This window comes from Urocitellus parryii, chromosome 12 (assembly GCF_045843805.1).
Source record: "Urocitellus parryii isolate mUroPar1 chromosome 12, mUroPar1.hap1, whole genome shotgun sequence".
In the NCBI taxonomy this organism is placed as follows: domain Eukaryota; kingdom Metazoa; phylum Chordata; class Mammalia; order Rodentia; family Sciuridae; genus Urocitellus; species Urocitellus parryii.
In genome coordinates, this window is record NC_135542.1 from 20973495 (window position 1) to 21043380 (window position 69886).

A 69886-nucleotide genomic window follows, 5' to 3' on the forward strand; every position below is an offset into this window, starting at 1 on the left:
GTGTCATCCTGACTCTTCCGTCCCTTCGTCTGGTTCTGTGATGGCTCGACCTTTACTTTGAAAGACAACTCACCAGGACCCACAGGGAGATCAGACCCAGATGGGCTTTTGCCTCCCCTTTGCTATCGGGATAGAGACTGTGGCTTCTGCTTTCTTTGTCTCTGTGACAGAGTTGGTAAGGGGCACATGGACAGGGAAGGGAGGACTCCCTCCTTGAGGGTCTGCAGAACAGTCTTGCCATGTCTCCCACCTCCCATATGCAGGGACTGGCCTCACCCTGAGCCAGACCAGATTTGTCACCTTGACCTCAGCTACTAGTATTTCCTCTGAGATTCTAGTCATGGCCAGGTGCCAAATCTGTGGTCCAAAACCCACTGGAAAGCCAGGCGCAGTGGTGCACATCTGTAATCCCAGCAACACAGGAGGCTGAAACGTAGGATTGTGAGTTCAAGGCCAGCCTCAGCAACTTTGTGAGATCTTGTCTCAAACAAGCCAACCCACTGGACCAAGGAGTCCCCGTGTGGAAGGCAGGGTTGGAGGATACAAAGTCCTTCTTTGCTCAGGACACTCTGGATTTTAATGCTCTCGCTTGGACAAACCTGGAGAGTGACCACAGGGCTCTCCCTGCTGAACACTGCACAGGATGGTCCTGGGGAGTAGTCAGTTTGGGGATTTGAGGGATCAGGTGCACCTAGTCCCCTACACCAGGGTCAAGGTGGATTTTTTCACTTAGAACTGAACACTAACAAAAGTTCTGCTCCTGAAGCCTGGGACACGTCTTCTGCACCAGAGCCTGTCTGTGGCCATGGTGGCCTTTCCCTTCCACTGCTGAGAGATCAAGGCCACTCTTCAGCTTGACTTAGCTGGCCCTGTTTCCTGTGGCCCTAAAACCTTCTTTTAAAATCGCATCTTAAGGATTTATTGGATGCATTTCCCCTGAGCTGTGTGAACTCCCTGGAGCAAGGTGGGGAGTACATAACTATTTAAAATAAAATCAACAAAATGTCCGTGTGTCTGTGTCTTGGGTTGGACATTCCTTAAGGGCAGGGACCATGGCTGTTTATATAGCACCTGGCACAGTGTCAAACTGAGGCCTAAAGAATGAATTCTGATGCAGAGGGGAAGAGGGGAAGAGGCCAGGGGACCCTCCTGACCATAGTCCTCCACACCCTCTCTTTCCAGGGTTTCTTTTTCAGACTGACCATCTCCCGGATCAGAACCCAGGGCTCTGCTGCTGTCCCTGCTGGCCCGCTCTCACCGTAGAACCCCTGTCCTCACCGGCAGTCCAACGCACTCACAGGGCTGCCCTTCCTGTCCCAGGCACAGCCACACCCTCACCTGGTCAGAGCTTCACCCCCGCCTGGTGCCACTCACCCACCCAGGCCTGGGAACTGACCAGAGCTGGGCAGCTGTGCGTGGAGCCAGGAAGAGCCACTGGCGGACATCGAGGGGCTGTCCCCACTAGTGCCTTGGCCCTGCGGGGGCCTCCAGCCAGGCAGGGACCTGGCAGAGGGAGGGAGAGGATAAGCCACTTCAAAACTCCAGATGCAGCAGTTAAAAAGAGGACAGAGGCAATGATCCTTCAAATTGCCACATCTGTATAATCTGCCTTTTATTTTCTGCTTCATGAAGTTTTATTTCCTATTATTTATTCACCTCCCCGCCCTCCCCTCCCCCGCCCCCGCTCCTCCTTAGCAGGCGACATGCTCAGATGGGCCCTGAGCCTTGGCCGGGGTCTGGGCACCCCCCACACCCCTCCCCAGGCTGGCTGCTCGAGATGGCACCTGCTCCCCTTCTCTGGCTCCCTCTCTCCCTCCCTGGGGGCATTCAGAGCAGCAAACCCCTGCCATCTTTGTATCCCAGCCCCTAAATCCCCCTCCCTCCACTTTCCAAGTAGAGCCCTGAGGAAATGCACCTGGGGAGGGGACCATGAGGTGAGGGCTGTCCCCAGGGCCTGTGTCACTGCCACCATCCCCAGGGTCCTAGAACTCAGGGCCCGGTGCTGTCCAGGGCATGCCCACCTCTCCTTCCGGTGCTGCTCATGCCCACCTCCGCCCTTGCCCTTCTCTCTCCCTCTTCCCTTTGGTCTATGAACTTCTGGTCAGGGACTGGGCGAGCCTCACCCTGGGTGGAGCAGGGTCTTTCAGAAGGGAAGCAGGGGCACCAGCCCCGCATGCAGCCAGGGGCACCTTTGGTGTGTGTTTGGGCTCTGAGCACCCCTGCCCCTTCCCTGCCCAGGAGTAGGAGAAGGAAGCAGCTCCCCAAGGTGCAGGCCGCGGTGCCCGGCTTCCTGCCCAGCGAGCCACCAGCCAAGGCTGGAAGGTGTACGTGATGGGGCAGGAGGTGTCTGGGAGGACACTGACATTTTGGGGTCTTCCTTGGGACACAGACACACAGGACAGGGTGGCAGCCCTTTCTAGGAAGAGGTGGGACCGTCAGGCCTGAGGCCGTGCTCCTCACGGCTGCTGTGGCAGAGGCGGGGATGCCAGGGCAAGGCCTGGCCGGGCGTGTGGAGTGTGCATGTGCTCAGAGGCCTAGAGGTCTGGCCCTCACTTTCCCACACTGCCCATGGCTCTGGACAGGTCTGGGTCCTACTTGCTGAGGTGTTCTTTTGGGGGTGGGGCAGTGGGGGGTCCTGAGGCTGTCATCTTGTTTTCCCCCAGGGGCCCACCGGAAGTAGGTGGCCTGGCCAGGGTCGGTGGCCCCAGGAAGCCATGTGAAGGCATGCGTCTGCCAGCCCTCAGCCCCCGGCTCTGCCCCAGTCTGGAATCTCTGAGAAGCCTGGCCACGGTTTTCCAACCTGAGTCAGAGCCCCAGTGTCCATCTGAGTGGGTGAGGTGGCTCCTGGCCACACTCCAAACAGAAACTGGATTCCAAATATGGAACTGTGGAGTTTGCCTGATGGAAAATTACCTGGGGAATTGGGGAGAAAGAGGGTTTCATACCTGGAGCGGCCAGAGGAGGCCCTCAAGGCTTTTCACTGACCCCAGGAAAGGGATGTCATTTTGGGGCAAGCCATGCATTTTATAGCTGAGGAAACTGAGAAGGACCCTCCTGGGTCACCAGCAGGAGGGACAGAAGGTGGTCACACCCTGCACTCCAGGCCCGGGCTCCTTCAGTCACAGCACTTGCTGTGACTAAAGGGCCTGGGGAGACGAAGGGATGACGGGGCCTTATCATGGTGACATAACCCACAGGCTCCAGGGGCACCCACGGTCCAGTCCCTGGGAGGACAGGCAGACACTGTCCCCTTCCTCTCTCTCCGCCTTTCTCCTTCTGTGGGAAATGAGCTTCCATTTTGACCAAGCTCATCCACTTCATGCAGATTTTCTTTCCTGCTGTGTGAGCCTTTGGGATGTTCTCAGCCCCCAGGGGACATAGGTCCCCACGGAGCCCGTGCAGGTGGAGATGAAGATGCCCTGGTGTGGGAAGACAGCCCAGTGGCCTATGCTTCTGGCAGGACCTGGCACTGACAGTTGGGTAGTTGGGTTTGTCACCAGCGCCTCGCCTCCCCCAGGAGCAAGTGACACCACAGACAGAGAGAAGGCTGGGTCTGTAAATTCAAGGACCATTCCTGGAGTTTGGGCAGCAGGTGGGTGTGAGTGTGCATATGCACAGGTGGGTGGGCACACCTGTGTGAGCTCTGACTCCTGGAAGTGGGGGGAGGGTGCCCTGGCTGGAGGGGTGGGTGCCCTGGTTAGAGGTGGGTGCCCTGGCTGTGGGGGGGGGTTCTCTGGGTGGGGGCGGGAAGGGTGCCTTGGCTGGAGGGGTGGGTGCCCTGGTTGGGGGAGGGTTCTCTGGGTGGGGGCAGGGAGGATGCCTTGGTTGAGGGGAGGGTGCCTTGGCTGTGGGAGGGTGCCCTGGTTGGAGGGGAGGATTCTCTGGGTGGGGGTGGGGGTGGGGAGGGCGTCCTGGCTGGGGAGAAGGCAAGAGGAGGGACTCGGGTGGGAGACGACCACCGGGGGGAGGAGGGGAAGTGGGGGTCTGGGGGGGTGAAGGAGGCGTGAGGAGGGGGCGGTGCTGGCTTCATGCTGTTACTAGTTTGATTTATCCCTAATGAGTTCTCAGCACATGGCTGCTCCCGGCTCACTCCAGGGGCCAGCGAGGCCTCCCGCGGGCCTCAGCCGCCCGACACTGCAGCAACAGCCGCCACTCGCTCAGAAAAGAGCCAATTTCCACACTGCACAGTCCGCTTCACTCAGGGGAAATCACATTTCCCTGGGAGAGCTGCAGGCTGCGCTTCGCCCCCAGCCTGGCCCGCTGCCACCCTCCCGCGCTGCACCCTCACCCAGACCTCAGGGCAGCCTCCCGCAGCCTGGGCTGCTCTCTAGTGGGGCAGGGGGCTGTCCAGGGGAAAGGCTGCCCTGAAGGGAGGGGAGACCTGCCCAGCTGCCTCCTCGGCCTCCCCAGGGAGGCCCTGCACCCGGCAGAGCTGGAGTGAACAGGGAGGCACGGAGGCGAGGCTGATGATGCGGTGTGTGCGCGCATGCGCGAGGCGGGAACCCTGGAGACAGGGGTCTGCTGTCCAGAAAGTTCTGACCCCGAAGGGCCAAAGGAAGAGAAGACAGCACGGAAAAGACAGGACGCCAAAGAAAGGGAAAGGGGAGAGGAAGGTTTCCCGCCATTCCCCGACCCCCACGCTCCTCCCAAACATTTGATTCCTCCTTCAGGCATGGGAGGCCTGGAGTCATAAAGTTCTGTCACAAGGGAGGGAAGCAGTAATGGCTTCCACCTCAGCATCAGAGGGATGGGAGAGGAGCTCCGACTGAAGTGGAGAGCCAGAGCAGGCGGTCTGTGGGACAAGGGGTCCTCTCTCTGGAACCCCTTCTCTGATGTCAGAATGCGTTTTCAGGGGGCCATCAGCCCCCCACAGGTGGGAGTGCTTTCAGGCCCTAGAGATGGGGGCCTGTTCACATCCAGGTCCCTGAGACCCCAAACAGGATGCAGATCAGGCCCTTGGCAGGGGTTGGGCTATGGTCTTAGCTCCTCTGCTGACTGGCTGACCGTGACAAAGTCACCTCTGTCTCCCCAAGAGCAAAAAAAATGGGGCCAGTGATCAGAATCAAAGACACTAGCACATGTGACTGAGCTTCATGTGCAGGAAGAACAGAGCCTCCGGGGAGGGCTACTGTCACTTCCGAGGCTGGGAGAGGGTGGGCCTGCTCAGCAGTAAGGAAGGAGGGACCCAGGAGCGAGCCACAGTGACCACTGCTGCCCCTGCCCCTGACTCACAACGATGCTAAGACACGGACCCACCAATGGTGGACAGGAGGTCCCCATGGCCCTTCCTGCATCCAGCCTCCAAGGACCTGCCTTGAACACCTTAGCAAGGGCCTGGACCTCTGGTCTGGTGTCCTCCCTCAGGGCGTGTGGTCTGTGGCTGTCACTGCTCTTGCCTGGCACAGGGTGGGAACAGCCCGTGGCAAGGATTTTGGAAGACTGAGGGAAAGTGGGATGGGAAGGCCTTAGGTCTAGACTGGAGGCTGGCCTTGGAAGTGGGGACTCTCAGAGTGCCCCTTCTGCCCACCCCAAGGGCTTCAGGCAGGGGCCAAAGGGCTACAGCAGCTCTGTCCTCCAGCAAGAAACCCACGGCCTGCCCTTCATATGGACTTTGTGCCAGCTCCTGGGCTGACCTGTCCAGGCGAGGAGGCAGGGAGGCCCAGAGGGGAGGAGGGAGGAATGCCAGACCAGGGGGGGGGCAGCCTGGGAAAGTGGGCACTGGAAGGGACTGTTCAGGCGCCTGGGGTGGGGGACAAGATGCCTTGGGAAGGTCTCAGGCCCAAGCTCTTCCCAGCTCTCCTGCCAACGCCCTCTCACATGCCCCATGGAAACCAGGGCCCCCGACTACAGTGAACCAGGCTCCTGAATGTGCAGGGTGAGTGTGGCCTTCCAGCCCAGCAGCCTCCTACATCCCCCTGGCCCCCTTCCCAAGTCCTTTCTCGTGTGCCACCAGACTTCTCCCCATGCCACTCCCAGTGCCAAGGTACCTCAGATCGCCTCTCACATGACTATATTTTCTGAAGGGGCCCGTGGTTTGACTGGGGTGGAAGATCTGGGTAGACCCTGGCCAGGACCTGTGCCCTTGGGTCACACAGCACAGCCACAAACACCTGCTCTGAGCCAGGCCTCCTGGTGTAACCAGCTCCAATCAGAGAAAGGTCACTGCTGCAGAAGAACTGTTCCAGGCCCTCCGCTCTGGGACCTGAAGAGGGTCTGCAGGGACACACGGTAGGTTTCCAGGGCTGGCTCCCAAGGATCGATGGGTAGGCTCCTGGGGACATGACATATCTCAGAGTGACTTGGGTTGGGGGCTGTCTTAGGGCCCTCGGGCACCCAGTGGTTCAGGGTCCTGAAGAGCTCAGATATCTGGGCTTCCAGGGCCTCTGGCCACTCTCCGCCTGCTGCTGAGAACCCAGCCTCCTTTCAGATCCCCTCTAAAGACCTGGGGACAGGTGTTCTTCAAGGGAGGGGTCCCCTTCTCATGGCCTATTCTCATGGCATCCCTGGCCTCTACTTGAGGGTCCCCGGGGAGGTGACAGCGCTGCCCCCACCTCTGTCCTCCCTGCTGCAGAGCCCCTGGGTGGGGCGAGGAGTCCCCCTCCCATCCTCTCCAGCCCAGCTGCCGTCTGCCCAGGCATCGACATTAACCCAAGCACCCTGGCTGCAGCCTGGCCCCACGTTCCAGCTGGGTCCCACACCTACAAGAGACCATGCAGATCCCAGACAGCCCCCAGAGGGCTTTTAGGACAGCCCTTCCTTGGGTCTCCCTCCTTTCTCCCAAGTTTCCCAGAGGGGGCTGTCCTCGGGCCCTGCAGCCTCCCTTACCCACTCCTGACCCCGCTACCCTGTCCCTTACCTCTGCCCAGCCAAATCTTTAGACCGGAACCCAAAGAAACCAGACCCTCCATGAGAGTGCTATAACCTCCCTTGGGTGCAAAAGGCTCTGGCTCCCGACAGGGGGCCTGTGGTATTGGGTGAAATGTTGGACACAGGGGAAGAGGGCTTGACTGAATTCACACCTTCCACCTGGGGAACTTCACTCCGCCCCAGGCCTGGGGCCCTCACATGCAGTCCCAGCTGCGTGTGCATGACGCCCTGGCCTGGCACAGGGAGCCCAGTCTTCCCCTCCTCCCTCAGCACCGCAGAGCCCATGAGAGCTGGTCATGGCTCCCACTCTGTAGCTGTGCCCAGGTCCTTCCTCAGACCCTCACAGACCCTCAGGCTTCCTCTGGACACCAACAGCAAAGGTCTGTGGGAAGCGCAGGATGGCCCTGCCCCACGCAGGAGCTTGTTTTGGCCTCGTATTTACTCGGAGTGGAAGAACTCAAAGCTTGGGAAAACCGATTTCCCCAGCCTTGGACATCTAGCAGAACAGTGAATCGTCATATTTTAGCTTGAGGGTAAAAGTGTTTTTATAAGGTCAAATATAATATTGATCTTCACCGTAAGTAATTTTCTGTGAATTTTCCTATCTTCCTAAATAAATTATGTCTTCTAGGAGGAAAAAAAAAAAAAGAACACAGGGAGATGCTAAGTCAGGGCCATGGGGCATCTGATGGCCCCTTCCAACCCCAGCCCCAGAGCGCGCGCTGAGGTTCTCGGAGGAAGCATAACCCCACCCGGGAGCCAACCCCAAAGCCTGAGACGAAGAGTAATGGTTTATTGAGTCATGTGGCAATGGTGGGTTTCTTTAAAAAAGAAAGAAGCATCAAGGAGAGAAGCCCAAGGTGCTGGGAGACAATTCAGAGGCCAAGTCTGGGGTGGAAAGAGGGAAGCAGGACCCACCAGAGCTTCATATACAGTATTTACAGATGGGCCTCGGGGGCTGCCTCGGTGTCTTCTGGCTGCTGTAGGAGGGCTGTGGTAGCTCAGGTGACTTGGCAAGAGCAGTTGGAAGGGGAAGTGTCCTCCGGTTGGCTTTTCCCACCATTCGGCCTTGTTCTGCCCTGGGCAGGGCCGCACCTCCCCTCCCGGGGCCTAGGCCCTGGGGAATGCCTGTCTTCAGCTGCTTCTGGATGGCTGATGGTGGCTGCCAAAGAGGGGAGCCACCGGAGGAGAGGCTGGAACTTGCATAGCAGCAGGTGGAGTGGGGGTCAGCTGGCCACGCAGTGGGGTGACAGACTAGCAGCCCTCAGCCCGTGCCCGGGAGACAGAGCAGGGAGAGCCAGCAGTGGTGGAGGCTGAGGGGGGGGTCGGGGTGCCTGTCGGGGAGAGCCTTGGCACTGGGCTGTGACCTGTGGGTGGAAGGACTTGCCTACACTCCACCTCTGCTGAGCTGTGTTGACGAGCCATGCGAGTGCCCTGTGCCCGTGCGGGCAGGCAGGCCCACCTGTGCCCCCTCCAGGTCCTGGGGCACTTCCTTCTCTCCTTTGGTGGCTCGCAGCCAGGGAACATTTCTTCTCCAATTCCGCATCTTTTGGAATGGGATGGTCCTCTTTCCCTTGAACTCCTGCCCCCATTAAGGAGTCCTGGAGGACAGTTTGGCCTTCTCCAAGGTCATCCCGTCTTTCATGGTTGATTACATTAACCACACGGGGAGTGAGCCACGAAGCTGGACTTGTGGTTATTTTTCATGTAATAAATAAAGATTCCTTTGTATGACTCTCTGAGGCCTGTCCCAGGCCGAGTCCTCCTGCTGCCTGGTCGCTCCCACTGTCCCCATGGCAATTACAGATGGTCAAAGGCCGTGGCAGAGGTGGGCGGCACGCTCGGCCTCGAGGTGGAACTGTAATAATAGGGGGAACCTGGACCATCGAAAAAAACAACAACACTGCTGGTCAGAGGGGAGGTGGCGGCTCGGCCTCCCGGCCTCTGCTGACCTTTAAGACAGCAGCAGTTAATCATTCACCCAGGCCTATCTGATCATCAAAGATTAACTCCTCTCCAGCCCTGTCTCCTCCTTCTCCAACCTCACCTCGGAGTTGCCGGCCAGAATGAGAGCCTGTCTTGCCCCCTCCTCTCTCTTGACCTTCAACACCTGGGGGCAGGGAGAGGGCAGGAGAGAGCCGTGGCCCATGGGAGCACAAGAACCAAGCACCAGACTTGCCCAACAACAGCAGGTCGCAGAATCTGATGCCCAGACTGAGATTCCCACCGGGCCAAGGAGGCCTGGGCTCCAGGCCTGCAGCAGGCTCCAAGCCCCTGCTGGACAGCAGCTTGGGGAGGCTCAGCAGGAGGTTGTCCTGACCCCTGACCCCCTGCATGTCTCCTTGCCCTTGTCCTTCCTGGCTGAGGTGAACCAAGAGGTGGCTTGGAATTGTAGACATCTGCAGGGCCTAGGGCAGAATGCTCAGAGGTTGCAGCAGCAGAGGTTCCCAGGCGGTCTGCCAGGGCTCCTCTCCAGTTCAGGTCTGCTCTGATACCCTCAAGGCCACCACTCAGGGAAGCCCTAGTGGGAGCCCTCCAGTTCCCCACTGTGGGCTTGCTTTCTCCCTAGCCCAGGTCCCATGGCTAGACAAGGGTGGACAGTGGCCCTGAAGCCTGCTGAAGCCATTATCTCTCTCTGGACCTCAATTCTGCATGCTGTCCAGTTCTCAAACCAAATAGGCCAAACCTGGAGGAACAAGGCTCCCTGCTAAGGGCTTTGGTACAGAGTCAGGATTATCTGGGACCCACTTAGGTGGATGATGAGGGTCAGGACAGTGTTCTGAAATCAGCTCTCAGGAAGAAGCACAGCAGCGTGGCCTGCAGTGGCCGGATCAGCGTGGCCAGGGGGACGGGGCGGTGACCCTGCAGCAGCAGGCCTCTCTTAGACTCTCCTGAATCTGTCCTGGCCCTCCCCTCAAGTCCTCGACTCTGAATCTTATGCAAAACCATGATTTAGGGCCTTAGGGAGCAGGAGGGAGATCAAAGTCAGGAATTACCTGGCTTCTGCCTTCTCCCGGCAAAGACTGCCCTCCTGCTATGTCCTGTGCCAGGGGACACAGGTCTCCAGGCCTTGTCTAACCTGAGGCCGCCCAGTGCTCAGTCTCCTTGGGCCTGGCCTTATCCCTCCCACCCGCCCTGCCCAGCAGGGGGCCTGCCAGGCTGGACTTACTCAGCAAGCTGGAGTTGGGGAAGCGCCAGGCCTCACTGTAGGAGGAGTAGGGGGTGTGGCCATAGGTGTTGCCCGAGTATTCACTTCCTGTGGAGGCACAGGTGAGAGGTCCGTGAGGAGGATGGTGGCTCCAAGGTGGAGCTGGGGCTGGGGGAGAAGAGCCTGTGGGGCTGGCAGTGGGTGAGTGGCAGGGGGAGGGGCAGGGCCAAGAGGCCTCTCCAGCGTCCCACCGGGAACTGCAGAGTCTGGGGTCATTTGGGGCTGTGCCCTGTTCTCCAGGCACCAGAGGGGCTCCCTTGAAGGAGCCCCAGGAGACAGACACTATCACTAACCCTATTTTACAGACAAAGAAACGAGGCTGTGGACCCACAGAAGCTCACACAGCTGCAGGGCCTAGTGGAGGGCGAACACTGTACTGGGCTCGAGGGCCCAGCTTCTACCCCTGCTTCTACTGCTGCCTGGACCTTCTGTACAGGGGCTCTAGAGGGGCCACGGCAGGGGGCCGGAAGAGGAGCCAGCCGTGAAGATCTGAGAACTGGCTATCCTCCCAGGTGGAGGTCTGGGGAGGGTGTATCCCTCTGTAGCACCCAGGGCTGAAGGCGAAGGCCGGAGAAGAGGGAGGAGCCTGGAGGGCATCCAGCTCTTGGGGACGCTGTGTTCTGGAACTTACTCTGAGAATTTGTCACCATTGTAAGCAAACCCAGGGCATGAATTTATTTACACAGAGTAGACCAGATCACCTCCTTCCGTGAGTAGATCATGGCTTCCCCACAGGACTTATTTCCCAGAGGAATTACTTAAGAAATCTCTGACATAGCAGCAACAATTCTGCTTTCACAATCATCCCATGGGGGCACTCGGCCACACAGCCAATTTAAAGACCAGGACACTGAATCGCAGCCGGATTAAGTCATTTGCCTCAAATTACACTGCTGATAAATGGCAAGGCAGGACTTGACCTTAGAACTCTTGACCCTAAATTCCAGAAAGTTTCTTTATCACTTATGAGACAATGTCATTTACAAAGACAGGTTCCCGCCAACCCTGAGATCCAGTGAATGACCTACAGCCTTTTGGAAACTCATCTGCGATTATGAGCTAAGTGCTTTCTGTGGTCCGCATCTTCTTCCCAGGCTGTTTGAAATCAAATCCCTGTCTCTTACTTCCTGGCTCTATAAACTTGGAGAAGTCACTTGGCCTCTCTGAGCCTTGTTTCCCTCATTTGTCCAATGGAGCAAATTATTGCCCCCCCACTCATGGGGCTAAACATGGTAATACGTAATATATAATTGTGCTTGGAATATAAGAAGCACTCAATAATTGTTAGCTTTTTAATTAGTCTCCCATGAAACAGGTGCTAAATAAAGTTCCACTCAAATCTGTCATACAACCAGCCTTAGAGCTAGGCTGGGGCCAGTGGGGGCTGCTTCCTGGCAGAGAAGTAGGCATAGTGCAGGAGGAGCGGAGGTGGGCACCCGCCCTTGAACTACCCTGTTGACTGCCCCTCTCTGCCATCTCCCTGGCCTCACAGCATGGCCCCACCCTGGCTTTCACCCCACCCTTCTCAAAGCTGAGCGCTGCAGGCTCCAAAGGACGTGGAAGAGACGGAAGCCTTATGTTTGCCCCTCACAGTGCCACTCGTTCATGCATCCGCTCACCTGCACAGGGACTCAGTTACTGAACACACTGGGCACCTGTGCCTCAGCCCCAGGGCAGCCCGGGTGGAGGTGGGGGCTCGGGAGGAACACTCCTGGGTGTGGCCTCTTCCTACCACCAGATCTGTCCACCTGCTGGGCCAGGGAAGACCGAATGTCCTGTCCTCCTCCCTCGGCATGTGCAGTCCTCCTGCACAGTCCCCTTCTTTCTACTTTAGTGGTCTCTCCCTTTCCCGTTCATCATGCCCTGTAGCCTATGATCATGGCTCTGCTATTTTCTACCTGCAAAAAATTTGCCAGGGTGGCAGCATGCACCTATAACCCCAGTGACTTGGGAGGCTGAGGCAGGAGGATCAAAAGTTCTAGCCTATCCTTAGCAACTTAGCAAGGCCCTAAGCAACTTAGCAAGACTCTGTCTCAAATAAAAAGGACTGGGGATGTGGCTCAGTGGTAAAAAGCCCCTGGGCTAAATCCCCAGTACCCAAAACAAACAAACAAACAAACAAACAAACAAAAAACCCAACTTCTTCCTACCCCAGAGCCTTTTCTAGCCATCTGCCCCTTTCTCTGCCCCATGGCCTCTGCTTATGCCCTTCTAATCATGCCGATGCGGAGGCCTGCAAGTCCCACAGCCTCTAACCTGATCACCAATGGCCACTTCTGTCTCCAGGCACCTGCCCCTCCAGCTCACCACTCCCTCTGTGCCTCTGGGTTCCATGCGGCCCAAGTCCTGGTCTGCTTCTGGCTTGTCTCTGCTCCCCACTCTCTTTGCTGGCTTGTTCTCTGTTAGAACTCTACAGTATGTTGGAGAAACCTTCTGAGGGTCTGGGAACCTTCTGTGAATTTCCATTCCTATTCTTTCAAGAGAATTCATCTAATTCCTTGGTTTGAAACAAGAGGGTTGTACAGACTGATATTCAGAGGGTACTGAGGATCCTTTTCTGACCTCAGACGTGTGTCATGTGCCTGCTGGCATGTTAAACTGGGCATTTCACACGGTGTCTCAATCCTAATATGGCCTAACAGGACTCTGGAGTCCCACCTTTCACCCACTTCCTATCTTCCTCCCCTCGTTGCCCACATATATGCTTCCCACCATCACCAATGGGGCTTGCCATGGCCAAACTCGGAGGGACCCCCGATTCCTGTCTTCTGATCCCTGTATCATGCCTATGGCCAGTTCCCCAGCAGCTTGGATCGGCTCTACCACCAAAACATACCACCGGGTCTCCTTACTCCTCCTTTGCTATCCAAGCCACCGGCATCTCTTGCGAGCACTACTGCAACTCCATCCTGACTGGCCTCTGAGCGTCCTCTCTTCATGTCTACAGTCTGTTTTCCCAGAAGGCTTGAGTTGTCCTTTAAAACCTGATCTTGCTGCTGTGACACCTCCTTGTCCTGGAGTGCGCCCAGCTGCTCAGCATCTGGGTGGCCTTCCCTCTGTGTGCTGTCAGGCTAAACCAGTTCCTTCCTGCCGTGCGGCCTCTGCACGGGCTGTTCTTTTGGGGCCAGGGATGGTCAGCCCCAGTTTATCACTTGGCTGACCACTTTGAACACCTTCTCAGAGAGGCCTTCCCTGATCACCCATCTAAAGCAGTGATCTCCTCTCCCTGTGGTCATCCCGTGTTCTGGTTTCTGCACACTTAAAACCATCTGGAATTATGCTCGTTCATTCATTGACTTGTTCATCACTCATTTCTCTCCATTATTAGGTCGTGAGCTCCATGAATAGAGGAACACGTCCTGTGTGCTCCTGCATCCCCAGCATCCCCTCCAAGAGAATCTCCATGGTATCTGTTAAGTGGAAAAGTGGTGAACAGATGGAGAGACCCAGGGACGGATGGTGTGTGCATGATGAGAATACCCAAGATGAGGAGATGACAGGTGGGAAGACGGAGGCAGGGAGAATGGATGCGTGGACAGATGAAGGTAAAGATGGTGTGGAAAAGGACAGATGGATGGACAACAGCATGGATGGGAGGACAGGTGTGAGGGACAGATGGAAAGATGGCTAGATGAAAGAATGGCTATGTGGAAAAATGGACAGATAGACTGATGGAAGAATAGATGGACGGATGGAAAGGTGGACAGTTGAACAGATGGAGGGATGGATAGGTAGATGAATGAGTGGACAGATGGAAAAATGGATGGAAAGATAAATGGGTGGATAAAAGGCTGAATACAAGAGAACATGGACAGATGGACAGATGGAAGATGGGGGATGGATAAATAGATGGAAAGACATGTGGATGGAAAGATGGATAAAAAGTGGAAGGATGGATAGCTGCATGGGGAGATGGAGAAATAGAGGGATTAAAGAAAGGGTGGATGGACAGATAGAAAAACATATGGATCAAGAGAGGGCTTAAAAATGCAAGGTTGCCTGGACAGACAGGTAGGCAGGATGAACGGAAGGAAGGTGGGTGAATGGATGGATGGAAGGATGGCTAGTTTGCTGGATGGACCATCTATCTGGAGGTGTTGGTTCTGCTCTAGAACTGATGTGAGGGTCCTTGAGTTAGTGGGGCTGGAACCAAAAAATAAAAATAAATGAGAGAGGAGAGGACAGGAAAAGACAGAGATGCACAGAGAGGGAGAGACAGAAAAGACACAATGGAAAGTGAATGGACCAAGGAATCTGCACCCTGACCCTTCTCCTGTGCTACTTCCTAGAGCTTACGTTTGTTTCTGGGGTGGCTGGAGGCAGCGTGTCGAAGAGGAAGGAGCCCTAGATTTGGAATCAGAAGATTTGTGAGCAACTCAGCTGCTGAGTATTGTGAAGACCCAGAGCACACCGTTTGCTTTTCTAAGTCTTCTTGTCTATAAAACAGGGGTAACGTCAGCCTCCCAGTCTATGGTGAAGACTCCATGGGAAACAAAGTCCTACGTATGAATGTCTGGGCACGCACAAGTGCACAGTCAATGACCACTTCCTCCTCTCCACAGGGATTAAGAATGTCATTGACATGCCTTACTTCATGTGCTTATTATGACCTTACATTCATGCAGTAGGTGCCTGATGAGTTTATTGACATTAATTGAAGGAATCCCCCTTCAATTGTGACTGGGAGATCACAAGCAGTGGTAAGAGAGATGGACGTGTATTTTTTTCTACAAAAATAAAATTCTTTTAAGAGTTAATCCACACAAGGGCATATCTAGGAGCCAGCTGATTTACTTAAATAGTGTCGCATTTTCTTAAAATTAATTTGCATGCCGCACATACTGGGAGGCCCTTCATGTGCAAGACAAGGTCCCTTCCTCTCGAAATCCACTTGTAGTCAGGGTGGTCGTGTGTGTGTGTGTGTGTGTGTGTGTGTGTGTGTGTTTCTCCACAGCCTGGCTCTGGATGAGGCCTTACTGGAAATGACCTGGAGCCTTTGATGAGAGGCTCCAGCCTTCCAGCTACCTCCCGGGTCAGACTCTGGGCCCCAGGAACCCCTTGCCCTGGGCCTGCCCTCAAGGAATGATTCATAATTAAGAGGAAAACCTCGTTCTTTGGTGTCTTCCTCCTCCTCGGAGCAGGCAGCAGGGGAAGGTGGAGGGGTGGAAGGGGGATGGGGGAGCAGACTGGAGCCTGGGATTTTGATTGAGAGGCCCCATTATCCACACTCTTAAAAAAATAACCGAATCTTTTCCTTTTTTATCTTGACCAATCTCATTTCACGCTCCAGAAGAGGAAGGGAGGGAGGGAGGGAGTCCGGGGCCAGGAGGGAGAGAGGAGTCAGTATTCTGTATTTTCAACGCTGCATTAAGCACATCGCCACGGTAACCAGGCGGCAACAAGTGCCAGCTCAGCAGGTTCCCAGGGAGCACTGGGTCTGCTTCCCTCCTCCTTCTCCTGCCCCTCCTCTGCCCAGGAGAGCCCAGCCCACCTGCCTTGCACAGGGTGCCCAGAGCAGGTGGTCGGCAGAGGGAAGTGGACGTGCCAAGTCTCTGGGTGCAGAGCCAGGGAAGCGGGCCCAGGGCTGGCATGGGGTTCACACATGCCCTGAGTTCAGAGTCCCCTCCATGAGCTAAAGTCCCCTGGACCTCTCTGGGCAGTGGAAGTGTCTCCGTTCTAGCCCATCCACCCCAGGGTCTGCCTCATAGGCTCCTAGATGACAGAGACTTTCTCAAAGAAATCCCCATTGTCCTCATTTGTTCAGACCTTGACACTACAAGTCACCACTGGATGACAACTGGCAGATAAAGAACCCCAAATGCCTGGCACGCAGATTCCAAGCCAGTTCAACCAAGGATGGAAACTCCTAGCTCATCTCAGGCTCCTTAGACCTAGAACCTGGGAACCAGGAGCCTGCTCATGCAGAATGAGTGAGTGGGAGACGAGAAGGCTGTATTTCAATCCCATCACCATCATCATCATCAATGTTCGGATCTCATGAAGGGATGAGATTGCAATTCGTCAAAGTTAAATCACTGCGTGACAAGGGTGCTCCGAGGTCGGGCTCAGTTTGGGCTTAGGGCCTTTGGTCCCCGAAGCACACTCCATTATTATCCATCAAAGTGGTGGAAGAGGTCAGGGAGCTTGGACTTGAACATGGGTCTGTCTGAGCCCCGCCCTTTCCATCATGGTGGGGACATGGGCTATTTGGGAAGGAGGCGGCCAAGCTGGGGGCTAGAGAAGGAGCCAGGAGGGCACAGGGGCATCTTATCCAGGTGTGCACAAGGTGCCCCTTGGGTCCATCACCCTTCAGTGCCCTTTGGCAAGCCTATGTATGGGATTCGGTCTGTCTCCTGCCCCTCCTTTGCAATGTCCCTGCACCTCCCCCATGTGGCCCCTCCCCTTACCTGCCACCATGCCTGCGATGGCAGAAGAGGCATAGCTGCCCTGTCCACTGGTGGGGATGTGGGGCGGGTATCCGGGCAGCGTGGGCCCCACCATCTCTCTCCCTGGAAAAACACAGCAGAGTCATCAGTCGGTCAGCGGGGCTCCTGGGCTCGACGTCTGCTCTCCTTGAGTTCAGCAAGGCCCTGATGCCATTCCTGCCTTTGCCCTCCTCCTCTGAGCCCAAGCCCTTGCCTCTGTCAGGACAGAGGCTCTCCAGGCAGCAAGGACTTGAACAGCACTGTTCTGTTCCCTGTTCTCCAATGGCTTCATCGCCATGAGTGTTATTTATATCACGATCCTGGAGGCCAGGGGATAGTCTGCGAGTCTTCCTGATCCCCGTGCCCAGCACAGCCGTCGGCACACCCCGCCTAAGTGTGTGCACAGAGACCAGAGTCTCAGCATCTTCTCCAGCTTCCGCTCGGAGGGTGAAGAGCAGACATTACCCATCGACCACCACCCTTTCCACTGACCCAGAGAGCAGGGTTCTTCTCCTTGACTTGGCCTTCCAGGGGAATAGAATCTATCAGAGATGCAAGGGACACAAAACCCACTGCCTACCCCTAACCTAAGAGGAGACGTGCCTGAGGGATGATTAGCTTTTACAGGTGACCACCAGCTGCATATCGGTCACCTGCATTTCTGAAAAAAATGAAAACTTTCTCAGCGACACGGATGTTACTGGGACATCTGTGTTATCTGTTACACAGAGAACTTGTGGGACATACCATGCTGTGGTGACACCAGGGGAACTCTGTGAAGACCCTTCTCCCTGGCTCTGTCTCTCCTCTAAATCAGGAAGTGAAAGCTTTCCATTTAGGAGACGCAGATGACCTGGTGATGTTCTCCCCACCGACCCCCTGCCTGACAGCCAGGGTCCCTCACCTGTTCCCCTCTGCTACCACCCCTAGGTGCTGCGCTCCAGGTCAGCATCTGGCTCATCCCCAGGTTCTGTGACAGAGATGGCATAGCCCGGTTTGCCCAGGGGGAACCAGGTGCTGACCGTATCACCAAGCACATTTATTACTAATGTCCATTTCACTTTCAAAATGCTGCTATTGCATGATGAATTATTTGGCCCTCCGTGGTCTTCGTGGTGTCTACAGGGTCCCAATCTCAGCAATATGGTTTTTCAGGCTTGTTAATTATTCATTGTGAGGTTGTCCTGTGCACTGGAGACATTTAGCAGCACCCTGGCTTCTGTCTACTAGAGTCCAGTAGCAGTTCCCACCTGTGTGACAACCCAGTGTCTCGTGACACTGCCGCGTGTCACTAGCAGGGAGGAAATGGGGCAAAGTCACTCCGGGTTGAGACCTCTGTGTTAGGTTATGACCCAGATGCCTTCTGCCTCCCTCATGGAGGCCAAGTTTTCCTCCCAGGCTCCATGGGCTCCCTGTGAGCCCTGCCCACCACCTTCCCAGGGCCACCTCCTCAGGGCCACTGCTTGCCCAGGTTTCCTCCCCTGGGTGCCCTGAGGCCTTCACACAGCAGCCCCTTGGACAGGTGCCTGGTAATGAGGGATGGGAGGTCTGTCCATGGAGCCCAGTAAATTCTCAACTCCTCGGTGATCTCATCTCCCTGACTTCTCACTCCGGAGATTCCCCAAGGACATCTCAACAATCCAACAATACTGAGTAAGTGCTGTGTGCCAGGAAACCTCTAAGCACCCGGGGACACAGCAGACAGCAAGAGTGACCATGTATCAAGGACAGGCAGTAAGTCAAGATGGGGCAGAGGCTGGCATGGGCATTTGGAGCCAGGCCCAAGGTGCCAACGGACAAGACCCTGTGTCCTCAGCCTGGGGATCAGAGGACTGGGGGGTCCTCATCCCACTTCTGTATCCAATCTTCTGCGTGCCCTTGCCAGGCACCTATGTGCCCTAATCCTATTGATCTACGCGTAAAATGGGATCGAATAAACCTCATGTGCCTTATTACCATTCCCCTGAAGTTGTCAACATACGCTATACCCAGGTTTTCATGCTACAGATGGACTCGGATCAGTGCAGGGAGCACACCTTAGAAATGGCCGTGTCAGTGGACCTTGCAGAATAAACCCTCTTTGCAATGAGCTGTCAGCTATATGAAGCTGTGGGAGGGTCCTACCTGAACGCCACCTCTCACCTGTTGACTTTCACTGCAGGGTCTGGCCATGTCTGGTGCTGGACCAAACAGGGTGGGACCCATTGGGATCCTCGAGGTGGGCTCTGTGCACCTGACCCAGGGTCATTAGGGGAACATGGGAGGGTTGGAGCAGAGTAAGGAGAAGGGAACTGTGGCATATTTAGAAGGAGAAGAGAAACGGGCAGAAGCACACCATGGGGACACCTGAGCTTCCTGGGAAGGACAGTGCCATCTGACCGACCCTCAGACTCAGCCCCATGGGCCCAGGGAGCAGCGCCCAGACAGGCACTGGGGACCACGGAGGGAGAGTGGGAAGGTGGAGGGGTGGTGGCAATGGGGGAGAGGTGGAAGAGGGTGGTGGTGGCCGACCAGGTCTGACACCTTCTTCCCTCCTCCTTCCCCACAGAGGGGGATGGGGAGTCCTCTAGATCCAGACTGTGGATGGGGGAAAAACCCCTCCAAACCATGTCTTTCTGCCTGTCACATGGGGCTAACTTGGGAGAGCTGATGACTGGGTTCACCTTCTCCTGGATTGGCGGGCAGGGGCGTCCTAGCACAGTGAGTTAAGAAGGACACTGAGGCAGCCTGTGTCTGCCATGACTGGGGACAGGGTGGTGCGGACCAGTCTGGGCTCACAGGACACCTCTCTGCTAGTGTTCTTCTGTCCCTGACGGCCTCAGGTCCCTGCTCCCCCCCTCCAGACCTCATGCTGGGGCTTTCCCTCTGCTGACCCTGGGCTCTGGAGCTGTGTGGTGCAGTGGGCAGACTCCAGGGCACACATTCCATTAGGCCACAAGTACCCCTCCCCCAGCACGAGTCCCCACACTGCCCCTGCAAATGGAATTCCTTGTCCTCCGTCCCCTATGTTCTGATATTTTAATGTTCTTCTCCCTGGAGTTACCTCATTTCCTTTCTGGATCACCTGCCAGAGCAGAACTGGACACATTCCTCCCATGACACCTGGCCCTCCTGGAAAACGTTCTCCTGCGGCCCTCACCCAATTGTGCAGCCCTAGTTTGTCCTGCAGCCCACAACCCTCTTGGCCCCAACTCCTTAAAAAAATTGGGGGTGTGCAGGCTGGGAGTTAGCTCATGGTAGAGTGAGTGCCTAGAATGTGTAAGGGCCTGGGTTCCATCCCTAGCACTGGAAAATAATAATATTTCTTCCAGAAAGCCAACAACCTTGCTTCTCTCTTAGAAACCAAACAGAAGATGCCATGAGCTTAAATGCTCCAGAACAGCCTAACACACTCTTTCCCTCTCTCTCTCTCTTTTTTTTAAGACTCTTCATCCTTAATTTGTGTAATTCCATCTCCTCTGCATACAACATATTTCCAAGGTGGCCTTATTTTTAAGAAGTTGACATAGGCCCAGGCCCAAGTTGACTGGCTGGGAGGTGGGATTCTCTAAGACATCTCTAGCACCCCAGGATCATTGGTAAGTATTCTAGAGAGTGGCAGAGCTGGGCGGGAAGACCTTAGCTGGAGGAATGCAGAGGGTAGAGGTGACTTCAGACTATTTCATTTGCCCCCTTTGATGTCTGCCCTCTGTGTGACCCCTTTTCAATTCCTTATCTTGTTCTGATAGCATGGAGAATTATGGCAACCCAGAAATCTCTTTGGCAGGACTAAATATAATTTTGCACAAAAGGACGGAGGAGGGTAATGAGCTCTTTGATGATAAAACCTAACTTCAAGCTTTCTGATCAGCTGAGCTGCAGTCAGCCTTGGAGCAGCAGGGCAAGATTGGCCTTGATGTTACTGGCAGGGCCGGGCTGCGGGATCCGCACTGGGATGTGGACTGGGCTGTCCAAAGAGGACTGGCAGGCATCTCAGGGGCAGTCTATTCCCTAATGCTTCCTCCTTCTTGAAGCTGAGACTCAGAAGGGAAGTAACCCTGGACATCACACTAACAGAGCTACCAGCTTTGGAATGCTGCTCAGGGGAAGCAGGTAAAGGGGTTGCAGGAAATGGCAGGAGGCCCTCGGGTCACACAGTAGAGGGGAGCCAGGAAGGTCCATGCAGGTCACAGCTGAGCTGATTATGGAATGGAAACTCCCAGACGGTCCCTCCTCGCCCTGTCTGCAGAATTTCCTAGGAGAGCTCGGTCTCTGCTTCCTGTCCTTTCTTTCAAATTTCACCTCTTCTAGGTCTGCAGCCCCCCAGACCCTTGAGCTCATGCCCCTCTGGTCCTCCCCTGTCCTATCCTGTCCTCTGAGACCTCCCACCAGGGCTCAGCCTTGTTAGGTATATAGGTCCAACCTTGACCATAGGCCTCAGCTAGACAGTGTGAAGAGCTCCAGGCCAACACCCCGAGCTCGGCACGGTTGCCAGCCATTGCCTGCCTGCCCTTCAACTGCAGGACTGGCTTGGCTCCTTGAACAGCAGCCCTGACTTGTTTCCTGCTCCCAGGCACCTGCCTGGAACCAGTCCCTCCAAGTCTGGACACTCCTTGCCCTTCTTGGGGCCCTTGCCTCTGTGCTGAATCTCCAGCTCTGGGGCCAGCCACTGGTCTCCATGAGTCTCACACCTGAACTGCAACAGCATCTGGGCCTGGCTTTGAGGTCACCTGCCAGGACATGACAGTGCTGTATATCTGGCTGCCTGCTGCCTCAGGGACCACCTGCTGTCTGTTGCCAGCTGCCTGGTCCTGTGGGTTGGATCAGCTCCCTGTCCCACAGCTGGCTTGAGTGGGCTTGTCCACGAAATGAAAAGCCAAAGAGCCAATAAAATGTTGGTTGACTGCACTAGCAGCCTTCCTTAAAAGGGTCCTGGGGAGGCCGGGCGTGGTGGTGCACACCTGTAATCCCAACAGCTAGGGAGGCTGAGGCAGGAGGATAGCGAGTTTAAAACCAGCCTCAGCAAAAGTGAGGTGTAAGCAACTCAGTGAGACCCTGTCGCTAAATAAAATATAAATAGGGCTGGGGACATGGCTCAGTGGTCAAGGGCCCCTGAGTTCAATCTTGGGTACCAAAATAATAATAATAATAATAATAATAATAATAATTATTATTATTATTTTTAAAAGGGGGGTCTTGGGGAGGGGAGAGAGTGTGGAGGGGGCCTCAGGATCAGGGAGTTGGCCCTGGGCTGTTGTGTGGGCTCTGATGTACCAACGCCCAGCCGCCATCTGTCCTTCCCTCTTTCTCACTGGCCCTGCCACGCCTTTCTGCAGCTCACACAGGAAAGAACTGTTCCCCATCGTCTCCCAGTCCCACCTACTTCTCCACTGCCCTACCTCCTGCCATTCCACAGGCACCTGAGTTTGCCCAGGGACTGGCCCATCCACCCCACAGCACATTCGAGCCTCCTCTACTCCTCCTTTCCTTCCACTGTCTGTCTGACACCATTTCACTCAGACCACAGCTTTTCTTCTTTAGTCCTCTGGTCAAGACGAATGACCCATCTCTGCTCACTTCATCCTCTTGACATTGCAAACGCTGGAGTCAACATTTTTTCCCTCGCATCAGCCCTTAAACATTGCCTCTCTGCCCACTCTCTGAATGTCCATCTCCACCAACAGGACCTCCTGGCTTACAGGTAGGGATGCACCGGGAAGGGAAAAAATTCTAGGTGCTAGGGAGTAAACACAGGGTGGGTTACGAGAAAGGATCCGTGCACTTGACTCAGAGATCTCTCTGGGCTGGTAGAGGTGCTGGCCCTCTGGGACAGTGGCTTCACGTCCAAAGGCTCTCTGGGGGCAAAGCCTACTCAAACAGCACAGCCCTTCACTGAGCTAGCTGGGATACCTGGTGCCCATAAAGGACTTCATTTCAAGACAACCTGTGAGGTCCAGCATGTGTGAAAGCATGGTGCAGATGGCCGGTCTGACTCTGGGTTGTCTCTGTACCAGATGTCCTTGCCCTCTTGCCCTGGTCTCTGCTCTAGCCTCTCAGGGTAGTCAGGATGGGAGCAAGGGCAAGGAGGCATTCTCTCTGTCCCTAAATGCCTGCACACCTTGGAGACAGCTCCAACACAAGGGAGACTGGTCTCTGCTGAGCTAATAGTTGCCTGGTTGGCCTCCTGCCTGGCTGGTCCACATCTGAAGTAGTTCGTTTCTGTAGATGCCCTTCAGACTTCACTGGGAGTCTCTGTCTCTGCCCAAGACAAACCTGGACTTTTACACACAGCACAGGCCCTGGCTGGCTGGGTGGATGCCCTTCTGTCAGGGAGACAGAGAACCTGAGGACTGGCCCTGGGATGCAGGTCCAGCCTCGGATGCAGGATACATGCTCCCACCTGTGGATGGGCAAGCTTCTCCTTTTCCGTGCAGGGCAAGGTTTGCTCCAGGTGGCTTGAACCTGCTTCTAGCTCTCAGTGTTTTAAAACAGATGAGGTTCCTGACAGGAGGCCCATCAGGGTCCCCCCATACTCGGTTGAAAGATGCAGGAGCATCCTCTGCTGGCCCTGCCTTGTGCAAATGGGGAGAGCTACATCACAGAGGCCCAGATGGAGCTGGCCCCCATTCCTTTTGAGGACTTTGATCCAGAAAGGATCAAAGGTCACTGTCTTTGCCCTATGCGGTTTTCTTCTTCCCCCTTTTTTTTTAAACTTTAAGACCAAGACCAAAATGTCCCCAGTTTCAGCATCTTGCTCCTTGCCTTTGGGTCCCTGTTCTTCCACGGGGTCCTGGGGGGCCTGCACCACTCCCTGGCACCCCCAGAGCGCCTGTCCCTTCGTAGCCTGTCCAGACCGCACCGGAACCGCGCCTGGGCGCCGCCACCTCCGCCAAGTCGCGGGACACAAAGCCGCGGTGCTGGCCCAGGTGGGGCCGGGGACCTGGGCCAGCCCGAGGCCCTCCCTCCCCCCGCGTACCTGCACGGGGACCTCCCTGTCGTACCTGAGAGGAGGGCCTGGCCCGTGAACTGCCCGTACACGGAGGCAGCATGGGGAAAGGCATTGAAGGGCGGGACCGAGGCGCCCGCGGGGCCCCCGGCGCCGACTTGCTGCAGATCCAAAAAGGCGGAGCTAGATAAAGAGGAAGGGGTGGAGCTAGAACTGGACAGCTCGGGGCTTTCCTGCTTTATGGCGAAGGGTGAATGAGGATCTGCCGGAGGGAGGGAGACAACAAGGAGAGAGGGGTGTGAGATGGCGGGGCGGGCACATGCACGACAGCCATGGATGCGGCCTGCGGCGGGCGGGAGGGCGGGCGGCAGGTGGCCGTGGGCCCGCAGGTGCGATGCCGCCTGTGCCCGCAGGAGGGCGCCAGGAGACCCAGGAGGTGGGCTGAGGCACGCCCCCTTGTCCCCCTGGAGGCCCAGCCTGCAGCCCACCTCTCCTCTCCAGGCTGGGGCCACAGACGCTCCTCCTGACACCAGCCACATCTGCCCTCCCCTGCCCTCCAGCCGCCCTCGCAGCTGGGCCCGGGCAGCCCAGGCGCCTTGGCATCCTACCTGCCACCACGGGGTAGCTCTGGTGAGTCGACAGGTTGCGCCCCAGGGGCGTGTTGGAAGGGGTCAGGGTGGCCTTCCCATCCTCCAGGGTGCTGTTGAGCAAGGGCAGCGGGTAGAGGCCCTGCGGGGGAAAGAGGAATCAGTAGGGCACAGGGAGGCCCTGGCTAAGTTTTCCAGAGCCTGCAGCCTGTCTCTGGACATGAGGGCCCTAATCTCCCCCAGGAAAGGCCCCTTTCCTCCTTGGCTCCTGGTGTCCCTTGTTCCAGGTGGCCTGTTGAAGGAATTCCTATTCTGCAACTCAAAGCCTGCTGTTCTTATCCCAGTCCCTCAGTGTGAGTGCCTCTTCCAGGGCCCAGAGTTCAAGGTTGGCTGGTGGAAGGAGAGTCCAGGTACAGGATGGCTGGTGTCCTTTAAGGAACTGTGTCCTGGCTGGACACTGGTCTCTCCTTGTCCCCTCACATGGTTTGAGCATGGTCAATGCCAGTGGCTGGAACAGGCAGTTCACAGTCCTGCACACCATTATTCATGTATTCACCTTCAAATAGAAAATACAGGCACAGTGGGTCCCAGTGGCACATGGGAGGCTGAGGCAAGAGGGTGGCTTGAGTTCAAAGCCCGCCTCAGCAAAAGCAAGGCGCTAAGCAACTCAGTGAGACCCTGTCTCCAAATAAAATACAAAATGGGGTGGCTCAGTGGTTGAGTGCCCCTGAGTTCAATCCCCAGCAACAGCAACAACAACAAAAAAGAAAATGAGGCACAGAGAGGTTCAGAAACTCCACACCCTCCCCTGTAGGCTGGAGGTGGGATTCAGATTCCAGTGCCCTGCTGTGTCACCTGCTGCCCTAAACTGGATGACATCCTGACCACTTCTTACACTTATATTGGGGTTTTGCCTGTCAATCTTATGGAGTCCCCCCCTCCCCAGTCCCTTGACATGAGTGCATGTGACCATGTCTGTTTGGTACATGTAGAGGCTGGACCACGAGGGTAAATGTCCCTGTTTGGCTTATTGAAACCAGGACTAAACCTAGGACATCAGAGTCTGACTCTGGTCCACAGGACAGGTGCATTCTCTCTCCAAAGCCAAGCCAAAAGCAGCATGCAGATTCTGCTTGAAAGATGCTTGCTGTTCATTTTGGTTGCAAATCTTTATCAGGTGCTCTTGGTTATTTCCACTGAGCAGGGCTCTCCATAAAGCTGCAGCGCTTTCTGGTTGCATGCTGGGCACCTTTGGAAGCTGCAGGCAATTCTGGAGGGCACCAGGGCACCATTAGCATGTAGCAGCAATTACTGACTAAGTGGTGCTCTGGTTCCGTGCCTTCCTAGGGGGCCAACTCCCAGGCAGGGCGGAGTTGCTCAGAGCCTGGCCTGGCTTAATGAAATTGAATAAAATCCCTAAATTCTAGACAGTGTAAGAAAAGTTTGAAAGGCCTTTGGTTGAGTTGATTTGATATCAAAATATTTACTCAAGATATTTCTAGTCTCCAAAAACCAGGCTATTCAATGAAAGAAGAAAAAAGAAACAACTAGAGTCTAACATTTTTGAATAGCTTAAACATCTCAGAGATGACTGGATTGTTTTCTGGTGTTGAACCTAGATTTGGGGCAGAGTTGCACAATGCTTCAGAACTCAGGCAAGCCAAGGCGTTCAGTCTACTTGACTTCCTGCATCCTTGTTCTCACCTGTGTGAGCAGGTGGGAATCAGACCTAGTCCTGAACTCCCCTATTCCAATAGACCTAGGATCTACTTGACTGATGTGAAGAGTGAATGAGATATTATCTACAAACTTATATGCAACATTCATCCCAGAATGCTTGCTGACAACAGATGCTCAATGAGTTATGATAGATATTATTTGGGGGTTTGGGGAAGAGTCAGAAGCTGCCAAATTCTTGGTCTCTGGCATCATAATATCCACGCTCTGTTGGTCCGCTTCTTGGTGGGCTTGTGAACTAGCAGAAGGAGAGCTCTACGGGCTTCTGATGATGCTCCCTAGTAAAATAGCAACCAGGACAGAGGCCACCAGAAGTTCCCGTTAAACTTTTCCCCCCGATTGATTTTCCAGACAAGAAGCTGGTGTCTTTGCCCCATGCTAAGGTCAAGTGTGAGAATCGGTGCTTTGCTCTTGGATCCCCCAGCCAGAGGGCCTCTCTGTGCCTATGTGCAAGAACACAGTGTTACTCTGGAAGCACAGTCAGTACCAAAGGCTGGGGAGGCAGGGGCTCAGACCTAAGAAGCCCTGGGCACAGGCTGGGTTCTCCGTGCCCCTCACCACCCAGCCAGGTGCCTGAGAGAAGGAGTGATTCACAGTCTGCACCTGGATTTCCTCCTCTGTAGGCTGCCTGGTGGTGGCAGTTTGAAGGTTTTCAGATGCTTTTGCTTGGTCTTCATTCAAACCAGGATGTATATGGAAGCATCTTTGCCAAGCAGGTAAAGTGGCACCATCTGAATAAACCCGGGGCTGATAGGCCTGAGCCTGGCAGCCATCTATTTCCTCAAGACTTTGCCTGCTCTCTGGGTCTGGGCGATCTCCACACAAGTGGGGAAGGAGGACTGGGTGGTCCCTGAGGTCCCCTCGAGCTCTGAGAGCCTCTCATTCCTGGATCCCCCGAATATGTATGCCAGCAGGGTCCAGGGGCTGTCTGTAGCCAGGCAGGATCCTTTGGGAGTTAGGTTGGAGCCAGGAAATGGCTCTGGGACCCAGCAGGTGCCCAGGTGTTATCAGGGGGTTTCTTTGCTCTCTGGGGCAGCTGGAGCTGCACTCTGGTTTCTGCAGGCTTGCTCTCACAGAGAGGCCATCCTATAGGCCACTATGGATGCCCTGTCCCCTCCAGGAGCTGTGCTGACCCTCGGATGAGCACCCAGGCCCTCTCCCAGGTCTGCCGACGGCCAGCTCTCTCTGCACCTCTCATCGTTGTCACAGCCAAGGCTGATAAAATCGCTGACGCAGATCGACTGCCCAGCTGTGGGGCTGGCTGGGGGCCAGTAGTCCAGCCGGCCACTGGCAACTGTTCAGTTGATCATTGGCAGCACCCCTACTGTCCTACTTAGATCTTAAAGGTGTACGTACACACACATAGTCTCGTCTCTGTTCTGGATCAGCGTGGGCCCCCCAGAGATGCTCCTCAGTGGGCTGACTTGGGGGCCAGACTCAATGCTCCCCAGACAATATGAACCCAGGGCTCAGTGGTTGCCAGCGAGGCAAAGGCTCTACTGGCCTCGGGAAGGGACCTCTCACATCTCGCTCAGCTTTTCCCAGAGGCCGACCTGTCCTGGGTGCTGGGAAGAAAGACTCCCAGCAGCTGGTGACCTACTGTCCCGATTTCCCCAGGTGCCTCTGTGCCCTCTTGGGACAGCCTTGAGTGGCTATTCCAAGAGGCACGCAGAGTTTGGTGCTGGGGACGAGAGCCACGGCTGAGAGCCTGCACCACCCTCCAGATACCACTGTGCCTCGCTGCACCCACTAGGTCCTTTCCATGCACCTGAGAAGTCCCCAGGAGCCACATGTGGGTCGCTGGACCCACAGAGCACGTCTGAGGGGCAGGGGTGGATTCGCAGAGCGGCGTTGAGCTGAGTCATAGTGGCCAAGTGGTATTTTTCCAGGAGGAGAAATAGGAGGAAAGGCATTCTCCGCGGAGGGCACATGGTGTGCCAGGGCAGAGGGGTGTGGACGAGGGTGGCATGCTTGGGGACATGAGTAATGCAGGCTCATGGGGTGTGCAAGGGGAGGTAGGGCCAGAAGGGTGCTCAGGTCATAGCGGGAAGGCCACTTGACAGTGACAGCGTCCGGCCCTGATAGCACAGAGATGGCACCCCTGGCTATGCCACCCACCCTTAAAGGGACAGGCTCCAAGGTGAGGGCAGGCGAGAGGCCAGGAGCGGAGCTGCCAGAGCACCTAGGGAAATCGAGGCTCGAGGCTGCGTGGAGCAGGTGCCCCAGCCCCCAGCCCCAGAGCTCTGCGGACTCAGCCTGGCTCACCTGCTCGCCTTTGGTGTGGCCGGGGGAGGCGTAGGCCTCGGGGTAGTGCTGCCGCTCGAACGGGCACTCGAGCGGCTCCAGGTGGTGCTGGCTGAAGGCGTCCGTGCGCAGGTGCTTCCGGGGCCCGCTGCTGCTGCTCTGGGAGTCGATGCTGAGCCGGCAGCTATCCTGGTCACCTGCGTGGCCAGGCAGGGAGAAGGCTTTCAGGGGACCCATCCACCCATCCCGGGGGCCAAGAGCCGGGCTCCAGGTCTGGGCCTGCAACCCTGCGGGGGACAGACCCCGAGTGTCCCCGCCCGTCCCCACAGGACTCACTGTCATCCATTTTCCTCTTGCTGTCGCTGCCAGGCTGGGCGATTCCCAGGAGCCCGTTGATGGAGTAGGTGGAGCCCAGGGAGTCCGACTGGGGGGACTCGGGGGGCGTGACGGCGGAGCTGGGGACTGCAGTGGGCGAGAGGGAGAGTGTCAGGCCGAGGGAGTGCCCCCAGCCCCTGCAGCCATCCTGGAGGGACCAGCCAGCCACCTGGTGACCCGAGCCCTGAGCCCTGGTGGCAGCTGGAGTCACCCATGCCTGTCCTTTCCACCTCTCTGTGTCCACGGGACCTTCCATGGGGACCAAGACAGGCTTGTCAACTCGACAGCTCCGTCCACGCAGGGGCTGGGGCAGGTGGGTGGCGTGGGTGCTGGGATGCGTCTGGGGGCTCCTGGGGGACACGGTGGGGGTCTGTGTGCCAGGGGTTTTGTGAGCTTCCAAGCCCCCAGAACTCACTCAGTGTGTGTCCCGGGCTCAGGGACTTGGTGGCCACGCAGCTGTCCATGGGGAGGTTGAACGGTTGCTGCACTTTGGTCCGGATGATTCTGCGAGGAAGAACAAAAACGTCACTAGAGAAAGAGGAGGAAACAGGCCCCAGCGCTGCCCAGGTGGGTGGCCTTTCTGACACTCCACTGGTCACCTCAGAGGGGTTTCCGCCTCAGCTAGTCCACGTCTGTTATGGTGTGGATGCGAGGTGTCCCTAAAGCTCAGGTGTGAGACAAGGCCAGAAGGTTCAGAGGAGAAATGGCTGGGGTGACAGCCTCAGCCCAGCCAGTGAACTGACCCCTGCTGGGATGAGCTGATGGCAGCTGAGGTGGTGGGTGTGACGGGGCAGGTGGGCATGGGGCTGGCCCTGGGCTACATATTTGTATCTGGCGAGTGGAGTCTCTCTCTGCTTCCTGATCCCCATGTGAGCCTCTTCCCTCCGCCACACTCTCCTGCTATGATGTTTAGCCTCACTCCAGCCTGAGGAACGGAGCCTGCTGTCTATGGATTGAGACCTCTGAAACTGTGAGCCCTCAATCAACTCTTCCTCCTCTATAGAGGTGATGCTCGGGTCATTTAGTCACAGCAACGAGAAAGCTAACTAGAACAACATCCAAATCCCCGATCTCTGTCTTCACACTGGCCCTGCCTGTGTCCTCATGTCATGTTGGAAACATTGGTCACTCAAGGTCAAGTGCAGATGGGGCATCTGCCTGCCCCTCCCAATCAAGCTCATCCCTAAGTTCTGTGGGTTTGACCTTGATGACCTCTCCAGCCTTGATCCTTCCTTGATAACCTCAGTGCATGCCAACAGTGTTCTTTCCCACCTCGGGCACTCAGGGCCCACTCCTCCACTCTTGTCCCTTTCCCATCAACTCACCCTATTGGGGCAAGGTGAGATTTTTGAAATGCAAGTCAGCATCCAGCTTAAAATCTGACAAGGGCTCAGAGGTCAAAAGCAAAGAGTATATAACTTGGCACCAACCCCTCAGCATGCCTCAGGTTCCCTTCCCTCTGTCTACTGGCTCTCCTTTAGCTTCTTGTATAAGACTGTGTTAGCCACAGGGCATTTGAGTGTCTCAGACCTTTTTCCTTTCCTCCCTTTTGACTCGTCAGCTCTTCTTCCTTGCCTCTTACTCAGGGGAAGCCTTTCATAACCCCATAAAGTCACCCTGTGCTGGTCCACATGCCCCCATGTTCCTGTCCTTAGCAGGACTTGGAGCTGCATTTTTATAATGTCTGTGTGGATACTGGGTTTGGTCTGTGCTCCCATTAGACTCTAAGCTGGACAGGGGAGGAGTTTTGTGTCCCCAGGGCCTGCAGGTGACGGGTAACTGAGTGAGTGGTGAATAATGGATGAAGAGTACGCGCTTGATGGGCTGTAGCTATCTGCAGGGCTGAACAGATGACCAGGTGCTTGCATGGGGCCAGGAGAGGGGTCAGGAGATGACCAGTTCAGGAACATTCTTTGGTCCAATGAAAGAGGTTGTGGTATCTGAGGAAGGAAGGTACAGATGGGTCCCTGTGGAGTGGGGCAGGGGGAGGGTGCGTCCAGTGTGGAGAGAGGAGGCGGGGGGACACCTTCGGGGACGGAGAGGTCCTGCCAACTCTGTAGCCCAAGGCCCGAGTCCCTCTGGGTTGGGCCCCTGCTCAGTTCCTTCATGATGCCAAAGCCAGGCGCCCGCCCAAGGCCAGAGGCTGCAGTCTCTCACCTGTTGATGGAGCTGACACTGGGCACGGTGTCATTGTCACAGACGCCCTCGGCCAGGAGCCGGTCCCTGATCTCCCAGGCAAACATGGTGGGGTTCTGCCGCTTGTAATCCCCGATCTTCTCCACCACCTTGGGGGTGGCCACCTTGGGCTTGGAGCCCCCTATCACTCCAGGCCGGATGCTTCCAGTCTCGTAGTACCTACTCCAATAGAGAACCCCAAAGAATTACCCAATAAGCAGGGGGTCTCTGGGGGGGATGTGGCCAGAGCCTCCCCCCTCTGTCTGTCTGAAGCTTCTGGGGAGGGCCATGGGAGTGAGGTGCCCGAGGCTGCCTCCGGCACCTGGCATGCCCAGAACTGTCCACATCCCTTTCTTGGGGAGGCTCATGCTGCCGCCAAACCAGAGCCCTCTGCTGGACGCCCCAGCTCCTCTCCTTGCCTTGCCTCTGTCCAGGCTCTGCCTGCCCCATCAGGGCCAGGGGCACGAGGTGTCCCCTGTAAGGAGGGGCGTCTTGGCTGGGCCCAGTGGGAACCGTGGGGCACAGTGGCGGTTTCTCTGGGCTGAAGGCTGACTGATTTTCTCCTTGACCATCTTGCTTCCACTGCCGGTGTGAGGCTGGTCCCCTGGACTCTGGAGGCCAGCCTTGGGGATCCCTGGCCAGGCTCAGTCCCCCGAGCTGAGCCTGCTGGCGTCCAGCCTCTGCCCCGCTCTCTGCTGTGGCAGACGGGTGGCCTGGGTCAGGATATCCTCCCCTCCCTGCTGTAGACACCCTCTTCTGTCATCGGGGCCAATCTGTCTCTTCCAAACTCTGTTGGTCACTAGTGACCAGAGTTCCCCTCCTGTCTGGGACTCCACAGCCATCTCGGGAATCCCCTCTCCTGGACCCCAACCTGACAGCCCAGGGCAGGGAGTCGGGGTTTCCAGGGTTCACTTACAGCCAGGCCCTTTGCCTCCTGGCACCGGGGGTGCCCCTGAATCCACGTGCGGGGTGGAGGAGGGGGACGGGTGCATGGAACTACCTCAAAACCCAGAGTCCTCCAGGGCGGGGCATTTCTGCTGGAAGCCTGTGCTGCCCCTGCCCCACCCCCGAAGTAGTTCCCCACCTGGTTACAGAGGGAAGGTGGGGGCTTAGACCCAGTCCCCTAAATCAGTCTGAGCTGGAGCACAGACACTTAATTTTATTGTTATGTTTAAGTTTCTTCCAGGGCAGCTGGGGCTGAGGGCCACCATGTTGGGTGCTGATAGAGCACCAGTTCCCAGGGGTCCCGAGTGTCACCTCATAAGAATCCCAGCCTCTAGGCCTGACTCCCAGGGAGGCTACTCAGGGAGGCTGAGCTGGGCCTGGAGACTGAGCAAGCCACTCCCTTGCTTCTGTCGCAGGGGCACAAACCCAGACGTCCCCCTTGCACTGGTTAGACCCCAGGAGACTTCTCTACTGTGGGGCCCTCCTAGGGGCCCCATTTCCCTAGGTGTCACCAGAGAAGGAACTGGGGGGTGAGTCTCCTGTATGAAGAGCAAAGACGGCTGCAGAAACAAGACATGGGTAAAGGATAAAAAGGAGCCAGGCGCAGTGGTACACCCTGTCATCCCAGCAGCTCAGGAGGCCGAGGCAGGAGGATGGCGAGGTCAAGGCTAGCCTCAGCAGTGGTAAGGCACTAAGCAACTCAATGAGACCCTGTCTCCAAATAGAATAGACAATAGGGCTGGGGATGGGGCTCAGTGGTCGAGTGCCCAGAGTTCAGTCCTGTTAACCCCCTTTCCCCCCAAAAGAGAGAAGCCAAAGGAAGGAGAAACGGGTGGAGAAGGAAGCGAGGACAGGGAACAGCAGGAGGCCATAGCGGGCAGAGGCGCCACCACACCCTGTCCGGGTCCCAGGACTGAAGCTGGACGTGGGAGGCCCGCTCTGCAGAGCGTGGGGCGTGCTGAACTGCGAGCTTACCTGCCGAGGATCTTGCTCACGCAGCCGTGGCTGACGCGGAGCTGGCGAGAGATGTCGCAGGGCCTCACGCCCTGGTGGGCCAGGTCCACAATGCGCTGGCGCACCACTTCGGGCAGGGGTCTGCCGTTCACAAAGGCCCCTCCCAGCTGGTTCAGCCCGCCATGGCCTGGAAACACAACACCCCGGGGAGAGTGGTCAGGACCAGGCGGGGAGATGGGGAAGCATAGGCTGCAGGTGTGCGACCCTGACTGAGCCCCGCAGGCCTCCTGCACGCCCCTCCCACTCAGAGTCCCACCTCCTGGAGGACGGGGCACCAGTGGTCCTGATGCTCAGACCTGACGCCCACTGCTGGTTCCAGAGGAGTGCAGCATGCCCTGGGGGCCCTTGGGGCCTGTCCTATCTCCTTCTGACCAAGCCCTTCACTCCAGACACCAACCCCCTTCCTTCCTCTGAAGGCAGGTAAGGAGAAAGACTCAGGGTGTCCTTGTGTCCTGGGTGTCCTGGGGGGACCCTCTCCTCCCTGGGTCTCCTTTCCTTTTCTAAGAAATGAGGGCTCAGGAGGAGATCCATGGTCTCCCCATTTCTCTTTAAACCACAGAAGTGGTGTTGAAACCCAGTCACAAACATAAACACCAAAGAATGAACCCAGAGCGTCTCTGTTTGAGCTGGGGGGAGCAGACCCCAGTCCTGACGCGGGTGTCCTGCCTGAGAGAGCCTCAGGGTTTCTCCTCCAACAGGTCATAGCACTAAAATGGTGGGCAGAGGCCTGGCCGGGGACCCCATGGGCTCCAGGACGGCCCCGTCAGGCCGCAGACTCTCAGCTGCTTTCCTGCTCTGGCCTCGGTCCTCCTCCATTCTGAGAACATTCTCTCAGCAGACCTGTGCTGACTGAGTGCCCACTCTGTGCCAGCCGCGGTGAGAGGCTCATGGTCACTGAGGTAAATAAGGCAGACCCCAGCCCACTCTCGCCTCATGGCTTTATTATAGTGGAATCCCAAAGTAGCAAACAGTCCCTTGGAACCAGAGGAGGGGACCTGGCCCTGGTCAGGGAATTACAGAAGGGTTCCTGGAAAGTCGAAGCTGAGGCCAAAGGTAACGAGGTGCCCGCCGAGTGGCAGAAGAAGGAGAAAACTATTCCGGGCAGAGGAACAGCGTGTGCAAAGGCTTTGAGGCCAGAGGGCACCGTCGGTCAGACTCCCTGACATGTTCCACTCCATGAAATCACTCAGTGGGGCTGATTTTAGGACTCAGATCTCCACTTATTCAACCAGGGGACTGGGACCAGGAGAATTTTAGCGACTTGATTTACATGACTCATTCGAGACTCAAGACTATACCAGAAAGAGCCAGGATCCACCCGAAGTCTGAGGCTCAGACCGGAGCTGCTCCCAGGCTACCCAGTGGCTCAGTGGCCAGAGCTGGCCGGTGAGGTGTGGGACTGGCCTGCAGTCCTTTCTGAAGGTGCTGTGGCCTGGGTAGGGAAGGTCTTTTCACACCAGAGCATGATTTGGTGGATGCCCTGGAGGTGGTCAGAACCCCGGGGTGGGAGTCAGAGAGAGCCGGCAGGCGAGAAGGAGCCATGACCAGGCCCCTGTGGGAGCCAGTGGAGTCTATTTATGACTGCGGGCGGGAAGGGTCTTAGCTGGGCACCGAGTGCCTTTCGTTGCCCAGTGACAGCACGTTCTGAGCTGCCTGTCCATGTCTCCTCAGGGGCTCCAGCGGCCTTCAGCAGAACAGCTCCCTTAAAACAAAGGGCTGTGAGCCTCAGCGCGGCCCAGACAGTGGGAAGAGTGGCCCTCACGCTGGCCCCTCTGGCCACGCATCTCCCCCACTCGCCATCGTACTGCCCTTTGGATCTTTTGGGCCCCGAGGCTAAACCAAAGGGGTGCTGGGCAATTTCCCAAACAGACACGACCTGCTAGGTCCAGCTTTGCCCCCATTTTCCAGAACTTCCGATGCCCATACGAGGAGGAGGCTTGGGTGTTTGTGCCAAGGCCAAGAACCACGGGGTCCGATTCCTGCCTCGACCTGACCCGGTCCCAATCTCATCCTTTGAGAAGGTGGGTTTGGGGTTGGTTTGCCACCCCAGTGTTTCTGTCTATTGAACAGTTAACGTGACTTCTCGTGTCTGCTGCTGTCCTGGGACAAGTGCCACAAGAAGATGAGGATGGACGTGGAGAAGTGTTGGTGGCTGAAAATTCCGATAGAAATGGGAATGTTTTTCTGATTTTGTTTTTTGTTCACATGGCTGAGGGCTCTGACCCAGGCCAGGCCCCAGGACTTTCCAACGTAAGTGTGTGTCAGAATCACTGAGGAGGTCGGCAAAAATGGCTGGACTCAAGGCTGTTTCTGAATTAGTAGGTCTATGACGGAACCAAGAATCTGTGTTTCTAAGAAGTTTCCAGAAGGTGTGACTGTTACTACTCTGAGACCACGCGGAGGTCCCTGGTTTAGGCCAGGTAATGGCTGGTGAAGACAATTTTAAGAGAATGACTCTGCTTGTCCCCCTTTCCTCCAACCCCTTCTCCTAACAAGTATTCTTTATGTGCTTTGGTTTTCTTTTTCTTTTTTTTTTTCCTTTTTTTTTTTTTTTGTACTAGGGATTGAGCCCAGGGGCACTTAACCACTGAGCCACATCCCCAGCCCTTTTTGGTTTTTGATTTTAAAACAGGGTCTCTCTAAGTTGCTTAGGGGCCTTGATGAATTGCTGAGGCTGGCCTTGAACTTGCGAGCCTCTTGCCTCAGCCTCCGGAGCCGCTGATTACTGGTGTATGCCACCAAGCTGGGCTTGTACTTTGGATTTCATTTCTTTTAAACTCAATGACCCATCCACCAAGTGCCAATCATGACTGAGATACCAAGTGCTGAGGCTCAAACCTTGATGCTGTCCCTTGGGTCCTTAAACCCTTTCAGTGGATACAATCAGATAAATTGGGAATTGCCATGTCAGAGGGAGAAGTCCCCAAGAGAGGTCAGTCCAGCTGTGAAGTGATCAGAGGGCAGTTGTGGGGAGGAGAGACTAGGAGGTGACCCAGGAAGGCATTTCCACAGGAAGCAGGAGCAAATCCCATGTGTAAAGTCTTGGTAACTTGGAGAAGTGGAGAGGCATGGACAGGCAGGAAGGTGAGCTGGAGAGGGCTGGCGGCTGCGGATGAAGTGGCTCCTATGGTTTGAGGTTTTGAACCGAGTCCCTGCCATGGAAGGACTTTCATCTTTCCTGTGTCCGGTGTGGGGGAGTGGACTTTTCTAGGTGAGTCACCACCAAACACCCAGAGGTGGGTGCAGGCTTCCTTCCTGCCCTGGGGAGTGGCCTGGTGCCCACTGTGCTGACCCCCTTTCTATGCTGCTCTGCAGACGGGTGGGCCTGAGGCCGGAAGCCAGCAGTGAGTAGGAGCCCCTGGCTGGGCGCGAGGCGGGTGCAGGGAAGGTGAGAGCCAGGAAGAGATCTGAGGTTTAAGCAAAGACCCTTTGCCTTCTAGAGGGGCGTGGGTGGGGAGGGGTGGGTGTGGAGGAGGAAGACCTGTGGCCTGGCCGGATGCTGCAGACAGGGGGCCAGAGCTTTCTCAGGTCCCAGGGGACTTATCCTTAGCTCTACGTGGGGCTTGCTCTCTCCTTTGGGAAAGTGATGTTCAGAGAGGTGTAGGGCCATCTTTATAATTTTTTCACCACTTAGAAGACTCTAAAGAGCAGGGACAGGAGAAGAAAAAGGAGGCTGATGTCCTGAAAGTCTCATTACATGAACTGATATCAAACCTTCAAGATGCAGGAAAACTTCTCCCATGCCCTGGAGTGCTTTGCCCACATCCCCATCACAGAACCCACTGCGTGAACAGAAGCTTTGTCTAGTGTGGATTCCTGTGCATTCCTCAAGGGCAGGGCCTGTCTTTGTCTCCCTAACACCCGACGCACAGTTTAATCAACGCCTGCACACGCATGAGACAAAAACGTGCTCTGCATTGTGGGGGTGGTGGCGGTGATTCGGGGATCCCCTGTGGTGACCCCCAAGTCCCAGACTCCAGCACCACCCCTGGTCTCCATCTCAGCCTGGCTCGTGCTCCAACGTTCCCCGAATGCTCGCCTGCAGGTCTGTGGTCTCTACGCCCTCCAAGTTTCTCCCTTTCCAGAGTCAAGTCCATGCCTTCTGCTTCAATGTGCTCCCAAAGAAAGTGTCCCAGAACCGTGGAACCCCAGGGCCCTGCCTGCAGAGCAGATCATCCTGCCACCCATGAGGTCATGGGTCACCTAGACACAGATCCTCAGATTGGGACGAAAAGAGCAGGAATGCAGGAAAGCAGCACCCTGTGTCTGCTGCACCCCAGTGTGCTGGGTGGCCCTGGGGATCTCTGTGCCTCCCTTTGTCCTCCTCAGGGGACTGGAGAAGAGAAGGTCTGAGGAAAGCTCAGACCTCAGAATCTCATTGATTCCTCCTCCTCCGACCTGTTCTAGAACCTGAGATTCCATAAAGTGTCCCCCAGGGTGTTTTGGTTTGTGTTTGTCTTTGTTTTGAGACAGGATCTCACTAAGTTGCCCAGGATGGCCTTGAACTTCTGATGCTTCTGCCTCAGCCTCTGAGGAGCTGGGATTACAGATATGCCCCATGGGGCCAGGCTTTCTTTTATATTGTCTATCTCCTTTCTACTCAGTCCTTCCTCTGCAGCTACAAATGCAATTAAGTTACTCCATGTTGCCTCCCCAGCCCTTGCCTTGGAAAAAAATTCTTTTCTTGACCATGATACTCTTTATATATAATTTGTACTAGAGACTGAACCCAGGAGTGCTTAACCACTAGCCCCTGCCCCAGCCCATTTTTGGTATTTTATTTAGAGACAGAGTCTTGCTAAGTGGCTTACGGCCTCGCTAATTGCTGAGGTTGGCCTTGAACTTGGAGATCCTCCTGCCTCAGTCTCAGGCGTGTACCACCATATCTGACTTTCCTGTTTTCAACCCCGTCTTAAGAAGCAGGCAAATGTGCTGCTCCCGTTCCCTTCTTTCCTCCCACTGGCCCCGCTGCCTACTGCTGGGCATGTGCATCAGCACTTGGCCATGGAGGTAGTGCATGGCCAGATGGGGGCTGCCCGAGGCCATGTTCTCTCTCTCCAAGGGGCTTCCACACAAGGCCGTCCACTGGCTCCTTGGACCTTCAGTCTGGGCTTTCCGATCTCTTTTCCAGCTTTTGCTCCACCATGTCTGTTGCGCCCCCAGGTTTCTCTCAAGTCTCGGGTCTGCTCCACTCTGAGGCTCTCCTTGGCGGCTCACTCTCGCTCTTCTACTACCACCCGTCTTCCGAGGCATCGTGGGTGTCCCAGGTGTCTCTAGGTCAAGTCTTCCTGCCATTTGCACATTCAGCTTCCTGTTGGAAATCTCCACTTAGGCAATAAAGAGGCTGCTTCTCTTGTGTTGGCTGGTGACCACAGTGCCCTGCAAGCGTGGAGCTTGTCACCTTCTGTGGCACCCTCTGGATTTGGCTTCTGCATGTCCTTGGAACCATTGGAGGATCCCCTACTGCAGGGCCCTTGCACATGCTGCTGCCTTGGCTTGGACCTCTTGTCTTATCTGTTGACTCTTGTGCATCTTGTGGAGCTCAGCTCCAGGTCACTTCCTCCAGGGGCTCTGCTTTATCCTGCAGAGCAGGTCAGGGTCTTGTTTAGATGTTGTCAGAATATCCTTTACCTTTCTTCCACAACATCCATCAACATGCAGGATCAATACGATTGTTTTTTGAGAAATTTGGTTGAAAACAATAGGAGGAGAGTTTTATAGTCAAGGGAAATTGGGGGTGGAGAACAGTGGCTGGTGGGGCCTCACGTGCTAGTTTAATTCTCTTGGTAGGTCCAGGAGGAGGAGAGGGCTTTAATATAGGGGATTGGTTTTCTGGGTGTTGGAGAAAAATAAAAGTATTAAGGAGGAACTGAGGTGATCTGAGATGCAAGGAGGAGAGAGGAAGGAGGGGGAGGAGGGATGGAGGCAGGGGGAGGAGGGAGGAAGGAGGGGGAGGAGGGAGGGAGGCAGGGGAGGAGGGATGGAGGCAGGGGAGGAGGGAGGAAGGAGGGGGAGGAGGGAGGGAGGCAGGGGGAGGAGGGGGGAAAGAGGGGGAAGAGGGAGGGAGGCAGGGGAGGAGGGAAGAAGGAGGTGAGGGAGGGAGGGAGGGGGAGGAGAGAGAGAGAGAGAGAGGCAGGGAGGCAGGGATGGATGCAGGGAGGCAGAGAGGGAGGCAGGGGGAGGAGGGAGGGAGGCAGGGAGGCGGGCAGATCCACAGTTAGTCAGTGAAGCTCACAGGCTGCTCTTGGCCTCCAGCAGCTCGGCTTCCTCTGACGTGTGCTCTTCGACATGAAGGAGGTCCAGATCCCACAGCCCAGGAGGAGAGAGGCTGGCCTGCTGCTGAGGAGCCGGGGTGCGTGCGGGGCCTCCCGTGACTTCCACGCAGCCCTGGAAGTGTGCACACTTGCTGAGCTTCCCGTTGGATGTGGCGGCGTGTTCTGTGGGAGCATGTTCTGCTGAGATAAGAAGCCTTCTCTCCATTTGACACCAGCGGGAAACTGTCATTTACATTCTGAGCCAAGAAGACCTTTCCTTCTAACTCTGGAGATAAAGGCTCTATGGAGGACGGCGGGGTGGACAGACTCTGTCCTCATGGTTTCCAGCAGAGTTGGGGAGACATCAACATGCATTCAGGGGAAGATCCAGGAGGGCCAGGCTAAGCTGGGGGCACAGTGGATAAGAGTGCAAACTGCTCCTCCTGAGAACCAGAGAGCCCACTGAGGGGAGTTTTTGACAGCTCTGAGTGGCGATGCTGCCCCTTCAAGTCTGCCACTGTCCAGTTGGTATAAAAGAAACTGGCTCCCAGTTTTCGTTGCCAGGGAGCTCAACACTATGGTCAAGGTCAAGGACATGATCAGTCCAGCCCTGGAATTTTCGGACTCTTCAGGTACCAAGTATGCATCAGTCAATGAAGTCGTTGCAAAACAGAAACTTACTCCTAGGTATTTCGACAGAAGGGCTTTAATGCAAGGAATTGTTTTCCCAGGTGTTGGAGAAAAATAAGCGCACTCAGGAGGAACTGAGATCATTCTGAGATACAAGCTGAGCGTCCCATACAGGCTGATACAATTCCAAATCTGAAAAGTTCCAGAATCCAAAATTCTTTGAGCACTAACATGATACCACAAATGAAAAGTTCCAGTCCTGGCCTCTGTGACAGGTGGCAGTCCCAACACAGGTGCATAAAAACATGGCATAAAATAACCTTCAGGATATGTGCATAAGGTGTATATGGAACATCAATGAGTGTCATTTATCTCCATAAATACATGCAAACAAATAAGCTATCTCAGTAAGTATATGCAAAAACATTACAAGATCCCCAAGGAGTCCGAAGTCCAGCACTTCTCTGGCCTAAGCATGCTGAACACGGGGTGCGCAAGCCACTGCCCCAGGGCTGCAGGAAGCTGAGGGCAGAGCTGGAGTTATGGGAATGGAAATCTTGGAGAGAGTGCCATGGAGCTGGGGCTTGGACCTCTGAGAGGACGTGGGAGGCTGGCCCTGGAAGGGCTGGACCAGCAGATGCAAACCCCTTGAAGGAGGAAGTCCTTCCACAGTCTCTGGCCTTCCACCACTGCCAGGTGGCCCCTTCCCTCACAGAAGTCCAAACTGATAGGCAGCTTTCAAAGTTGTCCCCCTGCCTGGATGCGTGGGCAGGGCTCATACGGCCACTTATTTCCCTTCTCCGAAGCTGTGTAGGCAGAGTCGGGAAGCCCCTGCTCCATCGCTCCTTGCGATCTTGGCACAGGCTGCTCCTGCATTGACTCTGCCCCTAGGTGTGCTGGGTGAGCACAGTGCAGGTATGGGACTAGGCACTGGGCCTGGCCTGGGTGGGCCCTCCACAGTGTCACCGTCACCGTGACCACCTCGACCACCCTGGTTCCGTGCCAGGCCCTGCTGCAGCACAATATGCAGATCAAGATAGACGGGTCTCCACCCTCTTGGAGGTTAGGGTTTCATGGAAAGTTCTTTCTGTAGCGGTTTCAATTTAATTTTTTGTGTCTTTGCAAGTGACAGAGTCTCCCACCCCACTGGCCCCTCTTCTTGTTTTCGGTTCTCCCTTTTCCAAAATCCTCAGTGATGAGACAAGGCAGAGTTCTGGATGCCTTAAGGGGCAGGAAATAATGCCAGCTCCTCCTTTCCCCTCCTGCAACGCATGACTGGGTGGTTATTCATTGAACTCCTGCGTGTTCTCGCTAATGCCTTCTCCCCGTCTGGGGGGCTCTTTCCCTCTGGCAGGCCCCAGTGCCACTTACTGCAGCCACAAAGACCAACCTGCTTGGAGGCTCCTACAGCTCAAGCTCAGGCAAATCTCAGAGTCCCCTAAAGGATAAGAAGTCTGATTTCCTGGGATGTCCCTGCTGTGGATCATCGCAGAGGGGGGCTGTGGGTGAGGGCAGAGGAAGGAGATCAAGGATAGATCCAAAAGTTTCCCTTGGATTCAGCTATGACTGGGAAAGAACCAAAATTGGCTGGTATTTCACCCATATTGGACCTAAAAGGAGGAGGAGGAAGGGGGAAGAGGAAGGGCTTTTATTCGGCCTCTGTGCCCAGTTAGCCAATGCTTAGTAACAATCCTGGGCAGCATCGTGGGGAGTGTCCATACCTGAGCCCAGTGGAGAGCCATAAATTTGGCCTTCTGGTAAGTTCTCATGGCAGGAAGACCTGGGAGACAGGAAGACCAGCATCCCCTCTTTATAGACCAGAGGAGGAGGAGCAGAGAGGTCATGGAATTTGACCAAGGGCCAGAACTCAGAGCTCTCAAGAGGCCATCCCAGATGGTCATACCACCTGGCCCCTCCTCGCCCCCTCTTGGCACCCACCACTGGCAGCAGTCCCTTTTTGACTTTCCCTGAGTCCCACTCTTCCCTGTTGGGTTATTCTCCTCCACCCTCTTTGTTCACGTCCCTCTCCACTTCCTTCCTTCCCACGCCTTCCTGCTCTGTCCTGGGTCTCTTCCAGTTGCTTTACTTCCCTGTATTCCCACCCAAGCTGCTTGCCTCCTCCCCATTCTCACCAGCTCTCAGCCCCTCCCCATCAAAGATGGCGGAGGCCCCTGGGCTGCCCTCTCCCTGCCCATTCGCCCTGAGTCTGGCCCCTCCCTCCCTTGGCAGGTTGGCCACCCCTTCCCTGCAGAATCTTGATTGCCTGCATGGCTGCTCAGGTTCTTTATCCCATCTTCCCCTCAAAGGCATCCACAGCTCCTCTGTTATTCTTGTATTAGCATTGAACCCATTAAAGCTAATTTGTTTGCCCTAATCTCCATTTATTTTTCCCTAGTTGATATTAGATTTCCCTTTCTATTGCTCCAGCATGATTTTCTCTTTGTCTTCCTAATGGTCTACCCCCCTCTCTCTTCCTCTATTAATCTGGTTGGCTTCACTGGGTGGTTTCAAGGCCTTTCTCTCCGCCTCCCACAGCCCTGGGATTAACCCTGTCACCTCCCTCCCAGGAAGGACCCCAGTGTGTGGGTTTCCAGAGATGTAGCGGCTGCAAAAGTCACCAGCCCTCTAAGCTCCCCACAAGAAGCAGTGCTGGACCTGCGGCCCGGCCTGCTCCAGAGAGAGCCATTTTGCAAGCCTTAGGCATACAGGAGCCAAAGAGCTGGAGGTACATGGGGCACCCAGAGGCTGCTCGGAGTCCAGGAGGGGTCCCTGGGCAGGCTGGCCTTTGGGGTCTCCCAAGGATTTCTGCCGGCTCTCTTAAATCCTTAATGGTGGGCCAAACAACAGATGGGCCATGTTATCTTTGTGGCTAAGCCTGGGAACTGTCTCCCAAGCTGGAGACACACTCGCTCCCCTTCCTGAGGAGGGCCACCCATGGCCCTCTGCCTGTGTCTCTTATTCAGGTCTGATCTGGACAGACCACGCCTTACTGCCCGGTGCGGCTCAACTCACAGGGCGCAGACCACCACTTCTCCTGCTGCCCACTGGAAGGGCCGGCGGAGCTCAGGAACTTCCCCTTGGGTCAGTTGACCCAGCCTTTTGGAGTGATGTCACCAAACCTGTAGTTTTAAAAAGTTCCTCTGGTGAGCGTCCAGTTTCTATCCACTCAGTAGATGTCAATAGTTAGGCACTGAAATTATTAATTGATGAATTAACCATGAGCTTGTTGGCAGAGGTTCCTTGGAGATTTACTGGAGGTCATTTTCTGACTTCTTCTCACTGAGCTTCCTGGAGGCCTGCAGACTCCTGGCATTGCCCCTCGGCTGCAGGGACCCTCTGGTTGCACAGCCAGGCCCGGGCGCTGTGCTCAGAGCGAGCGGGGACACCTGCTGGACACACACTTTCACACCAGCGTCCATGCACATCACTGTGCTGTGTGCCCCTGACCCGGCGGCCTGTGGCTGGGACGCTGCACCCACTCTGATAATATGCCAGTAGGTGTGTGAGGTGGCAGGAGATGGTTTCAGAGTGGAAGATAGTCCTGGCCCTCGAGACACTTGACTCACAGGCTAATGACCTTGACATTGGGAACCTCGACATGTCCAATCCGTTCCCGGGCTATCTCCTGTTTTCCCAAGCCCTGAGGAGTAGCGCCCCGCTGGCTGGGAGTGAGAGTGTGACCCTGTGGGGGTCAGTGGACCATCCATATCTCCATGATGTGCGCTATCATGAACCGCTAGAGTCACATATATGACCCTGTGAACTGCTGGCTCAGAGGTCCCATGCTATAAATGTGGTGTAGTGAGCACGACTTTTGTCACCCAGAGGGGAACAAGGAGGGAGACCAGAGCAGGCTAGAAGAGGGCCTAGTGGGGACAAGGGAACACCAGAGTGGAGAGAAGAGGGGCAGGGAGGGAGGAAAGGGGAGAGGGGATGGGAAGGAAATGCCATCTGTAGCTGGGGTGCCTGTGTGGCTGAGAGGTGGGAGGAGTGGGGGAGTTGTGACGTCACAGGACGCAGAGACAGGGGACACAGACACTGCCTTTTCAAGAGGGTGGAACTGAATAACGTGAGCTGTGCTCTCCCTTCAGGGCTCTTGGCTTCTGAAGTGTCACTAGGACCAGAGAAGTGACCAGCTCAGGGAGGAGGGACAGCGGGCTCAGCCTGAGAGAGACAGCACGTGCGTGTGTGTGTGTGTGTGTGTGTGTGTGTGTGTGACCAGCTGCGTGTGCATGAGAGAGATCTGTTCCCGTGCACCACTAGGTTCAGGTCACCCACCTGCGGGGGGCCGACGCATGAACAGCTTTTTGAGCAACACCCTAAGTCAGATCTGCAACCAAACTGCATCTATGATTTCCACGCCTGTTGACAGTCTCCCCAGAACCTGGCACCATAGCAAAGAGGGTCTCCCACTTCAAAGCCACACTCCTGGCTCAGGGGGAACGGGAAGGGACACACACCTGAGGCTGCGCGCTCAGGAAGGAACCCGGGTGCTGAGAATTGGGAGGCCTGGTTTGGCGGGCCCTGTCACCTGTGACCATGCTGGTGGCGCCTCACCTCCAAAGGGCAGTTGATCCCACCCGTCCTAATACTGACAACTCCAGGACTGCCCTCAGGCTTGGGAACAGAGGCCACACACCCCCAAGAAGGGGTGCGAGACGTGCTCTATGGGGACATGTCGTGCAGGTGCCCCAAGTAGCAGACTACCAGAAGTGGCCCTGGTAGAGAAGTGGCCCTACCCTAAGAAGACAAGGGAAGGCCCCCACGGTGGGCCCCCTGGGCTGCTGTGGCCAGCAGACAATCCAGGAGTGAAGTCAAGAGAAACACACAGTCATGTGCACAGTGACTACACAGCACACTTCTCAGAAAGTCCCCAGAGGGAAAAGAAGCTGACCTGTCCATCTCAGGCCACAGGTCCACTTCCTGGCAGAGCCAGGACAGACCTTATGTCTTCTGACCTGGGCCCGTGTCCATTCTGCCACCTCAGGAGGCCTGTGGGGCCATCTTGGCTGGGGCCATCTTGGCAGTGGAGGGAGGGATGGCAAGAGGGAGTGGGCTGTGCTCTGACCAAGGCCACCGCGGGTTCTTTGTCAGTGTGATTGCTCTTCATTTTTACCTTCTAAAGCATGAAACCCACACTTGAGGCTCTCACTGGGGTTCTGGGTTTGTGAGGTAGAATCCTCTTCTCTGTGGGGGTAACAAGGAAAGTCCTGGAGGACAGGTACTGGCGTCCCGTCCTCTCTCTGCTAGTCCCAAACCAGGACCCAGAGCAGCTGAGGGCCCGGTGGGGGCTGAGCCAATGACATGCCACACTCAGACTGTTATCATCGATTTGTGTCCCTCCCTTTCCTAGTGTAGTTCCCAACCTCAGAAAGTGGCCTTGTTGGAAACAGGGTCTTAGCCGATGATGGCCTTAGGACGAGGCCATTAGGATGGGCCCTGATCCAGCGTGACCATGCCCTTGTCAAAAGGAGGACGTGGACCCGGCGACAGCGAGACGGGGAGAAGACTGCAGTCATGTTCCCCGGAGCCAGCGGACACCACAGACCACCCCTGGAAGCTGGGGAGGGACAAGGAGCCAACTCCCCCCACAGCTCTCAGAAGCCGGTCATGCTGACACCTGGATTGGACACTTCTGGCCTCCAGAGCTATGGGACAACAAATTGCTATTGCTTAAAGTCCCCAGTTGGTGGTACTAGGTCACGGCAGCCCTAGCCAACCAATGCAGAGATGGACCCGTTCTCAACCTGCACTGGCCACAGCGAGCACGGGAAGCCCAGGGGACGTCTTTTCAGGGTGTTTGGCCTCCCACCCCTTCCCCCCAAGTGGCTCCCCAGCAGCCAGGTTAGTGAGAAGGAAAGGCCTGAAGGCTGCCTCACATCTCACCCTCCCTCAGGGCACCTGCTTCTCTTGACATCAGACCTCCCCACGGAGCCACCATCCGGTCTCCATTCTTGACCCTTCCATCACGTGGCCAACTTCTTCTTTCATGGAAGAATGTCAATGAACCAGCGTAACAAAGCCCCAGGCAGGCAGCCATCACCCTTGCCTGCTGGGCTGGGTTCCCCCAGGCTGCCAGGACACCCAGGCTCTCCTCCTTTTCAGACCTTTCCCACATGGGTCCAGTCTGCAGGGGGGCTCTGCACTGGCCGCAGGTCCACAGGACTTGTCAACGTGCTGTCGGGGAAGCGGTTCCTGTTTAGTCCAATTTAGCAAACCTTCATGGGGCCTCGGCTGCAGCAGGGCTGGAAGTCACAACAGCCCACAAGGGAGGTGGCCCTGGGAGCCCCACTCATAGACAAGAGCAGCATCTCGGAGGGATAAGTAGGCTGTGCATAGCCAGTTAGAAGCAAATCTAAGGTTACATCCAGGTCGATCTGCACCTGCCCATGACCAGATGGAAGTCTCTGGAAGCAGGAAACATTGTCCAAGGAGAAGGGCTGTGTACTTAGTGAACTTTCATGGGAGTCTCCACAGGGGACAGGCCTCCAGCTGGCCTCCACTGGGCCTCTGATTCTAGATCAGTTTCTCAAAAGTTGATTTTCTAAGTCTGTTCGGTGTCACTAAAACAAAATACTCAGAACTGGGCACCTAATAAGGAAAAGAGGCTTGTTTTGACTCAAGGTTTTGGAGACTGAAAAGTGCACAGTCAGGCTGCCCATCTCTGCTGAGGTGCTCATGCTGCATCGACCCACCACATCCCGGGTCTCACTTTGTCAGAGACCACTCTCGAGGGAACTAATCTGGTCCTGGGAGGACCAACCTCTCCCGTGCCAGGGTGCCACCTCTTACAGTTTCTACCAACTCTCAATGCCCTTATGTTCGTTCACATGAACCTTGGGTGGACAAACCATATCCAAATCCAGATATTCAAATCACAGAGCCCGCAAAAGCATCCACAGGAGCTGTGAAGGATGCAGATTTCCAGGGTCTTACATTTACTAACAGGTCTTAGGGGTTTCTGATGCTAGATTAGAGATGAAATTGAAAAAAAAAACCCTTCTCTATAGCCAAGAAAAACAAAGAAGAGAGGGGAGGAAGAGCCAGAGGAGGAAAGGAGGTTCCTCCACATAACAGATATTTTTTAAGTACCGAGTATTTGTCTACTATGCACCGAACATGGTTGGAGTGTTAGCCATACTCTACTCAGTACTTACAAGAGCATTGCAACCCTTGGTCCTTGCAGGTGCCCTCACCTGAAGTCTAACTAACCACCTTGCCAGGTTGATGCCCATGTCCACCAGGCAAGTGCCCTACAGGGTCAGCTGCACAAATCTGTGTGTGTGCAGCTTCTGTGGTACGTACGCTGCTGCCTCACCTGGCTACCCTGCATTGAGGCTTGTGTGCCACCTGGCTCGTGTGCCAGAAAGATGCCCCAGGACCAGGGAGGGGACATAGTGGGGCAGCTCCAGCCCTGATGGCTGGCTTAGCATCTCTAAAGAGCCTTGTTCCTCATTTCCTCAGCCCCCTGCTCTTCATTCATGGTAAAGAAACTAGAAGAGTAATTACAGCAAGATCACAGGAAAGGATCAGGTGCGCTTCACATTGAGAAAACTACAGACAAAACTCAAATGGGCAAATTAGGTCAACCAGTAAAACAATAAAGCTCGTTATTAGAGAATTAGGTGAAAATTATCAACACAGACATTCACAGTCCTCACTCCAGATTGGATTTTGTGTAAGGTGCTGGGTCTGAACAAGGTGTTTTATCTAGGCTTAGAGGTAGGATGTCACTGGAAAAAGCCGAGTGACAAGCTTGGTTTGTTACAAGTACTGAGTGCCAGGGAATGGCAAGTCAGACGGGATGGCCACTGAAGGTTGAGGGGGGCTGAGGGTGGGGAGGTGGAGCGTGAGCAGCATTTGTGGAAGCAGCGGGGCGTAGGGATGGTGGTCCAGGCTGCCGGCATCTGATGGGCAAAGGCCCAGTGGTGGGAGTGTTTTGGAAACAAGGACCAGTTGGCTGGAACCTGGGTCTGCACACAGAAATGGTGGGAAATGGGGTCAGGGAGGTGGGATAGTCTTGTCATATTGGACACCAGCAGTTGGCCCCCAAATGTTCGTTAATGATTGGATTAAGAGAAAGTGCAAACAGGAATCTAAGATGATTTCGGAAAATCACCAGGTGAAGTTTCTCTGGAACAGGGCCAGGAGAGGACAGAAACTGGAACATTTTGATGATGTGAATAATCTAGCTATCACAGATTATTGCCACAGCTGTTCTACTTAATAAAAAACATCATCAAGCCCAGAGGGCACAGCCAGGAGGTAGGTGGCTCTGGCAGAGAGCTAAAAAGAATATGAAAATTCCAACCCCCAAAGCCTTAGGTCAAGCCAGGGTGGAAGTTTCACGTACAAGTCAGTCAGTGAAAGGCCTGAGACTTTATAACAGCAGCTTGGAGTCAACGCCAAGGACTGGCTTCTCTTGTAAAGGGCCCTGGCAGCAGGTCTGGACCACGCCCACCTCCCCAGTGCTGTACTTCCCAAGGGCACACACATCTCTGCTGGGGTCCCACGGGATGGCTCCCAGCCCAGCGCTTCCCTCCACCCTTGCTCAGCATTTTCAATCTGTCTAGACTGAGGTCTTTCTGCTCTCTCTCCAACTGTGGCTAAAAGTCCAGTTTGCTTTTCTCTCTTTTGAATGTCAACGTGAAGGCAGAGACCACGGATCTTGAGCTCTGTAACCCCAAAGCCCAATGCCACGCCTGCCCCACGGAAGGGCCCAGTAGACATTTACTTACTGAACTGAACGGTCAAGTAATTACACTCTTTAAAGCAATTCGGAGTTGGAACTCAGGGTTTGCACAGCCAGGGGATGCATAGTTGGGTGAGAGGGTGTCATAGGAATAGAGTAAATGAGATGGTAGGGGTCAAGGTGAGAATTTGCCCAGGACACTCTGAGATGGACTGTGCTCCAGCAAAGCACCTGAGTTCCTTAAAAGATCACTGCACACCTGCTCTACCATGTGCCTGGAATGAAGGGGGCCTTGGTTAGGAAAAGCAAAGGTGAGTGAAGGTATCCTGGGGATTCCTTCTGAGGGAGAGAGGCAGGTCCAGCTCAGCATTTCACATAATCAGGGGCTACGATCACTATGTGGCCATCAGACAAATCCAGCCTCAAGCTGACACCGCTATTCGGACACCTGTCAGGACATGGGGCACCTGGAAGGTATGTGTTCTGCACAGAGTGTTACAGAACAGAGAGCTCAACATGGCAAAACTGTAATGTGCTGATCAATCAGATCCCCGATCCTAAGGGGAAAATGGTGTAGTGGCTCCTAAATAGAAAAATGTGCACCTTGAATTTGAAGGTATTTTATCCATAAAAGTACTTTTTCTTGCTAGTGTTTTAGGTTTCATCTATGGGTATCTCTGCTCACCCTGGGAGAGAATCACTGGTTTATGGAAGTTCCACTGACCCTGACTGCTCGGATGTGCAAGAGGTCCAGGATGACAGCATATTGGTGTAATAGCTGTGAACACGTTCATGCGGGTGCTGGGACAATCTGCAGCTGTGGTTGGCTTCCATGTTTCCTCTTCAGGTTTTAGTGTGTGAGCTGGGGCATGCTGCTTGTTAGGCTGTGGGGCCAAAGCTGAGGGTCCCCCTGGCGTGGAGCTGCTGGGAATTCTGGGTGAGGCAGACATTAGGGAGGACATTCTCATGGCCTGAGCAGAAGAGCCTGCTCGAGACAGCCCTCAGCCACCCATCCTTGATGTCCATCCTCAGGTCCTCAGGGGACCTGAGAGACCAAATTCTGGAGAGGATGGGTCCTGCTGCTATTGCCACTGTCCACCCGGGAGGAAGAACCAGCACGCACCCCAGAGTAATGGTAGGGGCTGACACTGCCCAATGACTGACTGTCCTCGAACCTCATTTGAAAACCAGAATGCTGAACCCAAAGGTCTGAACAGGGCCTCAGTGACCACTTGTGTCCAAAACATCAACGAGGGGGACTGGATCTGCAGGGTGGGCGTGGTGGGCATGGTGGGCATGACTGGGACACTGGAGCTCTTTTATTCAGACCTTGCACCATAGGTTGCAAGACCAGGGAGGTCACAGGTCAGTCACCTTGTGTCTAGGGGACTCCCACTTGCCCTACCACACCTACCACCACTTTCTCCTAGCAACTGCGGGTTCAGCTGGGACTCTTCAGTTGCACCTGTGATTTCAGAGCTGAGTGTCTGGACATCTATGAGAGCAGGGGCTTCTCGGGCCTTCATTTCAGTTTATCACCCCTGGACCTAGGACAGTGTTCTATGTGCACGCACACACATGGTTCAGTATGTTTAATGTGTGTGCAGGAGAGCAGTGTGTGTGTATTGTATGTGCGCATCTGTGCAACAGTGCTGTGTGTCATGTATGCAGGATTGGAATGAAGACAACCAGCAACCCAGGCTGCAAATTTTAAGGAGGCGGCCTCTCTCAAGGCCAACCCTGCCCTGTAGGAGCCTGAGATGTGTTGTGTGTGTGCGCGTGCGTGTGCGTGCGTGCGTGCGTGTATGTGTTGGTCCTCCAGTCACCGTCCACAGGTGAGGGAGACTCCTTCTTCTCATCCCCCCCACTGGGTCCTGCTCACTCAGAACAGGCCACAGCCAGGACTCCCATGGCTTTGGTCAGCCCTCATTCTACCCTTGCCAGGCTCTGGGAGGCACCACAGGGTCACAGAGAGAGACCCAGTCCTGGGAGGGAGTTCCTGCTCTGCCCTAAGGAGGGCCTCTCTGGCCCTCGGTTTCCTCCTCAGTACAATGTGACAACAGTCTCATCCCTGAGTCCCCTCTGGCCTTAACCACCTCTAGGCCAGGTGGACTATTTGGTGTGACACAGCCCCATGGAGTTCCCAGGGTGTGCGGGGACACAAGCTGCAGGTGCTCATCCAACAAGCTCAAGTCCAGAAGGTGAGAGTCGCTAAGCATGGCATGGCAGCCTGCAGACACAGTGCAAGGGCCCCTGGAGGCTTTAGGGGTCAGTGGCTGTGGAGCTGGGTGCCTGAGGAGGGCTGGGATGTGCCAAGCCTTGCTTGACCAGTGTGACGCCAGCCCACCTGGAGGCAGCCTTCTGAACAGGGAGAATGAGTACCCTAATCACAGAGCAAAGGGCTCCAGGGTGGCCAGCGTGAGGAGTGAGTGGGGGGCTCAGAGCTAGCCATGTGTGACCCCTACGGCCAGCCTCTGAATCTTTCCCTTCCTCTTCCACCAAAGAGGAAAGACAGGTTCTTGGCCTCCTTGGCCACGGTCTACGTGGGAACTGGGAGGAGCACAGAAAAACTAGTCTGCAAGCAACCGGGGTGTGTGCACTATTGTGTCACATTGCACGGTACAGAGAGTGACCGCCAGGGAGGTGGGGACGAAGAGTGGCGTGGGCAGGGGCACGGTGCACCCCTGGGCCTCAGATGTCCCTGGGCAATGGACACTTTCCAGCTGATAGGACCCAGCCAAGCCCCAAGGAAGGGAGCCTCAGACCACAGCCATTTCACTGTGGGGAAGGGGGCTTGGGAGGCAGGGTCCTGTGGAGGCACAGGTTAGCATGGGAAGTGCATGGTGAGTGTTCTGAGTTAGCAGAAGTGGGCAGAAACATCTCCCTGGCACCAGCACCCACAGCTCTGCCATGTTTTGCTCTGAACTGGCTGCTGCCCCCAGATGCAGCCCAGTGTAGACCATTAGGGGACAGCTGAGCATACACTGGCTGCCCTTCTGGACCAGAGTGCTCCAGGGATTCACAGGACTCCAGAAGGCCACTAGTTTTATCTGCTAGTGGGGATGACATGGTTGTGCTCAAGATAAATGACCTTTGTGCCCCTTGGTGTTCCTTCCTTGTGCTGCCCGAGAGTTGATTCACCTGGGGGTTCCCTCTCTGGGCCACACGGGAGCCATGACAGGGAATCTCAAGACTCCTGCACCCTGACTCAAGGAGGTAGGCACTCTCACCTCTGCCTGATGGACGCCCAGTTACGGGCCTCCACTACCCTGCCTCCGCTGCAGGCAGGTCCCTGCACATGGTGGGTGGCGCTCTGTGTGCCTGTTAAAGCTGAACCGCTGCCTCCTGGCTGGACTCTGGTGTCACTTCCCACCACGATGCTCCATCTAGTGTCACTTCTCTCCTCCCTCCCACCTCAGAGACATGGCTCATCACTGAGTGGGTCCCAGTCAGTACCAGAGAGTCACCTCTATTCCCACCATCTCCTTTTTGATGATGCTCAGGAAAGAATCTCAGTGTTCAGTAAGACAGCCAAGCAGAACTCAAGCCAGGGGCTGGTGTCCAGCCACTCAGAGACTTCTGAGGGACAACAGGGTTCATGTCATAGGGAAACTGGATCATGTCTACATAGTCGGAAAGTATAAGGCAGAGAGGGTGGGCGTCAGGACAAGTGCTGGGGGCCGCCTTCCTGCACACAGCCCTCTGCCAACCACGGAGAGTGCTTTTTACTTTAAGCTAATTCTTCGAAGCTCCCAGGATATTCTGGAGTCCAGCATGAAGTTCATGGTCAGCCCTTTCTGCCAAAAGCCCAGTGCTTTCCCTGTGACTGGGTTTCCTGATAAAATGAAATAAGCCCCTCTGGATGGGGCTGTGGTCACAGCTGACCGTGGCCGAGGCACCTTGGCTGGCCCACCACGTGTCCCCTTGCTTAACCCCAGCACTCCTGCCTGCTGGGCCTGTTATCTGGTACCTGTAGAATATTAGAAATTCTCTCCTAAATTCTAAATGCCACATTTCAGTGTTGGGTTTAGAGTCACCTTCGTTGAGCATGTCCTGGAGACCACCTTCCCTGGTGACCACTTTCCCTGGGGACCACCTTCCATGGAGACCACCTTCCCTGGTGACCACTGCAAGGAAGCAGAAAACTTTCCTCAAGGGGTCACTATGTGCCAGGTGAGGACACTGGTTTTATTTGCGTTACTTCCTAGAAAACTCTGCAACGAAATCAAGCCCAAAGAGAGTTGACCTGCATAAGGTCACACAGGGAGAAAACAGCAAGGCCCGGTCAGGAACAGAGGAGGGCCAACAGGATCAGGAGGCTGGCTCATGGTGATGTCAAAAGCCCCTCACCTTCTCTTGACACCTTGCTGCAGTCCCCAAGCTCATTCCCGGGACTGAAGCTCTGCTGTCCTCCTGGAAGGATCAAAAGCCCAACACACACGGACCCGGGTGCGCGCAGACCCGCTGCCCAAACGATGGCAGACGGTGGAGCCATTTCCCCATCTGATGTGTCACCAGCCAGCTCCCGGACCTTTCTGCTGTGCTGGTCTGACAGTGACAGTTTGTCCCAGTGGACTAATTAGCACTAACTACCCAGGTCATGCCAAGGCCACTTAGGAACACAAGGGAAAAGACAGCACCGGCGACCACGGTGGCTGAGCAAGGAGGAGGAAGAAAAGAGCTGAAGAAGGGGAGGCCAGGACAGCTTCTTTCTTTTCTGTCACTCGGCTTAAACCAGAGGTGGCATTCCCCTGAGGATTGCACAGAGCCCGGGACCTGGGCAGCTATGTCCAGGGGAAAATGGGAAAAACGAAACCCCTTTCAACCTAAGACTACAGAGTGGATCTCTGCAGAAGCTGCACAGGGGCAGAGGTCTTGGCCTTGAACTCTTGAGGGAAACGGGCCCTGAGGAGGCTGCCCAGGAAGTGGACCCGAACTTGGAGAAAGGCTGCCCAGCTCCGGCCCCGTGCCTGGCTGTGCCGTCTGTGGCCGGGCCCGAGTGCTGGCTCCTGGTGGAGAGGCAGGTCTTGCTGGTAACTCTGGCCCTATTTCCAACACAGCAACTCCTCAGTCTCCGAAATGGAGCAGGCAGGGAGGCCCTTGCCTTTGAGATGCCAAGGGAGGAAATCAGGTTCCCTTCAGAACTTCCACAGCTGGGGACCCAAGAATGACTTCTTTTTCTGGTCCCAGTGGAGACATGGTAGCCCTGGAGGCGATTTGCTAAGAGAAGGCCCTCCCGCTGCCTTTCCGGTGGCCGGTGTACTCCTTCCTGTTCAGAGAGACTTCCAGGACAGCTTAGAGGCCACGGCCACTTCTCCCCTTTCACAGACGGGAAGACTGAGAGCCATTCTGAAAAGGCAATATGCTCTAAGAAATTGCCAGAAAGGCATCTGACAGGGGAAAGCCCTGGAGGTCGCTGCTGGCACAGGCACAGGGTCTCCTACCGAAGGTGCTGGCAGAGGTTCCAGTGAGGTCGCAAGATGGTCCACTTCCCGCTCACCCCTGCACGGAGCTCTGGTAAGCAGGGCTCTGAGGGGGCGGGGCCGGTGGAGAGGGCACTGGAGGTGGGTGGACCTCTCTGAACATCAAGCCTAATCGGTTGTCAGGAGCCATGCCTGCCTGACAGGGTGTGTGAATCGAGGGCACGGTGAACATGCCTGCTGCCAGCACAGGCCACACCTGGAATGGTCCTCAGAGGCCATGACCACAGCCTCCATCTGTTGCAAGCTCACTGAGGCCAGGGGGCTCAGCTCCCTTTCTTGGGATAGAAAAGTAGAACAGGCAGATCGGGAGGGCCCTGAAGTTGGCTATGCTGAGCCCAGAAATATCTGGCATCTCATGTGACATTTGGAACTATGGAGAGTAAACACAGAAGAAGGACCCAAGTATCCTGGGGGGACCCCTGAACTTCCCGACCCTTGGTCTTGAACATGCTTTGGAAAAGAGATACTGGTTCCCATTGAGGCCCATTCCTGGGGAAGGACCCCCCACTTGAGGTCTAGCCCAGACTCAGTGACATGAATTATGGGTTTAAAACAAAGGTTTTTCTGGCCAGTGGCTTGTCTAAGAGATAATTGCTCATCATGTCCCCATCTGGCCAAGGGACGAGTCTGGAGGGGCTTTTGGCAGCCCAGATGGGCCTGTCAGCCTAATTCTGGACCTGAGAAAATAATTATCAACCTCCAAAGATTTGCTTTAAAGTGTTATTACTACAGATAAATAAAGAGGGTGGATGCCTCTGTCTACCCTGCCCTGGCTCAAGGGACCGCATCCCAGGGCGCTGACTGGCGGCTGGATGAACTCGGATTGGCCTGGGAGCATGAGCCTGTAGGAACCAGGAGACCCTTGGATTGTAGTTCTCTGTACTTCTCCCCCAAAGAAAATCATCTAGACCCTTAAGAAACCCCATCGGAGGCAGTAATGACTGCCCATCTCTCCTAGGCAGAACTTTTGGCTCCCTCCTCAAGACAACCTGGCCCAGGAGTCCCAGTTTGAACTCAGACAGAATCCTTCCTTCACAGAACTTCACTAGGGGGTTCATCTCTGAAGGGGGTGGGGGCTGCTGGGGGCAGCGCCTCAGCTTTGCCCCAAGTCTCAACTGAAACAAAAGCAGAGAAAATCTACGATCTTGAATCAAGACTGCACTTTCAAATCTTGCTTTCTTCCCCCCCCCTCCCCAAACTGTTTCTTTTATCTTTTGGTTCCTTCTGTACTCGGAATCACAGAGCTTAAAGCTGCTCAACTCAACTGAGAACTCCCGGCACCTCTTGGATTGATAAATAGAGCAGCTTTAAAATGCTGAGAGCTGAAGACAGACCAACTGTGGCGAGAGAGAGTAAACACATCCATGCGCCAGTCAACCCTAGCAAGCGCCTCGCTGAGATTACAAACTGGAGTTCCTGCCGGAGCCGGAGGATGCTCCTGCCCTCTGGGGGGACCAGAACCACAAAACAGCCTTCCTTGCCTCAGCCAGAAGTGCCCCCCAGCCAGAGTGAGGTGCCTGAGAGTCTTTTGGGGATCCGGTTTGGATGTTCTTAAGCATGACATGCTGCCAGCGTGTTCCCCACGGGTTGGGTTTTGTGTTTAGAAATGTACCAAGAGAAGAGAGGGATCAGCTTCATTCCTCCTGCTGGGGAGGGGGCTCCTCCCTTCACCCCCAAGCTCTCTGAGCAGTGAGAGAATTGGGATTTTTCACAAAATGGAATGTGATAATGACATCATTTGATAGAAAAATTTGAGAAACTTTTCCTATGAAAAATACATACTTCCTCCACTCTCCTCCTGGACACACACACACACACACACACACACACACACACACACACACAATTGTTTTTATGAGAACCAATTAATAAATGCTAATTCATTCAGGCATATCTTCACTAAATTACTGTTTCATTTAATTGCAGGGGAATTTTCCATTACTAAACTCTCCCTTGCCGATTTTTTTTTTGCATTATTTATATATTTTTTTCAGTTTCACTAATAGTGAGGTTGCTATGCGATATTATCTGCTGTTTGTATGCCTTAAATTTCTTTTTCATTTAAGATGTTTCCTCATTCTTTCAACTCCACAAAATCTGGGAGAAGCATCATTAAAAGGAGACAAGATTTTATACATAAACAATCGAAAAAGGCACTGGCTGAGATTAACCTGACAGGAGCGCATCTCATTGCCAGATGGTGTTCCCCTCCTTTCAGGGTGCTGGAGTCTGGGTGCCTCCTCTTTGGATTAATGCGGGAATGTTTCCTGATGTCAGTAAGTCACACATTATCTACGAAAAGACTCCTCATGTAAATGGAGGCGAGGATCACTGAGGCTTTAATCATAAAATAAAAATAATAACACTCAAGTCCTTTGATCAGTTCTCAGAGCATGATGTGTATTTTTTTTTTTTTTTTGGCTTTCTTTTCCATGGACCCCAAGTCAAAACTTTGATGCCCAACACCCAATATCCTAACCAACTGGCTTCCAAAGATTCCTCTTTTTTTTTTTAATGCATAGAAAAGTGGGGTTTGGGAGTGATGGTTAGGGGTGGTGCAGGGGCGGTGGCAGAGATTTTGTGTTCAAAAGCATATGTTTTGAAGGCAGGATTTTAACCTTCTCCTACTGATGACAAAGGTTCTGTGCACCTGGCAACCTTCTTTCTGAAATAAGTGCTTCCTTTTCTTCTCCCTGCCACTTCCTTCTCTCCCCTCCCCTCCCCCATTGACTCCCTTTCACTATTCTTCTTTTTCTCTATATTCTTTCCTGTCTCTCTCTCCAACAGGAAAATGTTCTGGCGGATGTAAATGATTAAACTGTTTACACCAAGATTTAGGTATGAGACAGCATGACACCATAAGTAAAGTTTCACCTTTACACCCAACTCCATCAATAATTACAGAACGAGGATGGCCATGGGTAAATCTTTCCTACAATTAGCTCTTACAAAAATGATTTCATTTCTTCTGAGCCTACCAAGTTCTATTGATTTTGCTTTTCACACACACACAAAAAATTAATTACAAAGTAGAGAAACCTGTCTTCAAAATGAAGTGGGCACATAAAGGGCTTGTGGATCTATCCGTGGGAACACCTATGCCGTGAAATGTGCACCTCCTTAAAACCAGAGACGTGGAGCTGTAAATAGAAAGTTTTGATATATTGTACTATATGTCTGCCTTTGAACCAAAATGTCTCTTAGTAATTAAAATCCCATGAGATTGATTTTGTGTGTGTTTTCTTCACTTTCTTTGTCCTCTTTAGGAAAATCAGGCAGAGACCTTTTGGGTGAAGACTGATAAAATTAATTAACTTCCCTTCCACCCCCCAAAAAAGTCCCAAATAAATGCTTCCAATAGACATCAAAAAAGTGTCAATTAGAAATAATTACTTCTTATCAATCAGTGGAGCAATTAAAGTGACAAAGCTTGAAAAGATACTTATCTTAAAACTAATTCACAAGGTAGCTAAATTATCTCCTAATTAACTTGAATTGAAGAGGGTAGGAGGGCAGACCATCTTGAAACAAAGATGAATAGGGGAACCCCAATACCTCTATGTCCTCCACACTGTCTCTCCTCTCAAGACCTTTTTTTCCAACCCAGGCAAGAAACTCGAGGAAAAAAACAAATTCTCCCCAAATGGATTTCCATTTCTTTCCCCCATTCTAAAGCCAAGAAGGTGGTCCAGGGCTTTGGATCTCCGTGGGGGTATTTAGAGTCGCTCTTGATCTGACTTCTCATTTTACCGCCTGAATGATCTATTTTCAGGGAAAGGAAGAGAAGACTGGGACAAGTTATTTCAAACCTAACTTTTAATGACAGTTTGCTTGCTTTTACTAAACTCTCCACCTCATTGATATAGTATTATTTACATTTTAATATCTATGTGGCCTTTATTGTTTCTTATGCGTCTTTGAATGTTTTTAAAAGGTTTTTGCTCTAGAAGATTTTGTTCCCTGATGCAACAAAAATCCCGGCGGATGTTGACCTGCACACGGTAAAATAATCCACTGGCAGGATCCCTTTAGAAGAAAGTCATAGAAGATACTATGATCTCAGCAAAGCAAGATTAGCCAAGGATGAGTACAGAGTGAGTCGCGGGGACCTGCGAAGCAGAAGCGCGCAGGAAACTTTTTCGGGGCGTCTGGGATTATGGAAAGGGTGCGCTCTCGGCCTCGCTCTCACGAAAAGCCAAACAAGCAGACGCTCCCGCCCAGTCTACTCCGGGAAAATTTAAACGGAAGGTCTCCAGGAAGTCACAAATGGAGGTGCCTGAGGGGAATTTAGGAAGCTGCTGGAACTTAAGAGAGGATGGACATATAAAAGCAAGCGGCATCAATTTATGAATTTAGCTTTATTTGGGACAATGTCAAGTAAACTGATCAGAAAGAAGGAAAGTCTTGGGCTCAGGTTTTTCGGAGAAGCTTCAGGAAGCAGAGGGGACAATCTTGAACCATTTGTCTGTTTTTGGTCGATTTTCTTCTTCTCCCTTCTCCTTCTAGCATTAAATTAATGGAGAAAGTTCTGTTATCTCTCCCTCATAGCTTTTCTTCCTTTATTTGTTTTGGGAAGTGGCTAGGAGAAGCCCCTTTGACTCCCAGGAGAAAAATACCTGGCCCGGTCAGGGGCAGACAGCTCCTCCTCTAAACCCAAAGGCAATTTGCATCTGAGCTTATGAGAAAGCAGTGTCCATTTGGGGGACTCGGCTTTATTGATCACAAATGAAGTAAAAGTAAATGGTGCCTTTTGTTTTTCCTTCTTTTGTTCCCATTTATTCTAATGAGAGCCTACAAAATGAAAATTAAACAGGAAGGGAAGCCAGCCCCAGGGCTTGTGACATCGGGTTATTTCTCTGGCAAGGGTCATAGGGGAAGGGTCTCGCGCAGCCCGTTAGATTCGAGGTCCAGAGTACTCATTCCTCTCATCACGGCCCGAAAGGTCAGGGGAAGGTCGAGGGGAAAGGCCGAACCCCGAAGGCGAGCGAGTGGCGAGGATCAACCAGGCTTGGGATCGATCCGGCACCCGGTACCGCGCGCTTGGCCTTCCAGCATCGTCCAGATTCCCAGGGGGAGGCGTCGTCGCCCAGTACCTGGGTTTGACTAAATACTAATGGGCCCTAGAAAGTGGTCTAGGAGAGCGCTTGGCTCCCCGGAGCCGACCGATAAGGGGTGCCAGGCAGTTCCGCCGGCTCCCGGCCTTGCCAAACCTGCGGCGCCCGGGATCGGCAGTCAGGTCTGTACCCCAGGTCCCGGGGGCGGCCCCGCGCCCGCAGGGGGCGGCCGTGATGTCGGGCCACACTTTCTAAAGGAAGTAGGGGACAGGGAGGGAGCATCCTGCTGACCGTCTGCCTTTTCGGAGCGAACTCGGGTGAAAAACCTTTCGGCGCCGCAGGGGTTGCCGGCTCCCCTCCTGGCGGAGCCTCAGCCCTGAGACCGGCGACTGTGCGGTACAGCCGGGTCCCGCGGCGCTCGCTGCTAAATAGAGATCTCAGCCGCGCGCGGCGCGCTTTCTGACCCTCCTTATTATAACAAATGTCCCGTTTGCCGAGCGGGACTTCATATTCGCAGAGAATTCATCTGAAATATTGATTTCCTCTCACTTCGCCGGCCCAAATCGATAGCGATGCGCCCTGGCCCCATAAATCGCCTTCCCCGCCGCTGGCCCGGCTCCATCCATCACTGAGGGTCCAGCCGCGCCTTCGCCCGCTGTCTGCACTGGCTGCGCGTCTGGGTGGCCTTGCCCATCGCGCCCAACAGCCCCGACCCTGGGGCTCATGCCCGATACAGACCCCGCCCGGCCCCGGCCCAGAACGGAGAGAGCAGGCACCGTGGCTAGGGAGCTCCAGCGCTTCTGAAGGCCGTGGTTCCGGGCGCAGGGGTTCAGACCCGCGGGCAGTCTAGTCCGAACAAGCGAATGCCCCGTGCGCGCGGGTCCCCGCCTGCTACGTGCAGGGCAGGAAAGCATCCCAGAGCCCGAAGAGTGCGCCACCAGCTCCAGGCCTCGGGCCACAGTCTCCTTTCCCTTTGGCTTGAGAGATGCCAGGGACCCCCGATCCTGCGAGGGGAGTCATGGGCCAAGGACTGCGAGCACCCGGAGAGAAGGGATTAGAGGTCGGGGGCTAGGAGCTTCAAGTCCAGCACCCGCGGGGATCAGGGCCTCAGAACATGCAGGAGGTCCACCCTAGTGGGCCATGCAAGACGGTCGTGAGACGCAAAGGACAACCCTCGTGACCCCCTAGAGAACCCCTCACCGCTCTGTGTTGTCCGCGGAAACCAAGGCCTGGGGAGGGCGGCTCAGTCCGGCCAAAGGGGACCCGAGAACAGTGAGGCGGCCCCAGCGGTAAGCCAGGCCCGAGGCGTCCCCAGCCGCGTCCCCACGCAGGTGGGTCCCGCAAGCCCCAAGCGTAAGCTGCCGAGCCCCACCGACCTGAGCGCACGCACGGACGCACGGCGGCGCGGGGGCTCTGGGGTCCTAGCCGCGCCGCGTCCTTACCGGATCTGATGGAGTTGTGAGGCATGGCCGGGGAGTCGCTCTCAGCCTGCCGAACACTCAGGGCTTCCTTCACGCCAGTCCCAGCCGCGCCTGCCGCCACGCCGCTGCCCTGCACAGACCCAGGGGAAGGGACTTAAGATTCGATGCCCTTAAGCTTAGAACACCCCCTCCCCAGGCCCTGGACCTTAGACTTTCTTAGAGTGCCAGGATTTGGGGACGAAGTGGGGCAATCTCAGCCTGGCCTAGCTAACATGCCTGTCCGGAAGATGCGGGTTTGTAGATGCCCGAAGAAATCCCAATTCCATCCTCCCCACACTGCCCCAGTCCTAACCTATCCCGTTTAACTTGAGACAGATAGGGCTGTTAGTTGGCCTGGGGCCCTCTCCTTTCACGCATCCCCACTCTCTCCCAGCCAGCCCTCACCTAACCTCTGAGAGACATACCTGGTCGGCTGGCCACAGGCCCTCACTGCCTGGGTCCGCCCCCGAGGGTGCCCTGGGCCCGGTGTCTCTCCTCGTTTTGAAGTTTGTTCCCATCCACCCGGCATCGCCAACCGGTTTTATCCCGCCGAGGCCCTGGGAGATGGGTCTGGCGAGGCTTGCAGGCCGCGGATTGGCTGGCTGGGTGCAGGGGGGGTGCGGGAAGGGGAGGATTTTGCAGGGGGGACATGGCTGAGTGGACTCAGGAGTTAGAAATGTTCGCTGGAGCTTCTGTTTCCAGCGGAGGGAAGAGGGCCAGGCAGCTGAGCCCCAAGTCGGCAGGCCTGGAAATGCTGGAGGAGTAGGAGATGGAGGCCTCGCGCCTTAGGGTGTGGGCCTCTGGGGCCTCCCAGGTGGCTGACCACCAGAGGCAGAGGCATGGTCTGGCTATGGCCCTCCCCTGCCCCCAAGACTGTTCACTGAGAAGCAGTCCTTCCTTTCTTTCCTTGTCTGGAGGGAACTTTTTCCATGCCCAGTTCTTTCCCTAGAAACCTGTTCATAGGGCCATAGGCAAGAAAGTCCCACCTTCCCACCCTGGTGTGCACCTCTTCCAGGTCAGACTTCTGAACAGCCCTGAAGCCATCCCCTCCGGGCCACACAGGCAGGATCCACACCCTGTCTTTGGGAAGTTAAGGAATGGTCCCATTACCCATGCCAGGGGACTCCTTTCTTTTCCTGAACACATGCATACCTCCTGTCCCCTTTTTTCGATGGATGAGGATTTTGAACTTGGGGAAAGAGTTTAGAGAAAGAACAGTGAGGGCCTAGATTTCACCTCCTCCTGGAAGGGCCTTAAAAGGGGCAGGACTGAGCTGACCTATGTCCTTGGTTGCAGGACTCAACAGCCTCTGCAATGTGGGGGTCTGGATGAAGATGAGGAGGGGTCCTTTGGGTAGGAAGAGAGGTGCTTAGTAATGGTAAGGGCTGCCCCCTGTTTCTTTGTAGTTCTTCTCTCTTATGGAGTCAGGGTCCATGGAAAGTTGTGAGTATGCAGGACAAGTGTCCTGGAGCACCCCCAGGCCAGCAGGGCTGGCTGGGCACTCCCTGCTTTTAGCAGGGATCTCTGGACTGGGATCACAGCTGTAGGATAGCCCTGTGGGTCTGGAGGAGCCTTGCTGCCTCGAGGAAGTGCTCTGGGGTATGGAAGATAAGATGCTGGGGGAGGTGGAAGGGAGTGAAGGGGAGAGAAACTGAGGGGTGTGTGTGGGGGTCTTTGTGTGTGGGGGGCCTGGGGGGCCTGTGTGTGTGAACACTCACAAGTTTTCTTAATTAAAAAAAAAGTAATCCACTACTTCCTTCTACCTAGGCTTTCTCATTTCTTGGTTTAGGATAAATTTATTTTGTGAAAAGAAAAAGAATGTGTGTGTCTCTAAATGAGATCCTTCACCTTTGTAAAGGGCTCCCAGTGAAAGTAATCTGTGCTTTTTTATTTTAAATGTTTCTCCCGAATTGTTCTTTAAAATTCTTGGTGGCTTTTGAAGGTGAGGATTTTCGACCTCTCGGTCAGACCCCTTGGAGAGAAAGATTGAAGATGCATCTCGGTGTAGGCCCCGGTGTAGGCCCCGGTGTAGGCCCCGGTGTAGGCCCCGTGGACCCCGTGGGCTGGCTTACCATGTGGATCCCTGCTGGGTCACTGGAGGGGAGTCAGAGGGGGTGGAGGCCCAGTGGAGACTCTGGTCACCATTACCCAAGCTCTCTTCCCACTAGGGTGGCAGTACCCAAAGGAGAGTCTCACAGGCCCTCGTCCAGACAGTTCTGAAGACCTAGGTGGTCCCACCAAGCCCAGGACTAGAAGACACCTAGTCTTGGCTCAGGCATCCCTTCTGCCAATGCTCTTTTCACTGCCAGCAAAACAAGTCCCTTGCCTCCCTCCACTTTAGGGCAAAAGTTTTCAAAGGACAAAACCAGCAAGTTATGATCAAAACATTCCTGTCCCGTTGGTGAACTCGTTTTACAAAATCACTTTAATGAAAACTTAACTTGCAACTGTGCAAATCTAGTCCTCAAAGAAAAGCATGCCCACGTGCCTTGCACTTACCCCACACGTACCCCATCTGCCCTTGCAGATGACCAGGAAGGACAGTCGGCAGAGAGGACCCAGAACCCATGAGCAGTAGGAACACAGTGATCCCTGCTGCAGAGGCAAACACAACTGGCTGTGTGACCTGAGAACTGTTGGAAATCAGGTCTGGGCTCTCTGGTACGTCCTGATCCCCTGGGACCCAGGCCAGAGTGTCATCAACTGGGTACCCCAACTCTGTCTCTCTGGCACCAGTCCCCTCCCTATGAAAATGAAGGGTTTGAAATGCATATTTTTAAAAAAAATTGTCTTTAACCAGAGTTTGTCTTTGAACGTTTAAAAAATCTCAAGTCTGCCTTCCCAAGACTTGATTGGAAATTTCAAAATACATTTGCATCTGACTCTCTGTTAAACGGGAAATGGAGAATTCACTTTTTGAAAGTAACACCTCCTCCTCCTCTCAGACTCCATGCCCATAATGACTTCCTGCCAAAATGATCAATTGGTGACCTGTGGTTTAAAGCCAGTTGCAATATTTTTTTTTAACTCAGTGTTTTTCTGAGAAAATTTAATTTGTTGTTAATGTTAAAATGCAGAAGTAGAGAAGAAAAAAAAAAAAGAATAACTCTGGCTTGCCAGAATAATCTGGTCACAGATCTGAGTGTGTCTTTGTGAAGATGAATATTCTTTCAGATTTACCTTTCTGAGAATCCCAGGTAACTGCCTAACCCTGGTGAATGTTTGAGTTTGCATAACATTCTGTGGATTTTAAATTGTAAAATTTGTTGATCCAAAAAAAAAAAAAAAAAGGCCTTTCTTCCCAGGGTTTAGCTGGAAGTCACTGCCCTGTGGTACAATGGTAAACTCTCTCTGATTTGCCTAGATGAAACCAAGGGCCTTCCCTAGATGTGAGATTTTCAGTGCTAAAACTGGGGCTGTCCTGGGCAAACCGGGTTGAGCTGGTTATAATAGCTGATCACAACTGGGGAGGGGGAACTTTGGGGTCAGTTTCAACAGAATAGAAGGTGAGGGTGCAGGTAAGGTCGCCTGCTGACTGGGCCTCTTCTACTCCAGCAGTCCTGGGCTTCTCCACCTCACTTCCTGGTAACTGGGGGAGGAATCCTGGGGTCACCTCTTCCCCTTTGACCTGCATGGACTTTCTCACTCCAGCCTTGGAGGAGACCTGCAAGGATCCCTCCTTCTCACCTGCCATGCTGCCTTCCGTACGTGAACCCGTCCTGGGACCGACGTGTGTCATTTAGGGAGAATTTGGCAGCTCTTTACTCGGAGTCAGAAGGACCAGTGTTCCTGCCCTGACTGTGAAACAGAGCCACTCCTTCTCTCTGGGCCTCAATGTCCTCTTCTGCACCTGTGGGTGCAGGTGGGGCTGGGGAGGGTGGGAACTACCTCACGGCTTTGTTGTGAGATGAATAGTGCTCTGGATGTGGAGCCCTTTGAAAAACTACAGCTCTGTACAAAAGTTAATTATTATTAGACAACAATACTCCAAGCAGGGCAGAGTTAAACCTTCTCGAACGTTTTGCTGTACAACTCGGTTCCTTTAATCCTTTCCCTGAAGCATGGCAAGTTCTCTGAAAACTCCATGAGCCTCTGCTGGAGAGTCCTTGGAAAGGGGAGGGCCAGGGAAGGAGTATGGGCACAGGGCTGGATGTGGGGGCTGCAGTGGGGTGGGGTGTCCTTGGATCCCCAATCAGGGGAGCTGCTGGTGGCAGAAGGAATGTCCCAATTCTGCAGAAGGCGGAAGTGCTCACCACAGCCCTAAGGGATTTCCACCCTGTTCCCACTCTCAGGAAATGGCTGACAGTCTGTCCAGGGGCCTGCAGGTGGCTGTGCCTGAGAATCAATCATTAATTACTCCGTGTCCCCTACCCCTCCAGGCTTCCAACACACAGAAATAGAAACACAAACCCTGGCAGGTAGAAGGACAGGGGCACTGGTTAGAGAAGGCAGTTTGGAAAAAGCCACCCTTGGCCCTTTTCCAGTCAGGTAGGGCTGCAGATGTGACCTATGCACGTGTCTCTTGGGCTCTGTGCCCACCCTCTAGCCCCTTGGCAGCGGCTGCCTGGGCTGCTGGAGGAAAAATCGGTGCTTCCAGGGCAGGGGAGGAAAACCTTCCTGGGCGAGCAGAAGGGAAGGTGACAGCAGAGGAGCTGGAACCATGTCTAGAGGGGACGCCACGGGTCCCTTTTCTGTTCTAGTAATAGTGGTTCTTAAACAGCTATGAGTAGTCAACTAGACCCTGTTTGCAGGCTGTTTGGCAGATGAGAAAACTGAAGCCCAGGGACGCTAATATGGCCAGGGTCTCCTCGTGGGAGGTGGCCGACTTGATGGCCAAGAGAGGGCTGGTGACGCCTGATGACCCCAGGCCTTGCCTTAGGTGCCAGAAATTCTGCTCACCCCTACCTAGCTCCTCCCCCTGGCATGTACACCTCTTCTATTATTAAGGAAGATTCTGGAACCTAGGGAGTGGCCAGGGTGATGTCAGACCCCCGTGGCCAGAAACCTTCCCTGCCACAGGAGGGCAAGAGCTCACTGAGCAGGAATGCCCTCCCCTCCCTCAGGCCTCTGGGGACCAGCCCAGAGCAGCGGGAGTCAGGGGACAGGAATCCTCTCTTGCTGGTGCCAGGGCACGTGGGGAAGCACCCAGGAAAAACACCCAGGCCCAGCGCTTCCCCAGACTCTGGGCTGGCTGTGTGCTCTGTGGCCCTGGAATGACAAAGTTTCTGCTTTGGGCACAAACCACGGAACAGGGTGTCCCCTCCCCATCCCCTGGCAGTGCCCAGGGTCCTAGAGAAAGGACCAGAGGCCCTGGAGTTTGGGGGAAGAGGCTGAGGCATGGAGACCCAGTGGATTAAACCTGCCTTTGTTCCAGACTTCTCTGCTCCTGGCACGGACTGAGCAGAGGCGTCTTGGTGCCTTGTCCCCTCCCCTGGGGGCCACGGCTCACTGGCACACGGGGTCTCCTGCCATTCCACCTTGTGTGCCAGGCTGTGCATGGGGCAGCCCCTGCCTTCCCTGTGTTTGGAAGAGCAGCCTGGAGGCTTAGGGCTCTGGACCCCCATTTTTCTCTCTATGCCCAGTGGCTAGCTCTGCTGTTCTGCGGCTCCCACCCCAGGGCAGTGCTGTCCTAGGGCAGTGCTGGTCTTGGTGCTTCCCCTGGCTCCACATTTCCATCCCGTTGGCTGTGAGATTTCTTTATTCCAAGTAAAATCCCTTCCTGCTGCCTCACTCCAACGGAGAGGGACCAGGATTTTGGGAGATGGGTCTGTTCCCACTGGATGCTAGCACTTGCCTTTCTATCCTGTATAGAAGGTGTAGAAGTCATGACTGTGGGGCTAGAACCAAAGCCCAAGCTGGAATTCTGACACAACCCTGGACTGGCTGCTATGTGACTTCAGGCCACTGTCCCAACTTCTCTGAGTTGAACTGCTCAGGTCTGAAGTGTGAGACTCAGGATGGTGCTTTTCTTGGATGATATCATGATGATTAAGTCAGACAGGACTTGGGACACAGTGAGTGCTTAACCAGTGCTAATGACTGAAAGTGAAAGCAGCCACCAGAAGATGTCAGGATGCTGCATTCTCGAGCCCAGGGAATTGGGAATAGAAAGTACCTGGGCTCATACATCTGTGAGACCTGGATTTGTGATGCAGCCCTGGCAAGAGCTGTATGACCTTAGGGAAGTCACTAATCCGCTCTGTTTCTCCAGCTCGTCATACTTAGTACAAATGAGTGAGCAGGATGGCATGAAAGGATCTGGAAAGTGTTAATAGGGAAAAGTGAGGGATGAGGAATGGCAGGGTCATCTCACCAGTAAAGCTTTGCTTTTTCTTCCTACCCTCTCTCACTTTTAATGTATTTAGCTGTGTAACTGATAACTGAGCATCTACTAAGGCTGGACACTTAAGTAGGATCTGGGAATACAGTGGTGACCAAAATAAGAATCCTGTGTCCTGGAGCAAGTTGACAGGTCTTGTGAGGGTGTAGTACCTGCTATGGTGGGGGCAGGACCCTTGGGAGCACAGAGAGGGTGCCTCATAGAGTGTTGGTTGTTCAGAAGAAGGGGCCTCTGAGCAGAGACCAGGAGGAGGAGCTGCCTTGGGTTTCAGATCCCACCGACGTGGACTGATGGCACCCACGTGGCCGAGCCACAGAAAGCTGAGCAGTGGGAGGAGGGTGGTATTTTTGCAGGTTTCAGTCTTTGACGTAGGACAGCAAACGGCGTTGGCGGGAATCAGGAAGCCCTGCTGGCCGGCTCTGGGGTCTTGGAAGTCTGCTCAGCTCACAAGGCCCCGTGGCCCTGTGTGTAAAGGAGAGAGAACTTCCCAGGTCTGTCCTGAGCGAAGCCATTCAATACCTCCACATGGTGTTTCTTCCTTTTCAATAAAAAGTGTCTAGGGACGTCTTCTTGTAAATCCCATTGGGTTGGCTCCTGTGATCCAGTGTGTGTGGGAGCACTTTGAGTCAGGTGGTGGCATAGGCCTGTAATTCCAGTGGCTCAGGAGGCTGAGGCAGGAGGATCGTGAGTTCAAGGCCAACCTCAGCAACTTAGCAGGGCCCTAAGCAACTTAGTGAAATCCTTTCTCTAATCAAAATACAAAAAAAGGGCTGGGATGTTGCTCAATGTTTAAGCACCCCTGAGTTCAATCCTGGTACCAAAAAAAAAAAAAAAGCACTTTGAAACCCACAGTTGTACTAATGCCGTTGATGGATCTGGCACTTCCCAGTGACGAGGTAGCATCGGGCACCCAGAACCACCTTCAGTGCAGCTGTCAGTATAGGTGTGCGTCATGGGGCATCGCTGTGTGTCATTGCTATGTGGTAATGCATCATGGGGACACACGCATGGGTGCTTATTTACATATATAAGGTGTACAGTAGGCAGGTGAGAGCTTCTGACATATTCCAAGTCACGTCCAGTGGCTCCGTAACTCACTCAGGGACAATGACAACATTCTTGCAGTGTTCCACAGTCCCACTCCTCCATCCCAAGCTCCCCACAGCTCACCCTCTTCCCCCTCCTTCCTGTATTTCCTCTGTGCTCTGTGTTTTTTATTCTGCTGCAGCCACACGACATGCTGGACTCGTGTCCCTGCGCTGCTGTCCCCTCGGGTTCCTCTGCCACTTCCTCCCTGGCCTCCATGCCTTGGTTCCAGTGTCCCCTCTGGGAATGTTTCTCCCATGCCCTACTGCTCCCTCTGCCCCCTCGCCCCTGCTGCCTCTTCAATTCTGTCCACCTTCTGACACAGTCCACTTGCTAATCTCTTTGCCGCTGTCCCCCAGTAGGTGAGTGTCTCGAGGGCAGGGGCTTCTTGACAGCTCTGGGTGCCTTTCTTTTCTCAGTGCTGAGAATGGTACTTGGCCTACTGGTGATGCTTAATAAACACACGTGCTTGGGGAAAGTTCCACAGGATGGCTGTGAGAGGCAAGGGCCACACAGTGACCTCATTGTGATGTCCTGGTGCTGGCAGTTCAGGAGACAAACACTGCTCTGCGTTTCGGCCCTGCACGGCCCTCGCGGATTCTTGGTAGCTGGTGGGTGAAGCAGGAGCAAGTGGTGCTTAGCTTCCACCTTGGGCACTGCCCTCCTCTTTCTGGCTGAGTAGAGTCTGATAGGAGCATGGCAGAGGCCACGGCAGGGTCAGGGAGTGGTCCTCGCTGCATCCCAGGGCCAAGGGGAGACAGCAGAACTCTCTCCTCCTTTTTGGCACTCATCCCACCATCGAGGGCTCCTGATCTCCAGGGCAAAGGTCGCAGCACCTGCTGCTCAGGGGACATGTGACCACTGGAGGCTGCTGGGTTGGAACAACCTGCACAGGCAGGCTATTGTGCTAAACTCGCGGCTCTCTGTGCCAAGCCACGCCTCACCCCAGGCGCCAGCCCTCCGAGGCCTGATTCACAGGGTCCCCAGACTGCAGGGAGGGATCCGGAGGGCCCTGGGGAGGACAGGGTGCCTCTGGAGACTCGCAGGTGGGAGTAGAGGGGGAGAAGTAAGGCTTCAGGCTTTCTGGGGAGTGGAAGATACAGGGCCATCCATGCTGGTTGGATTCTTGGTGACACTTTGGCACTGACCGTTGGCCATGGTCCTCCAACACTTGCTTTGGTGGCAAAGACTGCTGAGTGTTAACTGACTTGCTTAGAAGTCCAAAGGTTTTCTCCTTGTCCCAAATGGGTCCAGAAATTCTCAGCAAGTCACTGCCCATTCTGGGAGGAGGACCTTCCTACACACAACTGTCCTCAGCAGGCCACCAGCCAAGGATTTGGGGCTACTAAGCTCTGGCTGACCCTGGCCAAACTTGGAGGGAGCACAGCGGGTGAACTTCTGGAAAGGCAGATGGGTGGGAGGGAGCACGTGCCAGCTTTCCCCTTGAAAGCCAAGTGGTCTTGGGCAGGCACCTAGCCTTTCTGAGCCTGAGCTTCCTCATGGTAAGAGGGGGTGACATGGCTTCTCATCCACGGTGGCAGAGGATCTCAAATGGAGCCAGAGGTGTGGAACGTTAGCAAAATGAAAATGCACTCGCCACTGTCCTAGGAGTGAGGGGTCCCGTGGGGGCGCTGCACCCTGATTCCCCATCACAGGGCCACTCATGCCATTAAGGAAGTCCTGCCCAGCCCAGGTGGCTTTTCTCTTTAAGTTGCCTCAGTACTGGGACAAGACAGGACACCCCAAATGGAGGGAGTGTGCCCCGCTTCCCTGCCTTCCCTGCAGGGCCCAGCTGTGGGGCTGGCAGGGAGCCGTCAGATGTCCAGGCCCTCCTGTAGGTCACCCCAAGGGAGGTGGCCACACTGAGCTTGATTGTACTTGGTGAATGGGGGATGGTGCTTTGCTTGGTACCTCGGGAGATTCTCGAGTGCCCCGTGGAAGGGAAGTGTCAAGGGGTGAATCCAAGCCCGGAACCTACTCTGGGTCCCAGATTCTTACTAGGGATTCAGCCATCTCAGGCCTGCCTTGTCCCCAGTCCTCAGCAAGGCTTTCCACAAGAAGAGAGGAAAGGGCAGGGGCGGAGGCTGGTGCGGAGACCAGGACGTGGACACCTTGGATGCCCTTGACCCTGACCCTGGTTGCAGGGGATCTGAGCTGATTTCTGCTTCCCGGGATTTTCTCTCCTCTCTTCTGAGGGAACCCCCTTGCCCAGCTGTGGGAAGGGAACGAGGCGAGGGCGATGGAGGGGTCACCTGCTAGTGAGCACCAGTGGTTTTAGGTGTTGTCCAAAGTGCTGTGTCACCTTTTCCACCATTCTTGGCTCCCTTGTCCCTGAAGGGTTCTGTGACCTCGAACTTTGGGGTGGGACAGTCTTGAGCCTCCTTT

The 69886-nt window shown here is 54.8% G+C and overlaps 1 protein-coding gene across 1 annotated transcript; it reads right to left on the reverse strand.

The window, feature by feature from the left end:
* Nucleotides 1-7639: 7639 nt before the first annotated feature.
* Pax8 (paired box 8) lies at nt 7640-34302 on the reverse strand. Its single transcript, XM_077792072.1, has 11 exons — nt 34296-34302; nt 32464-32629; nt 30526-30723; nt 28784-28872; nt 28330-28455; nt 28015-28190; nt 24034-24154; nt 23481-23687; nt 16483-16584; nt 10037-10123; nt 7640-8744 (listed from the first exon to the last, which is right to left on the reverse strand). Exons 1-11 carry the CDS (start codon nt 34300-34302, stop codon nt 8668-8670), a joined length of 1356 nt encoding a protein of 451 aa, XP_077648198.1. The 3' UTR covers nt 7640-8667.
* Nucleotides 34303-69886: the final 35584 nt, after the last annotated feature.

Bases quoted from the DNA above. Each gene is read 5' to 3' on its own strand.
- Pax8 (XM_077792072.1), bottom strand. The intron at 24,155-28,014 runs GTGAGCCAGGCT...TTTCCCCCGCAG, and splicing joins GCCACACCAAAGGCGAGCAG to GGCCTCTACCCGCTGCCCTT. The intron at 16,585-23,480 runs GTACGACAGGGA...GTGTTTTTCCAG, and splicing joins GGGCCAGGCCCTCCTCTCAG to GGAGAGAGATGGTGGGGCCC.